The sequence below is a fragment of the Enhydra lutris genome, unplaced genomic scaffold, assembly GCF_002288905.1.
Source record: "Enhydra lutris kenyoni isolate GAN:26980312 unplaced genomic scaffold, ASM228890v2 scaffoldscaffold75, whole genome shotgun sequence".
In the NCBI taxonomy this organism is placed as follows: Eukaryota; Metazoa; Chordata; class Mammalia; order Carnivora; family Mustelidae; genus Enhydra; species Enhydra lutris.
In genome coordinates, this window is record NW_019154159.1 from 5,810,590 (window position 1) to 5,868,027 (window position 57,438).

Genomic DNA, 57,438 nt, shown 5'->3' on the forward strand with positions numbered 1-57,438 from the left:
ATGCTGGATGCTCACTCTGCTCTCCGTCCCCATGGGCCCAAGGTCGCCAACGTGTCAGCCTCCTGTACCCCAGGAGACTTGGAGTGTCATTTCAAAGTCTCCTGGGTGGAAAGTGTTCCTGTGGTCCCCGCGGGTTGGCCGCCACCAACAGCCACACTCCCTGGCACAGCCTCAAACTTGAGCTAGCTCCTTCTGTGTGACAGATGCGAAAATGGGGCTCCAAGCACTTACTAGGGAACAGCTGGGATCCGCCAACCCCGTGGGCCAGGGGCGGACGGTGTGGGATGGGGGGTGCCCCGGGACTGGCGTCCACCCCACGGCGGTGGTCCGGTGCCGGGCGCCTGAGAGGAGGGGCACCGGCTCTATCTGGCTTCGCGGGGCGCGGAGCCACAGGGGGAAAGGGAAGTTCGGGGAGGTCGCCTGCCTGGTCCGCGAACCCCCCGGGCGCAGGGTCCCCGGCCCGCGGCCCAGCCTGGGAGGAAGCCGAGGCTTGGATTGGGCGGGGATTCCAGGGGGCCCTGGGGAGGGAGGCCTGAGCGCCCCCGAGCTGAGCCGGGAGGTGGGAGCCCCACAGCGTCGGGGGTGCAGCCTAGGGTGGTGGTGGGGGGGAGACCCAGGGGCTGGCCCGGGGCGTGGCGGGACGAGAAGGCGCACCTCCCTCCACTGCCCGGCCCCGCGCGGCGGGGGCGGGAGTCCCTCAGCGCGGCGGGAGCTCGGGCGCCGTCGGGAGCTCTGGGCGCCCCTCCCGCGCGGCTCGGGGTCCGGGCGGGGCGGGCAGGGGCGGCGCCAGGCGGCGGTGACGCGCGGGGGACGTGCGGCGCGAGCGGCCGGAGCTCCGAGTCCCCCCGCGCGGCGGCCGGCAGCCAGGCGGACAGAGGCGCGCGGCGGCCGAGCGGCGGCAGGTAGGCGCGGCGCGGATGCTCGGCGGGGCGGGGCGGGGCGGGCCCGGGACCCTCCGCGGAGCCCGCGCTCCCGCCCGCAGCCCCTTCCCCCTCCCGGCTTCGGCGCCCCCCTACCCCGCGGCGGCCCTACTCCCCCCCCCCAGGGTTCCGGGGAGCCAGCCGCGTCCCCGCCGCGCCCTCGGCCCCGGGCCACGTACGCCCCTGCGCGCCCCTGCGCCCGCCGGCCCTCGGGCTGGGCCCCGGCCGGGAGGCGGATGCGCGGGGCCGCCCAGCGCGTCGCGGAGAGAAGAGCGCGGTCTCCGGGGCGGGCGGTGTTTGGTGGGGCTGCCGCCGGCCCGGGCCCTCCCGAGGGCGCGGGGTGCACGTGCACTCCCGGCGTGGCGCTCCTGGCGCCTTGGCCTGCGGGCCTCGGTCTCCCTCACCTCCTCCCGCTTCTCGTCGCGCCCAAGCCCTGGCCGTCCCACAGCCGCCCTGGGGCGATGGCTCCCAGCGCAGGCCTGGGGCAGAGAGGGAGGGGGCTCCCTCTGAATCAGGCTGGACGCCCTGGTTCGAGTCAACCCCTCCTCTCCTGCCAGGCCCCTAGCCTGTGGGAAACCTGGCGGAGCCTCAGTTTACTTGTCTGAAAAGTGGGTGCACAACACACCTTCCGGGATGCTGGCCAAGGCCAGTGGCCGGCGGGCTGTGAGTGGAAGGTTAGCTGTCAGGTCATGGCCACTGGGAGTGCCTGGCATCCAGGTGAGGGACAAAGAGGTAGCCCAGAGGCCAGAGTGCTTTTCTGTCCCAGAGGCACTGAGCTGCACGTCCAGAAGTGCACTCTGGGTGTGAGGGACAGAGAGAGACGAGTGTGCCATCGAGGCTGGACCTGGCCTCTGTGGGTGGGCAGTGGGACTGAGGAGTTGCTCTCAAGCCGGGAGGCTTAGGGCACAGGTGGTAGTGCTGCGGCAGGCGCAGAGGCTTCCTGCCCTGGGGCCTGTGGTGTGGGCTGGGCCTGGGATGGGCAGTGGGAGGCCTGGTCCCAGAGCAGGCTTTGTAATGACTTGGTGTGACCTTGGGCAGGGCATGATACCCAGGAGACAACCTGGCTCAGGCGGACTCCAGCCAGGACCTCAGTGTGGAGCGCGGCAGCAGAAGGGGCTGGTGCTCTCCAGGAGAGTGGCTGGGGAGTGTGTGTCAAGGGGGGCTGTGCTGTCCCCGGGGCCGGGCCCTACTTGCTCCAGGGTGGGTCCCCGTGGTGGCCCGGCCAGCGTGAAGGAGAAGGGCCAGTGCCACTCCAAGGTTGCGAGTCCAGTAGGGTGACGACTGCCGCACAGAGCGACCAGTCCATCCGAGGCACCCTGGATCAGGCCTCAGGCGGTCCGCGAGCGAAGAGGCCTGGGGCTCCTCACAGGGCCTCCGGGCAAGTACAGACCTTGGGGCTTCAGGCGCCATCCGTGAAATGGGCGGGGCGGGGCAGCCGTCCTGCAGACCGGCCGGCTAGGTCCGAGCTGCCTCCACACGGCCGGGCCCCTGCGGAGGGAAAATGAGGTCGGTCCGGACCTGGGCGGGGCCGCAGGATCTCTTTGGGCCGGCAGCGCTCGGCAGCGCCTGGGGCGGTTCCGGGGCTCCCTGACCCCAGCGGCCCGCGCAGCGCCCTGTACGGTGACAGACGGGGAGAGCGCCTACTCCAGGCAATACGGTGGCGGCTCCTCCCTTGGCGCGGTCACGTCCCCCACGTCCCTCGGCCCGGCGAGCGGGCCGGTGGGCGGAGCTTGCTCCCTTCCCACACCCCTCCCTGTCCACCGCCCCAGCCCCACCAGGCCCAACGGGCTGGGGGTGGGAAGGGCCCTTCGGGTGGGGCTAGCTGAAGCACGGACCCCGCCCTGGCCCTGGCCCCCTGGCTTTAGCGTGGGGGGCGGCTACAGCCAGTCCAGCAGTGGGACAAGGTGGCCATGTGATGGGCAAGCCAGGTAGTGCCAGGCTGGGCAGGGTCCAGGGCTGGAGGGGGCTGCTTTGGGCCCGCTCCAGCCTCTACTGCTCCCTGGCCCCTTTGAGCCTTCTAGAGGAGGGTGCCCTGATGGGTGAGCCCACAGCTGTCCACAGGGCCACCCACGGGGCCCATGGCCCCCTCCTTGTCACAGGTGGCACAGGGTTGGAGAGGGCTTGGCCTTAGTGCAGTGTCCAATCTGACGCATGAAGCCAGCATTTTTGCCCCATTGGCCTCTTGTGAGCCCACCCGAGATCTGAGGGCACCAGGCATGCCCTGGGGGCTTCGTGGTCAGTGGAAGAGGGATGGAGGGCCCAGGCTGGGCGTAACAGGCCTGGATCATGCCTGGGCAGTGCCCAAGGCCCACCTCCCTCCAGCCCCAGCTGTGCAGTCAATGGATGGGGGGAGCAGCATCTGGGGTCCTGCGCAGGCCCTGGGAAGGGGACAAGCATGCTGACCAGTGGTGCTTTCTGAGCCCTGGGCGGGCAAAGGCATCTGGATATGCTGTTAACCTGTTTGCACAACAGAGGCAGTGGGGAAAGGAAGCAAGGGGGCCTGGGAGGCCCTCCCACCCCTGGAGGCGTGGCACTCCTATGTCCATCAACCAGCCCCTTATGCTCCAGAGACCCTCGGGGCTCAAATGGAGCCAAGCACTAGCCACAATGGGGCCGATCTCCCAGGCCTCCCTGTACAGAGGGAGTCCAGGAAGGAATGCAATTGCCCCTTCGTGCCCCGCCCGCCTGGAGCTGGTCTCCAAGGACTGCAAGTCTGCTTAGATAACTGACCAGTCTCCTCAGAAGGTGAACCTACAGGGCGCCTGGGATAGGCCACAGGCTCTAGAGTCAGAGGCCACCTCACTGAACCCAGGGAACATGGCGTGCCCCTGCACCTGACAAACCCAAGGTGGGTGCAAGGACGTCAGGCACGGGGGTCTACTGGGGGCATGCCAGGGTGCACTGGGGACGGCAGTGGGTCTACAGCCTGGGGTGAAGCTGGCAGGAGGCCAGGTTGGCTCAGGGGCTGGGGCCTGGAGTCCTGACCCCAGCTGGGACTCAGCCAGCCAGTGGACTGCTAAAGGGGAAGCTGGCAGGCGCCCTTGATTTGAGAGGGCACAAGGGCCCCGGCCCCGTTGACTGTGGTCTGCTGCGTGTGGGCATTCCAAGGGATCCCCATGCTCAGCTCCTCCTTGGACCCTCCTCCCCTGCTCAGCTTACAGCTGCCTGGGGTGGTGGTGGGACCTTTTCGGGAAGTGGTCAGGGGGCAGCTCCCAGAGCCTCACCTGACCCGGAAGCGGGTACACGCGCCCCACCAGGGAGATCAGCTTTCTGAGGCCTAGAGGGCGGGTTATTTCTGGGCTGGGGACGTGGTTTGCATGCTTCCCTGGGAGGGTAAATGTCATCACAAGGCCAGCTGGCTGGTGTGTACCCACAGTTGTGCCGGTGCCACCTCCTCCCAGCTCCCAGAGGGGACCACTCCTCCCATCTTGGGTTGTCCTGGGAATGTTGCCAGTCTGGGTCTCTGCCGGGCTTCCTCCCCCCAGGCAAGCTGGGCTGAGAAGGCCATTTCCTCTTCAAAATCCCAGCGCCTTCTCTACTCCCCCCCCCCCCTGCCCCCCCCCTACAGTCCCTCTAAACCTCGAGGTCCCAAGCATTCCCTTTCCTTGCTGAGAAGCCTCACTTGGAGGACTAACCTGTGTGGGGAACGGGGAGGGCAATGTTTTAGCCTGGCTGGTACCCCAGGCTGGGGGGTTAGCTGGGAGGAAAGGGAAGAGCCTCTGGGGCCGCTAGGACTGGCTGGGAGGGACGACCATGCTCCCCACGTGGGTCTCCTGTGGCCCACATAGGTCCTGAGCCGTGCCGTAGCACCTGCCCCTTGCCCTCCTGGGTCCTAGCTCAGAGGATGCCCTGGGTCCAATGGGTGTTCAGCATCCGTCTCCTGAAGACCAGGGAGCCTTGGGGGTGGCCGGGGGTCCAGCCTGGCGGGCAGATGAGCAGAGAACGGGGCAGCAAAGGCTGGGGGTCGTGTTGTGCTGGTGAGTGCCGGGTGTGGCTGGTGCAGCCACGGGGCTCTCAGAGGGGCCCAGCTTCGCCTGAGACCCAGGGGCATGGTTAAGAGCTGGGGCTGACTTTCTGCTTCAGACACTCTCTCCTCTTTGGCCTCTGCATGCCCATTTAGTTTATTTTTAAAAATCAATGAACGTCTGTAAACCCACAACGCGAGAAAAGCCAGGGTTGTGGGGACACCTAGCCCTTCAGGGCCCCCACAGCCACCAGCCCCGTCCTCTGCCCTGGGTCTGGGGTTTGTGCTTTCTGCCCTAAACAGTGTCACCGCACCCTGACGCGGTCCTGAGACGGGTTTGGGGGTTTTATTAAGTTTCCCTGCTGCCTGTACTTTGGGGACCTTTTAAGCTTGACGCTAACAAAGGGAAGGGATACCGCAGCTTGGTGTCCCCACCGGAGTGTTCTGGCTGCAGGGCAGCGTTTGCCCATGTCCCGTCCCGGCGTTGGGCACATGGCTGCAGTTGGGCAGGGATCTGGAGGACAGAACCCAGGGGTGAGCCCAGACTGCCCAGGCAGAGTCCAGTCCCAGGTATGCCTAGGATGCGGAAATGGGACACCTGGGGGCCAGGTCACAGGGCTGTGGGCACATCTGCAGGAGGACTGGGGGTTCCTCAGCCTGGGTGCCCCCCCACCCACCCAGGGGCTGGGGAGCCCTTGGCCTCAGGAACACCCTGCACCTTGCTCTCTGGTCCACGAGCCTTCTGAGCACTCAGTGCGGGGGGCGGTGCCAAAGGGTACGGGGTCTGAGAGCCCAGGGAGAGAAGAGGTTGTTCTCTTGGGTTTCCCAGGAGTGCTGCCCATAGCCCTGAAGCCTGGCCCAGCCTAGGGTGGGGGCCGGGGCCGTGTTCCGCTCCAGTGGGCCGTGTCAGCCTTGCCATCAACCAGGCGGCCAGCCGGCTCCTGGAGGTCCGTCATCTAACAGTCGTGCTCGTCAGCAACTGCTTGGAATCACCCAGAAGGTCTTCGGCAAACACCCCTAACACATGACACACCCCTGAATCAGAGTCCAGACCTCCCCCGGCCCAGGCTCCTGTGGCCATGATGCTGGGGGCAGGGGCAGGGTGGAGGCTGGGAGGGGGGTTACTTTCCACATCACTTCTCCCCGTCCACAAACCCTGCACTCACTCCAAAGTCCTGCCCCACGTTCTGTCTCCGGCTTGCATACAGAAAATGGGACACCAGGGGGCTTTGCAAGGTCAAGGATATTGCTGGAAGGGGACAGGGGGTGGAGCCAGGCGGCTGACACTGGGGCTATTCCATCTCCTGGTTGGGACGTTCCTGGACATCACTGGAGGCGGAGTGTTCCCAGCACAGCACTGGCAAGTGCTCCCCATCAGGGCCTCCTTCCCCCAGAGCTGGTCCTCCTTCCCCCAGAGCTGGTCTCTGCACACCGCTGGTGGGGGCCGCGGGGCTGCAGCAGGCCGCGGAGTGGGCTGGACCCCAGAGGCCCAGGCCCCGGGGGCTGCCCTCCCTTCCCCGCACCTGCACCGGGGAGGCACTCTTCTGGGAACAGCCTCTGTCAGGTGAGGTGGGGGACCAGCCATCAGCCTCGTCTCTGGGATTAGGGGATTTCTGGCGCTAAGATCAGATGGAGCTGAGGGACGGAGAGGGGAGGCTAGGGTCTCCAGCTGGACGTCTGGTCCCAACATTCTAAGTTATTGTGCCTCAGTGGGGCTAAGTTGTGGCTTGGAGAGGGAAGCGGGCCCAGGGCTGCTGTGGGGTTTCGGGCCGACACTGGGTACAGGCAGCCCTCTCCCCGCTTTAGCAGTCTGGGGGCTGGAATGGTTTGCTCCAGTGGGCTGCATGGAAGCCTACCCCTTAGTTCAGCCCTGCCGCCCACCCTGGGATCTCCCCTTCCTTGATCCGTGGAGTATGGACAAGTGGGTGGGAGGAGTCGGCACCAGCTCAGCAAGGGGCCCTCCTTTGCTGGTCAGAGGGCACGGGGTGGGGGGGATCCTCTGTGTAAGGACCGTCTGCTCCCTGACAGTCTGCAGACCCCTGCTGGCCGCCCCCGACTCCGGCCCACACATCAAGCCCGTGAGTCTTCGCCCCTTTCTCAGGCTCTCACCTGGGGAGGGGAGGTGTGACAGAGGACAGAATCGGAGTCCTGCTCCCCTGGGGGTGGGAGAGCACGGCTGACCACAGCTAGCTTAGGTCTCAAGGGACACCACCCCAGGTGGGGCCCCAGGCCCCCTTCTCACAGGACCCGCCCCCAGGCGGCGGAAAGTGCAGCCTGTTCCCCCACACGGCTGGTCTCATGTCCCTGCTGGGGTCTGTTCTCCTCAGGAGGTAACCTGAGACTGTGCCCAAAAAAGCCACTGCCCTTTAGAGCCAGCTGGGTGGGAGCAGGCCAGGCCTGGGTGGGGGAGGGAGGAAGGGCTGCCGGCCGCCCAGACAGGCCAGACGCAGGTGAGGGCCAGAGGTGGGGCTGTGAAGCGGCTCGGGCCTCCGGACCCTGCTGTGGCTGAGGCTGGACAACTGAGTCTGCTTCACTTCCTTCCTCAGGGACGCACAACCTGCCCTCCTGGCCATGGGTGGCGCCGTGGTTGACGAGGGCCCCACGGGCATCAAGGCCCCGGACGGAGGCTGGGGCTGGGCCGTTCTTTTCGGCTGCTTCGTCATCACGGGCTTCTCCTACGCCTTCCCCAAGGCGGTCAGTGTCTTCTTCAAGGAGCTCATGCGTGAGTTTGGGATTGGCTACAGTGACACGGCCTGGATCTCCTCCATCCTGCTGGCCATGTTGTACGGGACAGGTAAGGGGCCGTGATGCCCAGTGGTCGCCTCTGGGGTTCACCAAGGCCGCTCTGGTTAAGAACCTCACACACCAGCAGGAAGGGTGGGGGACTGGCAGGGGTACCTGGTGTCTGCGGCCCAGGTTCCGGGGCGACTGCAAGGGAACCCCGGAGAGGCTTCTGCTCAAAAGCCGTGGCTCCCCACACGGCCACACTGGGCACACGTCAAGTCTGTCCAGGACATTTTGCTGTGAACTGTGCTTTGCTCAGGAAGCCGTATCCCAGGCACCTGGTATGTCTGCCAAGCCGGGGCGGGGGGTGTTAGGGGAGGGAGGGGCCGTTCCCAGCGGCGGCACCAGGCCAGGTCTCTCGGTGAGCGTGGAGAGACTGGGCCCAGCCCCGTGTCCCCACCCCCCCACAGGCCCGCTGTGCAGCGTGTGCGTGAACCGCTTTGGCTGCCGGCCCGTCATGCTCACGGGGGGTCTCCTGGCGTCCCTGGGCATGGTGGCCGGGTCCTTCTGCAGAAGCGTCATCCAGCTCTACCTCACCACTGGGGTGATCACTGGTGAGTGGGGCCCGTCCGGGAGCGGGGCAGGCTGTGGCCTGCTGGGCCCTCTGAGGTGGGGGGCAACAGCTCGGGCAGTGGGGGTGCTGGGGCGGCGTGCCCAGAGCAGGGCCTCTCAGGAGCGGGCAGCTGTGGACGACCCCCCAGGCCTGGCGCCGGTCTGTCCCCCGTTCCCCAGCGGTCTCTGCTGGCATGTCAGTGGGCGCCCGCAGATGCCCACCCAGAGCCGCAAGGACGAGGGCGCAGGTGGGCTGGTGTGACGCCTCTGCCGCCTGCCCCTCCCGCAGGCCTGGGTTTGGCGCTCAACTTCCAGCCGTCGCTCATCATGCTCAACCGCTACTTCAACAAGCGGCGCCCCATGGCCAATGGGCTGGCGGCCGCAGGCAGCCCCGTGTTCCTGTGCGCCCTGTCCCCGCTGGGCCAGCTGCTGCAGGACCGCTACGGCTGGCGGGGCGGCTTCCTCATCCTGGGCGGCCTCCTCCTCAACTGCTGCGTGTGCGCGGCGCTCATGAGGCCCCTGCGGGCGCCCGGGCCGGCTCCGGGCCCCGCACCCCAGCGGCCGCCCCACCGGCTGCTGGACCTGAGTGTCTTCCGGGACCGCGGCTTCGTCATCTACGCCGTGGCCGCCTCCATCATGGTGCTGGGGCTCTTCGTGCCCCCCGTGTTTGTGGTGAGCTACGCCAAGGACCTGGGTGTGCCCGACGGCCAGGCCGCCTTCCTGCTCACCGTGCTGGGCTTCGTCGACATCTTCGCCCGGCCCACTGCCGGCTTCATCACAGGCCTGGAGAAGGTGCGGCCCTACTCCGTCTACCTCTTCAGCTTCTCCATGTTCTTCAACGGCTTCACGGACCTCACGGGGTCCACAGCCGGCGACTATGGAGGCCTGGTGGTCTTCTGCATCTTCTTCGGCATCTCCTACGGCATGGTGGGAGCCCTGCAGTTCGAGGTGCTCATGGCCATCGTGGGCACCCACAAGTTCTCCAGTGCCATCGGCCTCGTGCTGCTACTGGAGGCCATTGCCGTGCTCATCGGGCCCCCGTCGGGAGGTAGGTGCTGGGACGCACGCATGAGCGAGCCTGCTGGGGGGGGGGGGCGCCATGGGAGGGCTCTTAGCTGCAGGGACCCCAGCAGGTGACAGCAGGTGTCAGGAGCAAACACTGGCCATGCCCACTTCCCGGGCCAAAGGCTGGCATGTAGGGGAATCCCGAGGGCGGTGCCCCTGCACCTGGGCCAGCCCAGAGCCGAGGCGGGGATCAGCTTTGGTCACGCTGGATTTTTGCTCTTCTTTGTGAAGGCTGAGAAAATCCTGGGGCGTGGGCTAGGCGGGCAGCCTGGCCTGGGTCTCTCCAGCTCACTCTGTAGGCCGCCACCCACGGGACCCTGCGAGCGCCAGGGCTGTGCCTCATTGTCCTGGGGCCCTTCTGGGGCCCTAGGTGGTTCCTATGAGGGCCACGGGTGACAAGGCCTCCAGCGAGAGACAGTGAGGTCAAGTCACTCACCCGGAGACTCGGCCTCTTACACCCGCTCGGATCCAAAGCCTCCCTCAAGCCCCCTGGTCTGGGCTACCTTGGGGGGCGGGGAGGCTGGGACAGGGTGCCCCGGGGCTGTCCCCAACAGCACAGTGGTGCACAGGTAGCCAATGACTGTCGGGGTGACCTTCAGCCCGGGCTGACGCTGTCACCCCTTTGCAGGCAAGCTCCTGGATGCGACGCACGTCTACCAGCACGTGTTTGTCCTGGCGGGGGCCGAGGTGCTGGCCTCCTCCCTCGTGCTGGTGCTGGGCAACTTCTTCTGCATTAGGAAGAGGCCCGAGGCGGCCGTGGAGGAGGAGCGCCGCAGGCCCCCCGCGGACGTGAGCGCGGACTCCCGGGAGGCGGAGCACTTCCTGAAAGCAGAGCCCGAGAAAAACGGGGAGGTCGTTCACACGCCAGAAACGAGCGTCTGAGCCCGGGAGGCCAGCGGGCTGACAGAGCCGGACAGAGACGTCAACGCCCACGTTTATTTCAGTCAGGACTAGCCTGGCTGCCCGCGTGTCTCCGGGGAGGTGGTGGGCGGGGAACCGCGTCATTCCACACTGTGGTGAAGCTGAACCGCGAGGTCACGAGCCGTCTGCCCTGGGGACCCAAGCCTGCTGACCCCGGAGCTGCCCGGTGCCCACCACTGAGCTCAGGGACCTAGAAACCCACGCTTCAGAGACAACATGGCAGGCATCCGAGGGCGGGGCTGGGGAGAGCCCGCAGAGTGGCACCGATCGGGAGGGGGCTTCCCCACGCTCGTGGCTGCGGCCTAGCCTGCCCCTCGCGGGGTGCCTGGGGGACAACACTCCCTTCCCGCACCCCTGAAGGTCTGAAATAAACGTGCGTGTGGGAGGAGCCACTTTGGAAGGAACCTCTTCAAGGAGTGGGACGTTCTACGTGGGGTAGGGGTCTGACCGTTCACTCCAAACTCATTTTCTCAACCCTCTGGTGGTTTTTAGAGTGGCTCTGGCCCCGGCCAGGCGGGTCACGTTTCTAAGCGCTGCTGGTTCTGAACCCTGCCCTGCTGGAGCCCAGACAGCTCAGAGCGTCCACGCAGGGCCCCGGTGGCTGGCAGGGAGGGGGCCGTGCTGCAGGCGTGCGGCCGTGCCCGGCAGCCCGTACAAGGCATGTGCACTTAAGCTGAGACATACGTGTGGTTCTTGTTCACTGTGCGTGTGTTTAAAGAGAATGATCTTCCTGCCTTCCGTTTATTCACCCCTCGGCTGGCGGGTCGTGGCCCTACAGCGCCCAGCGCAGGCGTCTGCTCCCGTCCTCCTTGTCCAGCCCTGCTCGGCCTCGCCCCGGGTACCTCACACCCACCTGCCCTCGTGGCCAGTGGTGGCCTGTGTGGCTGGGAGCCCAGTCAGAGGCCGCTGGGGCCGCCTCAGTAGGTGGTGCGTCGCGGGCGCTGGGGACGGCAGCGGGCACCCTGGCGGGCCGCGTGCAGCCGGAGAGATGCCACGTCCCTGCTCCTCTGCAATGGAAAGCAAGCGAAAGCTCACACCTTGTCCCACCCGGAGAGGTCACCCCCGAGGGGCCTGCTGCTCCCCCTCCTGCACCTGCCCATCAAGCTGTGCGGAGGACCAGGCTCCTGCCGGCGGCGCTGGCCCGCAGCCCCGGGGCCCTGGGCACGCCCCCCTCCCCACCAAGCCCTGCCTGGTCTGCCTGGACCCTGTGCTGGGGCCTGGGCTGTGGGGGTGCCAGCAGTTGCGGGGGTCGAGGCAGAGCCGCGCAGGGGCCCTTCGCTGCCATCTGAGCTCCACTTGGCCGCTGCTGGTGACACGGAGCTGCTCCACGCTTCCTGGACCTCATGCTGCCGTGTCCCTGACCTTCACCCTCCTCGCTTCCCTGGTCCCGGCCAGAAGCGACAGAAGCGTGTGTCCTCGCCTGTCTCTGTGCCTGTGTGCAAAGGCCTGGCCCAGTCTGGGGACACTTAATATCAAGCAGTCCTGAGATGGTCAGCAGGTCAGCGTTGCTCCCACTGAGGCAGGACGCACAGCGGGCTGGGGGCTGGGGTCCATGTAAGCCGGTGTGTGCCCCAGGGTGCGAGTTCTGCCATCCTCCCTTGGCCTCAGGAACACGGGCCCGTCTGTCCCTCAGTTGGCACTTCGGTGGACATGCTAGGTGGACCCAAGGGCCTGCCCGCCACAGTATCAACAACGCCTCTGCCCCAGACTGGAGGCTGGGGTTCGAGGCCCACGGGTAAGCAGGTGGTCTTGTCTGCCTAGGTTTTGGTTCCAGAGGTTTCCAGCTGGGCCTACTTAGGAGAAAGGAAGCTTGCTGTCCTCAGAAAGCTGTGGCTATTGAAAGCTGAGGCCTCCTCCCTCACAGGAGTCTAGACCAGTCAGTGATCAGGGGGCCACGGATGGGGCCTCCCCTCACCCTCCGGCATCGCACAGGAGGCTCATGGCCAGCACCCTTAAAGCCCGTCCTCCCGCGGACCGATGCGGATGCCTGTGCTGCGCCCCGCTCCGCGGGTCCGCCCGCCTTGGGCCCTCCTCGTAGGACATGCACACATCACCACAAGCCACCCTGGGCTGCTGGCCGTAGCCTGGTCAGACCTGGGGGCACCTGCCACACACACATACACTTGGAAGGACCTGTGCAAAGACCCTGGCACACGCACGTGGGCTCCAAACCGGGGGGTGCCTGGGGGATCTGCCAGTGATATTTTGGGAGGCAGCTGCCCAGGACCTGCAGGGGCCCACGAGTGGGGGTCGTGAAGGGCTGTGCAGCCCTTGCCAGTATCCAAACCATGGCCTTGAGGACACAGAGCCCAGTGGACACTCCCCTAGGACCTCAAACACAGCTGTGTGGGCACAGCAGCACGGAGAGCGCTGCTTCCATAGGCTCCGCCAGACACAGGTGGGAGCAGGACAAAAAAAGGGGGTGTAGGAGTTTCCAGAAGGGCTTCCCAACAGCCCTCTGGGCGGGGGCGGGGGTGGAGGCGGAGCTGGAGGCGGCACAGACTGCTGAGCGCGGAGCCCGCCATCCAGCCCCGGGTTGGGCCCTGAGTCAGGAAGATGGGGGGCAAGCCAGGATGCATCTCCCAGCACGAGGGACCAAGGAGCAGGACAGGCAGGCCCTGGGCAGAAGTCGGTGCAGCGGTCCCCATCCTGCCTGCAACCCCTCCCGGCAGAACAGGGGACGGCAGCTTGGGGCTCGTGCCTCTGGCCCTTTGGCTGGGCGCAAGGGTTGGCAGCTGGCACGAGCAGCAAGGAGTCTGGGTGTTGCCTTCTCAACGCTGGGAGCCAACTGAGAAGGGCTGAGGGCCAAGGAAGAGCCCAGCCCGATTCCAGAACCTCAGAGCCCACTGGGCTCAGTCAGTGGCAGGAAGGGGAGGGCCTGAGCAAGGGGCAGGAACTCAGGGCCCACACCCTCCAGGACACCCCCAGGCCCCAGGGGCCGAGCGGCAGGGAGCTCAGAGCACACGGGCCGGCCCCGCTCTGTCGTGCAGCTGGGGCTCCTCGGGGCTCCAACAGCTCAAGCAGGAGAGGGAAGCCAGCCCTCGTAGAAGGGACAGACCCACCCAGAAGCCACGGAGCTGGGGGTGGGGGCGAGGATGGGTGGGCAACACCAGAGAGCCCCAGGCACAGGGCACGAGTGCCGGCCTCCTCGGGGATCGGGGCCGACAGGCCGGAGCCCCTTGGTCAGGCAGAGGCCCTGCTCACTTCCCAGAAGGCTCGAGGCAGGCGGGGGACTTCCTTCCGGGCTGCACCGAGGCCCAAGGAGCTCAGGCGCCTGCTCCATGGGTTAAGCCAGGGGAGAAGGGACTGGCGCTTGGGGACGGCCTGCACGGGTGTCCGCTCTGGGAGCTCGGGCAGGGGCAGCCCATCCCTGTGGCCGGCAGCCGACCAGCCGGTCCGGACAGCACTGCCGGGCCACAGGAGGACAGACAGGAACGCCCCTTCGCAGAGGAGTCTTCACCGGGTTCACCTACATACACCGACCTCCCCGGGACATGAAATAAAGAGCAGCGCAGGGCGGGGGGAAAGGTAAAAGTCATCACGGGTTTATTTACACGGTGGTTAAGCACATAAATGCAGCGATCACAGAAACGAGCCAGGTCAGGGACCGGCCACCAGTACACAGGTTGACACACACGTTGCAACTACGTTTCCCGCAGCGGGAGGGCAGCAAGTGTGCACGGACGGACGGACGGACGGACGGCTGGCCGGCCGCACCGCTGAGGGCCCAGGCTCTGCACCCACCTCTCAAACCCAATCCAGCCATTTCAGGTTGAAGCCCTGACAGGGAGCGAGGGCAGGCCGCCCCCGGCGGTCTCCGGCACTCCAGCGGCAGCGGCGGCTGCTAACAACTCACCCACAGGGGCAGGGCCGCCTCCCACCTCCCGAGGGTACTGGGTCACGACAGCCCCCCACCTCGCCCGGACCCGGCCCGGCTCGCGCCGCACCCCCAGAAACACAGCCCCACTTGGCCAAGTCCCCGCTCGGTACTCACAAAGCAGCCAAGAGCCATGCTCTGTGCCACCCGCGCACACCCAACAGGCTGTCCCGCAGACCCACGCTCCCGTGCTCGGGGCCCGAGGGGGCCGAAAGCGGGAAAACACGGGCATGGACGCTCCGGCCCCTCACTTGCTGTGCGCGCCCTGGTCTCCAGAGCACCCTGCGGTGGGGTGGCAGGAGGAGGGGTGGGCGTACCCACAAACACCGATGATCGCACCTGGTTTCCCACAACGGGGGCTCCCGGCTGCGGGCTGCCACCACCGCCTGGGCCGCTGCCTGCCATGGAACGAGGGAGTGACCAGGAAAACCACCAGGAGCCCAGCAGCCCCAGTGTCCTTCTTGCAGGACGCAGCCCCGCCCTGCTGCTTGAACGCTGCGGGGTCCGCTCCGGCCCAACAAAGGTCGTGGAAGGAAGCGTGCAACACCGCACCCTCCTGGGTGACTAGGTTGAGTCGCCAGCTTCTTGGCACTTCCGGGTGGATCCCCTCGGGCCGAGGCTGCCGTGGTCACACCTGGCCCAGCGCAGACGGCCGCACCCTTGGCTCTGAGCACACAGACGTTAATGCACATCGAGGGCCAATCTACACCGATCACGTTTACAGTCAGTTTAGAGAACGTCCCAAATTCAAAGACACTGAGGCGCTGCCACCACCAAAATAACCACACGTGACCCGGAGGAGGGGCCGATGTCTCTCGGTTTGAAATCGTCTCCCGAGGGACCAGCAACGCCCATGCGAAAAGCCTTGGCCTCCGAGGTCTTCCGTGCTCGGCTTCGTTCCGTGCGTCCGGGGCACCTAGAGGACCGCATCGCGCAGGCGTTCCGGCGAAGGTGGGGAAGGGACGGGGACAGCCAAAACCAGCGTAATGAGGCCACAGGACACACGGCACACGACACACACAGATGCACACATGGCACTTACACACACGTCTACACGGACAGCACTTCTGGTGAGACAACCCCTCTCCGCAGCGGGCCACGCGGCGAAGGGACCACAAAGCAGAGGATGGGCGCCCGCGCGCGCTCTGCTCCCTGACTCGCTCGGCCTGCACAGAGACTCCACTCCAGCCTTCGTTCCAGGGCTCGTTCAAGTCAACACCGGTTTTAGGACCACAAAAACAGACGAGAAAGAAACAATAAAAAGACGGATTTCTTTACACAGATTTAAGCCAGTAATTTTTAGCAAAATTATACAAAACTGTCTTAACCAAGTAGAAGGTCGGTGGCTACAGTGGGCTCGTCAGGGAGCAGGGCGCACCGCCACTGGAGGGGAACCGGAAGGCTCTGGAGCGGGAGTTTGGTTCTCTCTGCAAGTGTCTCTCACACTCTGCTTTTCTTCCCAGCCCGCGACAACCGAGCCCACGTGGGGGGCCCTCGGTGCAGCCCCTGCGACGGCAGCGCTTTGCAGTCTGTCCGGTTTAGTTTGTGTTTTGTGTCCCCCACGGGCGTCGCTGGGTGGGCGGCCTGGAGAGCTCCCGGTGTTAACGTTTCGGTTCTAGACCGGGGGGCGCGTCACTAGTAAAGCCATTGTAACAGAGTAGATCAGCCATGCATTGTCTGCCCTTCACAGCAAAAAGGAGAGTTCTCATCGGTGCACCACAGACTGAAGACCACTGGAAGCCACCCGACCGGGAATCTGTCGGAGCCAAAGCACAGGAGAAGGTCAGCATGAGGCCAGGGGCACGGGGCCGGTCGGTCAGGCTCGGGCACGAAACACCAGTGACGGCAAGGGGACACAGACGCTGCCCAGCCCTCTGCTGGACGCCCACACCCCGCCACTCTGGATGGCCCCTCTGCGGCCAGGACACGTGCTCAGCAGAACGAGTGACAGGAAGATGGAAGGAGGAAGAGGCATGCAAGCCAGGAGGCCGGGTGGCCACGGAGCTAGAAGCCCAAGACCGATCGCACCAGACAGTCCCAGCGGAAAGAAGTACTCGCTCCCAGCACTCCTTCCTGGAGAGTAACGGGTGTTCTGTAAAGCGAGGACCAGGCGCTGTGTGGGCCCTGGGGGTCCCCGTGGGGGGAGGCATGAAAAGCGGCCCCTATCGAGGTGCCCGAGAACGCAGCCGCGCCGGAGCTGTGGCCGTCTCCTGGCGGCAGCAAGCCCCGGCCGGAGGGAGCCTGGCTCGGACGCCCAGCCATGCGCCAACGGCAGGGGAGCAGGCGGCTGTGGCTGACGGGTTAATACAGACGGCAGCACGGAAGGGACGCTGAGCAGAGACCGAGCTCGAAAAGAAAAACAAACGAGGACAGAAATAAATGCGAAGGAAGAGAGTGACAAAGCCAGGGCGGCAGAGACCACCAGGAGACTCCCGCAGCGAGCGCGCAAGAGCCCCCACCCAGCACGGCCGCTCAGCAGAGCACGACACGACACACGCCCCGCACCACGGACTCCGGGCCAGGTGGCTCGAGTGTCCTGGGACCCCTGGAGCCAAGCCCAAGTGCAGAGCCCTGGGCTCCTGCTCCCGCCACAGGCCCCGGACTCTCGAGACTGCTGCAGGGCCAACGGCCAGCCAAGGGTGGGCAGGGTCCTGGGGCCGCCCCCGTTCGGAGACGCTCTGGTCTGCTGGCCCCCCGACTGGGTGGCCGAGCGCGGCTGCTCTGGGCTCCACATGAGGAAAAGCACTGGGCAGAGGGACCGCACTCGCCCTGCGGCACACCTGGCATGCAAGCCCAGTCCCACCTGCGCACCCCCGTGGTGGACGCTGGGGTGGTCAGCGCCCGCCCCGCCCGGCGCCGGCTGTCTGACAAGACCCAACGCGAGCACACTCACCCGGTGCTGCCTTCCAACGGGGAGACGTGCAGCTACTTGCCGTGGTGTTCGAAAGGAATGCTATTCTGAGGTGGGGGGAAAAGAGAGCTGTTGGTAAGGGCTCTGCTGCCAACGGACACGGAGGCCTTCCTCACCTCGCTTCCGCCAGGTCCACCACTGGCTGTGCCGCCTCACGGGGACCCCAGGGACCTGGCGAGTGGTCCCCAAAGGAAAGCAGCCGCTACTGCTCCTCTAGGCCGATGGGCTGATGAGGCCGACTTGGGGCCAGGCAGACCCCTCCTCACTCCTCAGGCAGTGTGCGAACCGACATCCAGACGGCGGCCTCTACACAGGCCCCTCCCGAGGCTCTGCCTGCTGCTCAGCACGGTCTGCGCTGGGGCCGGGGGAGGACCGGCCGCGAGAAGACCGAGGGGCTGCAGGCCTTGTTTCGGGAGCATGAATGCAGACCAACCGACCGAAAGGACCGACTGGCTCAGAGACTGGGTCCCCTTTTACCAAGAGCACTGGAGCCAGGAGGCCTTTTCTTCTCGAAGAAAAGATGCTGACCAGATGCTCTTTGGGCTCCGTGCTGCTCTGGCTGAGAAGCCAGACTCACACTTGGGGTCGGCAGCGTGGGGACTGGTCTAGCGTAAACCGCCCTGAGAAGGAAGTCAGGGCAAGGGGCAGCCACCCTCCGGCACAGTCTGAGTGCACCATGGCTGAGGGGTCAGAACAAAGAACACCGGCGTCCACGGCTCGCCCCGATGCCTGGCGGGAGGGTCAGCGGGGTCCTGCCATAGGCCGGCCGTGGCTCGAGCACCTTCTTGCTGAAGGCTGAACTACTCCCTTGGTCTTGAACATCTACACAGGACACAACATCTCCTCCTCAAAGTGCACAAAGAACCCAGAGCAACGGCAGCCACGGGGGAAGCTGGTGGAATGTGGCCTCAGCCCCAGCGCGGCAGGACCACCCACACCAAACAGAAGCATCACCGGCTCTGCCTTCACCGCGCGTTCTGCGGGAGAAGTGCCACCGCAACCTACAGACTCGAAGACGCTGGAGCAGCCCCGCTCACTTTGGAACTTCCAACGTCCCGGGGCAGGCGGGGTGCGGGTCAGCCCCTTGCTGCGAGGCTCGGACAGAGCCTCCTGCTGCCCTGTAGAGTGTCCTGAGAAAGCGTGCTGGTGGGTGACCAGGAAAGCCAAAGAAGGAGCCATCCCTGGGACGGGAGTGCATCCGGGACACCCCCCGGGCTGTGTCCTCAACGTGAAGATCCTTAAAAACCACCGAGGGTGACCAGAGCTTCCTTCAGAGGGAAAACGCCCCCAAATCACATCTCTGCAAGCCCTTCCCTCCCGGCCAGCCCCGTGTGCTTGTCCACACGGAAAGCCAAATCAGGAGCAAAGATGCTGGACCCCTGGGTGCAAGCCCGCCTCAGCTAAGGAAGACCGCACAGGAAGGCTCTGGGGCGAGCAGGCTGAGGCTGGCCACGCCGTGGAGGAGAAGCTGAGCTCAGACCCAGCGTTTTCCTCAGTGGTCCCCAACCATCCAGGTACTTTCTTTTCTCTCAAGGAGAATTAGGTTTGCCCCTTCCCTTCATCTCTGCTGGAGGCCCCACACCTGGATCCCGAGTCCAGACAAACCCTGACTGTCCCTGACTGGGGTGTTCGGGGCCCCAGAGCAGGCCGCATGCCTGGGCTCTGGGCCACGTGTGGGCAGACACTGCCCAGCACACGTTCCCGGCTGCTGATTCATGGATTCCAGGGCCCATGGGAGAAGCCATAGCCCTTTCTGTGTCCTGCAGGGAGGGAGGGCTAAGGCCTGGGAGCCATAACGGGCCCAAACTCTTGACCCTGGCCAGACTCCTTAAGCCTCACAATTCAAACTCCCTGCACCCTTAGTCTCTTCGGCAGAAAATTACCAAACAAACCCACCCCACTTCTGACCGAACCACTGACACACGAGAAGTGTGCAGAGTGAGACTGTGTGTTCTCCTGATGAAGCAAAGAGGCCAGGAGCAGCCTCTGCCCGGCTCCCGCCGCCTGTCTGCCGGAGACCAAGCCGACACCGAAGGACCACGGTTCTGGGCGGTTCTCACAGACCCTGTGCCCTCCTGACCGGCGTGCTCTAGCCGCCCACCCACCCGGCGCCAAGCACTTGCCGACGGCAGAGCCCAGTGCTAACTCGCCGCGAGAGCCGCCACGGTGATCCAGAGGGGTGCTGCCCGAGTGCAGAGTCCAGGACGCGGGCTTCCAAGGCCTTCCCGAAACCAGTGCTTGTCCGCCCAGCAGACACTACGGGGCACGGGCAGCCCGGAAGAGCCCGCCACAGCAGCAGAAATGCCCTGTGACCCACCAGGGCCCTGAAGGCTACACGAAGAATAAAGTCCGTGTGTGTGGGAAGAGCTCATCTGCGGAGTGCACGTGCGCGAACAGAGAAGAACCACGGCACCGAAGCCAGAGAGGGAAGAGGATCGAGTGGAGGGGACCCGCGTGGCCCCGCCATTTCCCTGAGGACACCTGCCCTGTCAGAAGGAAGGCAAGTAGGCAGGGACTTCAGGAGACGGGAACCCTCACCCGCGGCACATCGCCTGGCGCCAGGCTCCGACGGGCTGGCCCACGCAAACTCACAGGGGCCGCCAGCCACCCCCCACAGGCTGCGTGTGCCCGTGACGGACGCGGTAGGAGCAGCCAGGGCACTGCCAGTCTGCACGGGAAGACGGCCCGGCCTCCAGGGCTGGCTCGGGGAGGGGGCCGGGGCCGCAAGGACGGCAGCAGAAGAGAAAAAGCCCCATCGCCTGCTGCGGTGCGGCTGGGGAGCCAAGCCCTTCGCCCACCCAGCCCACCTCAGGCTCCCAACCAAGGGGCTGCCCGGCCGCAAGGGGTAGAGTGTCCCTCTCCAGGTAAAACTCAGAAATGGGGGAGAAAGGAAAGGAGGGAGGAAGGAAGCCCTTCAGTACCCGCTCCCCAGTCTGCTTGGTGGCCTCAGAGCAGCCCAGACAGAGAGGCCTGTGGCCCGCGGCGCCTGACCTTGGTGAGCCGGGAGTGGTACCCGTGCGGAGCGCGTACCTGAGAGGTGGACATGCGGGAGGTGTCTTGCCGGCCCGTGAGATCAGAGGACGAGATGTTGACAGGGGCGCCGCGGTGCAGCCGCATACTCACTTTCCGCTCTCTTTCCACACCAGACACGGGCCGAGGAGAGGTGTTAGCTGGAGGGGGAGACAGGAGGGGCGGTGAGGGCTCGGGGCAGACCCCTGACCCAGCACGAGGGGGCCTCTCCTCAGCGGTCTCGGCATCCAGCACCCCAGGGGGGTGGGCGCTGCCACACACCACCAGATTCCAGGGGCGGCAACAGGCAGCTGACCCCTAGCCGGCCTGCACTGCGAGTTCGAGGTCAGCAGCGGTGGGCAGGGCCCGCGGAGCACTGCCGGATGCCAGCGTGCTGGCCCTGGGGGACTCTCCCAGGAGCAAGGCACAGGAGTCCAGCAGGAGGGCAGCCTGAGGCCCCCATGCTTCCAGGGTCGATCACGGAGGCGATGGAGGGGCGGGTATTGAGAGGCTCGTAGGGAGCAATCCGTGTCATGAAAAAGGGAAACGATGGAGAAAAAGAAAGAGACGTCCCCTGGCCGGCCAAGCCTCAGAAACCAGAGTCTACCAGGACCAGAGGCACTCAGCCCCGCCCGCAACGCATGCCCGCCGTGCGCCCACCTGGGGCCCTGTGGCTCCAACAGCCAGAGCGGCCGACACACAACCAGAACCCTCTGGGGCCTGCTGGGGAGACATGGAGCTAGCCCACTCACCAGTGTGTGAGGTAGGGGTGAGGGGGGTGGGCGGAGCCACTTCCTGGGTGCCGCGCAGGCGGCCAGAGGCCGTGGAGGGGAGGCCACGGGCGGCTGGGTTTCGGGAGTGCCTCAGCCGCTCCTCTCGGTCCCGGCGCTCCCGCTCAGCATCGTCGGCGGCCCGGCCGGCTCCCTGCAAAGGAAACAGCATAAGACCCAGCTGAACGGGGTTTGGTGCAAGACAACCCCAAGGGCCCTGGCTGTCCCCTGCTGTCAGAGAAGCCATCCAAGGTGATGTAGCTGGTTGGCACGAGGCCTCCCTCCCTCGAGGACAGAAGCCTGCCCTGGACCCTGGGAGTGTGCGGACGAGGCCTTCCCAGCATTTCTGAACCCCAAACACGGACGGCAACTTGGTGGCCTCTTCCCCCTGGGTATCCACACAGGGACGGGAAATTGTATGAGGACGGGTCAGCGGTGGGCCTGAGGTGCTGGCATCTAGGGGATCCGAGAGGCACGCGGAAGCGGTGGCATCTGGTTGGCAGGGGCCCAGCCAGAGCCTGGGCGGATGTGGGGCCAGGGCCCACGTGACAAGAGTGCAGGCAACCATGGCTAGTTCTACTTTGAGCAAACGATGACCCAGGAGTGGGGGCGCGACTCCGGGGCCGCTGCAAGGAACAGCGCTGGGACGCATCTGTCTGCAAACCACGGCCCACGAGCTGAATCCAGCCGGCGGTTTCTGCCAAAGAACCTTTACTGTCGCAGCCGCACCCACCGGTGCCCGCTCCACCCGCGGCGGCTTCCCAGCCGCAGTGCAGCGCCGAGCACTTGTCCCACCACATGCACACCATGAAGCCCAGGAGATTCATTCTCCGGCCCTGCCCGGGGAAGGGTGGCCAGCCCCACTGGGAGGGCGATGATACCAGAAGGTCACCCTGACACTGGGTGACCGGTGATCGCACAGCCCGAGCCACCCGCTGTGGGGCACCTGGCTCTCCCCTGCAGGGCACAGACCCTGCACAGACACCCTGGCACCTGCAAAGCCACAGGACAAGCCTTTCTGTCTTACGCCCTCTGAAGAGGAGGTTCCACTCCTCCATCAGATCTTGTCACTCTGGAAAGGTCCCAATTTCTGTTTTAAGCTAACTAAACAGGAAAAATTTGTATTGGAAAACGAAGTAGAAGTTCCAAAAAGACCCTGAAACTTCCTGGCAACAGTGTCTGAAAACTAATTAATGAGACTCATACAAGAGACTCGGATGGGCCGACAGATTAAAAGAAGGAAAACATCAGGTGTGTCTGGGTGGCTCAGTGGGTTAAGTCACTGCCTCCGGCTCAGGTCATGGTCCCGGAGTCCCAGGATCGAGTCCTGCATCGGGCTCCCTGCTCGGTGGGAGCCTGCTTCTCTCTCTGCTTCTGCCTGCCGCTCTGCCTGCTTGTGGCTCTCTCAATCTCTCTCTCTGACAAATAAATAAAAAAAATCTTAAAAAAAAAAAAAAAAAAGGAAAACATCAAAGCTCGAGGCCTGCACGTATGCCAACAGCTGCACCCATTTAACAAGCCGGCAGCAAAGCCCACCCTGCTCGCTTGCCTGCACGGCTGGGTCAGAGGGACGAGGGGCAAGAGGTCACCCCACCTGGCCGGAGACCATGGCCTCGGCCATACCCTCCTGCACGACACGCACTCTGGAGCCACGCTGACAGCTGTCATACATGTACCTTCCAATCACAGATTTATCAGTCGAGAGTGAGCCGCAGTTCCACGCAGACCTGCACTTGGGAGACCCACTCTGCTGGCGCCTGGGGCCCAGTGCCCATGTGGCTGCCTCTGCTCTCCCTTCATGGGGGCTCTTGCTTCTCAGGGCGTCCCACCCTGGGGGGGCCCCACCCGGGCCCCTCGGTCCCCCAGTGTGGTGGACGTGCCTCCTAAAGCCTGCCCCGCGTCCGGCGGAGCCTCTGGCTCACTTCTGTGCTGGGGGTGAGCGAGCTGGCGCACTTACGAACTTGAGCATGTTCCAGTCGAACACGTAGTCGTAGGAGAAGCCCTGGCGGTGGAAGAGGTTCCTGAAGAGCTGCCGCAGGTAGGAGTAGTCGGGCTTGTCGTCAAAACGCAAGGAGCGGCAGAAGTTCAGGTACGTGGCGAACTCAGCTGTGAGACAAGAGACGTGGTGCTAACCAGCACTCCCTGACTGGGTGTCCGGCGACATGACGGCCACCATCCACTGTTGCACGCTTAGGATGCTGAGACATGGCGTCTCAAACACTGGTCACACAGGACACGGACGTTTGAGAAAAGCACCACAGAGCACAGCTAGTGCCACCCGCGGCCTTTCTCCACACGAACGAGGAAACTCCCTGGGTCATGGCCCCAGAAGGTAAAGGAGCAGCAAGGACAGAAGGCTGCCACCAGCTCAAGGACACTCTTCACTGTCTGGGACCCAGCCTCCCCGCACCACCCCCACTGCCACCCCAAGACCGCGGCCACCCGGCGCCTGCCCTCGGGGACACGCACAGGGGTAGCTTTTACACAGCACTTCGATGGGAGTGGACATCTTCTTCTCGCTGATCCGCTCATACTTCTGCCTCTTGGTGGCGGCCTTCAGCCCCTGCCAGGGCAGAGAGCCCAGATTGAAGTACATGAGCACATAGCCCAGTGACTCCAGGTCATCTCTCCGGGATTGTTCTGGGAAAGATGGAAACGGGTCAAGGACAGCATGTACGCGCCTGCAGCCACAAAGCTAAGACCCCAGGCACATTCTGACTGTAGAAGCGAACTTGTCAAACCACAGAAAAATAGTCTTGGATTCTGTTTTACCGTCAGTTGCCCCTGATGTGCCCCCAGGAAACTGTGACAGCCCTGGATGAGTTACACCAATGTTACAAGGAGTGTCAGGATGTCCGACCACTCATTTACCCGCCGCCACCAAACCTCCCAACGGGTTTTCCAGAGTCGGGAGAGCTAGACTTTGCTACAAAGGTTTGACAACAGCCTCCATGCCAAACGTGCTGACCACTTCCCCAGGGTCCCCCAAGAGGCTGGCCTTTCTCTTAAGAGATGGCCATGCCCAAGGCAGCCTAGTGACCAGGGGCACGGGAGACCCCAGCACCCACAGGCTCACCGATTCCAAGGTGCGTGTTGATAGAGGCGTACCGCGCCGTCCCAGTGAGGTTCTTGTTCTCACGGTACGGGATGTGCTGGTGGGTCCGTGCGTCCCGGTACTTCTTGGCCAGCCCGAAGTCAATGATGTACACCAGGTTGCCCTTCTTCCCCAGCCCCATGAGAAAGTTATCTGGCTTCACGTCCCGGTGGATGAAATTCTTTGAGTGAATGTATTCAATGCGACTGATCTGCAGGCAGGGAAGTAGTGACCAGAGGTTGAATTCCAGCAGCAGCCTCGGGAAAGGTCCCTGCTTGGCAGAGGGACGGCTGTGCCCTCAGCTGCACATCCTGTGGCCCTTGGTCAGAGCAGAACAACTCCACAACCAGGGAAGGCTGCTCAACAGACCATCTTCCACACCCCTGCATGGCCGGGGCAGGTCCCCTCGTTGGCCCCCTGGGTGGGGGTCGAACGACAGCAGCCTGACAGGACCACCCCTCCCTGACGAGGGTCTGTACCAGCGGTCCCTCCTACAGGGACCCGTGGGGAGCCACCCGCAAGTCTCCAAACCCAGCCCCCAGTCACAATCCTGCGGCAAAGGTGACTGCACCCCCACCCTCTCTCTGGGCACTAAGAGGCACAGGAGGAGAATGGCACCCGAGCGTGCCATCAGACTGTTGACTCACGCCAAGCCATGTCCTGAAGGCCCAGGCTCCCTGTCACCTCAGAGACACGATTCTTACCATCTGGTCAGCAAGCAGCAGGACAGTTTTGAGGCTGAATTTCCTTGAGCAGAAGTTGAACAGATCCTCCAGGCTTGGCCCCAACAGCTCCATCACCATGACGTTGTAGTCCCCCTCCGCCCCGCACCACCGGATGGTGGGGATACCAACTGCAAGACAAACCCGACGCGCCTGTGCTCGCACGCAGGGGCACAAGGGACACGAGAGCCAGGAGGGCAGTGGCTGGAAGCAGCACTGGGAGAGAATGGGAGAGCGTCCCAGGCGGGAGGTGAACAGATGCCAAGAAAGCTTCCTACAGGCAAGGAGCGAGCTACACGTCCCAAACCAGGAACCCGCCTGGCTCGCTGTCGGTAACCGAAGTCCACTCTGCTCAGGTGTCCTTGGTTTTCCTGTCACACCCTCTCTCCACCCTGGTCGTCATGTCTCCCAGGCTCCTCGGGGCCGAGCCAACTCTCACATCCCTGGTTTTGGGGGACCCGGCAATTCTTGGCGGGGGCGGGGTTCTGGGGCCATCCCTCCGTCGGGATCGTGTGAGGACGGGTGACGGGTTTGGGAAGACCGCAGAGCTGAAGGGCCTTCTCATTGCCTCACATCAGGGGTCTCTGTTTTCAGTGGGACTTGTCACTAAGGACGGGGCCTTGACCCCAGGCTGGGGTGTGTTCATTCTCCCCAGTGTGTGTACTGTTCTCTCTGGAAGGACGTCACTCCGTGGAGCCCACACTCTGGAGATGGGGGGGGGGGGGGGGGTCATGTTCTACTTCCCGAGGGCAGAGCACCTGCACACAGTACTCAGGTTTGTCTCTTCCCTCCATATATTCACTTACTGATTTTTTAAAGATTTTACCTGTCAGAGAGAGAGACCACAAGCAGGGGAGCAGCAGGCAGACGGAGTGGGAGCAGGAAGCTCTCCAATGAGCAGAGAGCCTGATGCAGGGCACAATCCCAGGACCCTGGGATCATGACCCAAGCAGAAGGCAGACGCCTCACCAACTGAGTCACCCAGACACCTGAATTTTATTGTTTTTTTATTAAATCTTTTTTTAAAAATATGTATGCTGTATAGTACTCCCTTTGGAGAAAAGGTCACAATTCATCTGTTCTTTCATCTGGACTATCTGGGTTTGCTTCTACTACAAACGGTGCTCCTAAGTATACCCTTATTTATGTTCATGGGTGGACATTCTTACACACGAAATTCTTGTTCACATCCAGCCTCCCCGGGCACAAGCCTACAAACACAGAGCATAAGCTGTGTGACTATGAGGTAATGTCACCTTGTTTCCCAGACGGGCCGCCCACCCCACACGCCCAGCAGCAGCGAGTGGGTGCGAGACCACCTGATTGCCTGTCATCAGCCGAGGGCTGTGAGCTAGCGGCTCACTAACTCTCAGCTGGGATCTTTCATCCGTAAATTTACTGGCCACACGCTGTTCCTCTCTGAAATGTCTACCCTTGTCTTTTGCCAATTTTCTTATCAGGGAGACTTTTGTCTATTTATAGCCATTCTTTAAAAATTCTGGGTACTAAACCATTGTTGATTTCATGTGAGGCAATTTTTTTTTTCTTCTGGAGCCTTTTGATGACAAATTTTAACAAAGACAAACATCATTCTTTTCCATTATGAGGAATGTTTTTGGTATAAGAAACCCTGAGTCAGAAACAGACACTATTATTATCTTCAAAGAGTTTAAAAGCTACTCTGTATCAAACAAGATGGACTGACAGGAGCCCAATTCCCACTCACATCGGCAAAGACCAGCAGGCTGGAAACACAGAACATGTGGAAAAATGGTTTCTAAGACATTAAACGGGAGGCAGCGAAAACACTCAGAGCTGAAGGACAGGACAGAAGCCACGTGGGCCTAAGACTGCCCCTTCCTCCCTCGACTATCAGCAGAAACACAAACACTGAACCGAGTAAAGTAACTTGACTTCACCCCGTAACTAAGCAGAGAAAGAACCTGAGCAACAGAGCAGAACACCAAGCACGTAGGCAAGTAAAACTCATAAGGTCCGGCATCTAGAGACTTGCAGGGATGCGGAGCAGAGAACATCTCTACTGAGGAATCATCGATCACCTGAAATGGGTTCAGATGCGAGAATGGGCACAGGAGGACAGTAAGAGTTACTACAGGGGCAAGTGGGTGGCTCAGTCAGTTCAGTGTCTGACTCTTGATTTCAGCTCAGGTCATGATCTCAGGGTCGTGGGATCGAGCCCCGAGTCTGGCCTGTGTCTGGCTCTGCACTCGGTGGGGAGCCTGCTTGAGATTCTCTCTTTCTCCCTCGGTTCCTCTCCACTCCGTGTGCCCTCTCTCTCTAAAAATAAATGGACAGGGGCACCTGGGTAGCTGAGTTAGTTAAGCATCCGCCTTAGACTCAGGTCATGATCTCAGGGTCCTGGAAGTGTGGGCCCACACAAAGGGACGGAAAGCACTGGAAGTAACAACTAAGTTCACTCGTAAGAGCTTTTAACATTACTTCAATCCCTTTAAAAGCTGTGACTGTTTAAACAAAAATAACAATGCGCAAACGTCCGTGCTGCAAGACTGCATCACAGGGTTCCGCAGCGGGAAAGCCACGTGTGCCGTCACAGGCCCGTCTGCTCCACACCAAGCGCGGAACGCGGCAAGGACACAGCACGATTTGTTCAAGACGACGTGATAAACCCTAACTCAGGCACTGAGGTAACAAAGAGGTGCTGGTGAGCCAGCAGAGGAGCAAATCATAAGAAAAATCATTAAGAAATGTAAATAAAGGGGCACCTGCGTGGCTCAACTGGTGACTCCCTTTGGCTCAGGTCATGACCCCAGGGTCATGGGATCGAGCCCCAAGTCAGGCTCCCTGCTTTGCAGGGAGTCTGCTTCTCCCTCTGTCTCTGCCTGCTGCTCCCCCTGCTTGTGCTCACCTTCTCTCTCTGACAAATAAATAAAGTCTTAAAAAAAAAACTATAGATAAAATGATCAAAAAGAAGGCAAGGGAGGAGGGGAGACAAAACCAGCAGCAAGATGGTCAACCAAACCCTGGCGGGTCAGGAACCACATCAGGCGTCCATCCTCTCAACACACCACACGAGGTGCGTTTTCTCAGATGAGAGAGAAACGTGCGCCTTTTCCACACAGGCAGGTTGTCAGAAGGCCAGCGAGGGACACCAACTTTAGACGGAAGGGGACAAGAAAGCCAGGTCCGCACGGGACGCGTAGGCTGCGGAGAGTGTTTCCAGGGACGTGCGTGTTACAAGGATAAAGCACCAGCGTGTCCGGGAACGCAGCTCCACGTGGCCCCCGGTGCAGCCTCAGGACACACGCCGTGGAACTGCGAGCGGACGGACACGCGCACAGGCCGACAGCGCCCTCAGCAGCCCCCGGGCAGCGGCGCCGAGGGCTGTCAGCGGACAGAGCCCACAGTGGACGGAGACGGGCCTGTGCCCTCAGACGACGGTGGAATTCGATCGGAAGTGACAGGGAGCTCCCTGGGAAGCCCCCAAATACAGAGAAGCTGCATAACCCACTTCAAAATAACCCACGGACCAGGGAGCCATCGGGAGGGGAACAGAAAGCTTTCTCAACTAAATGAAAATGAAAACACAACACATCAGGGTTTATGAGACGTGCTCCAGGAGCACCTGGGGGAAACTTATAGCAACAAAACGCCTGTGTTAGAGAAGACAGATCGATGATCTCAGAAAATAGGAAATTAAACCCGAACAGATGAAATACAAACGATCACAGCAGTAATCAATGAACCAAGACACAAAGAGAGAAAAATTACAGAAACCAAAGCATGTTCTTTGAGAAGATTTCTGGTAACCCTCTCACCAGGCCGGCGGGAGAAAGAGAGAAGGCGCAGGGAGAGATCAGCCACCAGCAGGTTCCAAAGCCGCTGAGAGGCTAGCGGAGCAGCACTGCAAACACGTTCCACAGTCAGGTCCATCGCTCAGGCGACAGGGATGAGCTGCTGGAAAGACACCAACCGTCAAAGCCGCTAACTGCCGGCAAGGGTGTAAGGGACAGCCACCTGGAAAGCAGCTGACTGCGTTTCAAAAAGGAAAAGTATTCACCTACTTCTGATTCTGCCATTCCAGTCCTAGACACTCAGCCACGACAAAAGTAAGTGTCCACGCAAATACCCACACAAACGTTTAGAGCATCTTTGTTTGAACGCCCACGACTCGGGGAGGGACGGAGAACCTGCTGGATGCACCCAGGGGCCACTGCACGGTACTGTGAGGATGACTCTCTCAGGGGCCAGGCCGGCTTCCTCAGGCTGGCCGGAGGTGAGGGCAGAAGGGTGCTGCGGCCGCTGCGGTCACAGCCATCGCTCCAGACACACCTGTTGCTTCTCACTGTCCCAAAGAACTGTGCCCTGGGGCCCACATTCTCAGGCTTCCAACTGCCCTGGTCACGCACAGATGGCAGATCTTGTGCATTCTAACTCTGCTCTTGATATAAGCATTCTTCTGCTTTATGTTCCCGTGTACTTCTGCATGATGCCCTCTTTGTGCACTGGGCTCTCGGGGCAAGGAGACATTCTGGGGAGGGAGCAGGCAGCAGCCGCAGGGCTGTGTAGCAGAAGACACTCTGCCATCTCCCCAGCGTGCAGAACTATTTGGAGTGCACAGAGCACCCCACTTTTACCGGGGCAGCCCAGGACTTGACCTCTCCCTCCTATAAGACTCAGAGTTCGTCTGAACAGGAAAGCTGGCATACAGGTGTCAGGAGAAGGTGCTGAGCGGAAGCCACAGCTGGGGGAGGCTGGTCTAGACCAGTGATGAAGGACTCCTATTCTGGACCTCCAATCTCAGGACATGGGCTTCCTTCACCTACCAGATCCCTCACTCGCTCAGTGGCACCTGAGTGGTGTGCCACCTTAGTGGCACCTCTGGCACCCGCACCACAGCACCTACCAGTGCCACAGGGTTCCTGCGTGTCTCTGAAAATAGTCAAGCTGGTCATGACAAGTTGTAAGAGCCTGAGCTCCCCTGGGTACCATATGAACCAAAGACCCTAACCCTTAACCTTGAACCATGCTGGGTTTTCTTGCCTTGGCTTGCAGAGACCATGGTGTCTGGGGCCAGCACCCTGCCCTGCCACAGCAGTGGTTAGTGCCATGGTGGTGAGTGCAATGGAAGGCACTGGACCAGCCATGCCTCATCCTGGTTTCGAGCTGCCCCCTTGGATCACTGTGTCTGCTGGGCCCACAGCACTCATAAGCCGCTGGCTGGGTGATCGACAGGCAGCCTAGCTTGTATAAACACGAGCTCAACTTTCTCCATGTTCCTCTGGGGTTTTATCATTTACCAACTTGTTTTCCTACTGAGAGAAAAACAGCCAGAGGCTGACAGAAGGCTTTGTACCAGGCAGATCAGAAACCCAGCCCTGAGGGACCCCTTCTTGAAGTTTGTGCATGCCCGGGGCGGGGAGGGACAATCTTAAGCCATCCTTTCTTGGTGCCCCCTTCACCTAGTTCCTATTTTGGGCCAGATCTGTCCTGAAAACTTGCCTCCTACCTTATTCCTTCCTCTATACTCCCAATCCCCCGAAAAAGCTCAAACACCCTTACATTTAATTTCTGGGGGGGGGTGTCTCCACAATTCTTAAATGGTTTGTGTAAAATTCCGAAGAAGCCGGCAATAGTCCGTGCCTTGTTCCGAACGCCCCAAGTCAAGGCTGTTCTTTGACACGATTCAGGCCAAACACACTGCTGTATTTAGAGGGACCAAACCTGCCTCGCTCGTCTCTAATCCTGGGAAGATGTGCTAGGCTGGGGGGCGGGGGGGGCTGCTGGGAGACCAAGAGGGGAAGATGACTGAGCCTCCAAGCCACTCAGGAGCATCTGTGAAGATACAAGACACACAAGTCAAGGGGCCACAAGACTTCAGTTCCATGTTTAATGCAGGAAACCAAAGCTCTGTATGGAATCTTGAATTTCTGGGGAAGGAGGGAGAGGAGGGAAGCATGTGCCTACCTGCCCTCTCCCAAGCTCCAGGAGGCTGAGCCCCCAGGTTCAGTGACCCTGTCCCTGGACAATACGGATGTGATAGCTGGATCTGCTAACACTGTGTAACACACGCACCGACCCTTTCCACCCCCCTCAGAAAACATAGTGAAGAAAAAAACGCCCTTAATTTTTAATACCCCTTGTCTTGTGTGCTAGCCAAGGCACCCCATGCCACACTACCAAGGGATGGTGATGATGAGACCAAGAGGATGTGGCTCCAACAGAAGCCTAGATGCCGCGCAGCTGGGACAGAACGGCCCTGCAGGCACGTGCAGCGCTCGACGGCATCCTGCAGGCCAAGCACTCGTCTGCTCCATGAAACACAACTCCACTCTCAGGCGGTGCGCCAGAAAAGATGTCTGGATGCCATCGAGGCACCGTCCCCAAGAGCAAGATGCCAGAGCAGGAGAGAAGTACTGCTTATGGAGATGTGAGCTTACTTGACGCAGCCGCGTTGGCGTAGGGGCGCCCCGGGAGCACGCGGGGTCGAGGAGAGCCGTGTGCTACGTGGAGACCAGACGCACGGATTCCGGGGTGGCGTACGTCAGCCAGATGTGCATCAAGGACTCACGACGTCTGCTGACACTGATGGGGTGTTCTGATGGTGGCACCTACTTTTTCTAGTGGTCGACACCAGCACGCCTTACCACCCCAGCATCAGGGAGCAGGCAAAATGCGGTCAAAGCAGAGAGCCCTGCGGTGAGAGTTCTCTGGCCAGAAGACGCTAAGCTCTCTGTGTAGCCTGCTTTGTCCCGAGCGGACTGTCCGGAGAATCGAGGGGTGAGACCCAGGAAGCAATCGGCTAAGCTACCCACAGGCTTGTTCCCGCTGTCTGTCCAGACGGCTCCTCTGGGGACGGCAAGAGCAGGAATCGGAGTGCACGCCACTGCGGGGCCCATGCAGGAGGAAGCAAGGCCCATGAGGCGAGACAGCGGCGACCAGCACGCTGCCCCCACCCGTGTGCCATGCGGATGAGGAACTGGGTCACCTGGCGCCACTATGTGTCGCTCTCAACGCCTGAGGGAGTCCAGCGACACCAAAACCTACACTTGGGAGTGAAAAACTAGTGAAAGACTAGGCAAAAGTGCTTTTCATTTTTACTTACGAGAAGTTTCAATATTCAACATTCAGGCAAATACAGATTTTCAGTTTTTGGCAACTCAAACCTGAACCAACTGTAAACCGCCAAACCTTCTGACAAAGCCACTGGATTTTTAAAAACAAATCTCTTATGGGTGACAGAGAAACGACGACTTAGAACAAACTAGGCAGGGATGTCGGGGGTAAACTCTGGACCGTGGCTTCTCTCCCAGAGCGCACTGGGACTGACATGAGGGCGTTCTGGGGGTCCCTACCGCCACTCAGGCAGGTGGGAGCAACAGGCATTCCATTTAGTACGGACCCCCACAGATTACACACGTTCTTGGCTACCGTGAACCATTTCTTAAAAAAAGATAGCGACTGTCCAAAATACAGCATGGGAACTGAGCAGGACATAGGACGAGAGACGTGAACGTGGGGACGCCGCCAGTTTCCACTGCACGGGCAGGTGCCGGCCCACCCTCACTGCCAGCCCGGACTCCTCACACGCGGCCCACGCGGCCCACTCACCCCTCGCACACGCCACACCTGTCCTGAGCCTTGACCAGAAGCTCATGTTCTTTACTGAGGGGTCACCAAAAAAGGGCTGGTCCAAAGCCACCGTGGGGACATGAGGATGGGAAAGAGCAGTTAATGTCTGGCAGTCCACCGCATTTTGAGAAGAACCTGATGTCTACCCAAGTCACTCCCCAGCACAGCTAAACAAGACCCATCCCTGCTACTTCGCGTGTTCCATCCTGCCGGCACCCTTGCGGCAGGTGGAAGCATCTGGGGTGTGCTCCTGACCGCTGGGGAGGGCAGTGGCACGCCTCCCCAGGAGCAGAGCTGCTGTGCAACAGTGACCTGGGTGCCATGATGCTCAGGTTCAAATCTCCGTCGTCTGGGAAGTTCTGCATCCGTGTGTGCGTGTTTCCTCATTCCGGACACGAGGCTGGCTGACACCACTGCAGAGGACCGTACCGGCCGCAGACATGCCAGGGTCTGTAGGCGAGGCGGACTCCTCCCGCAGGTGGCCGGCCCGCCTGAGCGCGGCTCTCTCAGGCCAGGCTCAGCAACACCACCATCGTCCAGAAGACTCTGCACGGCAAGCTAGAGAGTGCACGGCAGCCTCTCAGCTTCCAGCTTCCTCCTAGGGTACCACGTGCAAGGAAGCCCAGAACGCAGCCTTAAAAGCATTGAAGAGCCACAATCAGAGGCCCTGGCCGTCCCTTTACCACGACCAAGTGGTCTGTGTGTACCGGCACGAGATGTGATGCAGAGGGGGGCAGACAGCACGTGGACCGCTGCGCCGTCCGCAGTCCCAGCTTCACGGTGGTCAGGAGCTCACACAACACTACAGAATCATGGACGCTGCGCTTATGGACATCATCTGTTTCAAAAACTGAGATCTTTACCTTTTTTTTTTTTTTTTTTAAAGCACCTTGATAATATCCATCAAGTGCATGTCTGAAACAGAAGTAGAACTCAACCTGCATGTGAGGGATGTCCGGGTGGGAGAAGAGCCTAGGTTTCTAGGATCCTAGAGGAGAGGCACAATCTTAGAGCAAGGATTCAAAGTGAGACGCGACGCCGTCACCTGCACCCTCCGCCCGGCGGCACACAGCTGTGGTCCGGGGACGGCAAAGACCCGCCCCGAAGGGAGTAAGTTCTTCTCTGCTCAGTGTCAGCCACTTCTCCAATTCCTGTTTGGGGCATCAGGAACAGTTTTCTTCCCTTCCGCCCTCTGGCCCTCTGGCTTACAGATTTTCAACCGAAATGCGGCCCGTTAACACTCAGCAGGCTTTCAAGCTGGAAGCCTTCCTCAACCCCCGGCCATCAGGCCCTGTCCAACCATGAAGGCTACACCTGGAGTCACCACCTGACAAGCTGTGTAGACTGTTCCTGATGCCTGAGAAGCCCTCTGCTGAGTGTCACCAGAGGGCAGACACACTGGCTGGGCCCTCTGTGGACCACTCCCTAGGGCCCACAGGTGCTCTCACCCCCAGGTGCCAGTCCAGAGCCCAAAGCCACCCCCGGTCCCAAGACAGCTGGGACAGGATGCCCCAGATGCCCTCTGTGACGGGTCCTGCAGGACTGTCCGTGTTGCTCTGATATGCACCTGTTGCTAAAGGACATTTGTCGCTGCGTGAAGCAAGTAATGTTGGTTGCTAGAAGCAGCACAGACTGAACCGTTTTTGTGGAGGAAAGATGCCAGAGCGGAATCACCAATGCTTCCTTCTCACCTGATAAAAGCGAATTCAGACTCTGAAGACAAATTTTCATTTGGCAAAGCGCCGAGAGCACCCCAAACTATGAAAGCACCACAGAGGCTTCTGCCACGAAGGGTCTCCGAACAGGAGGTGGCGCAGCCGTTCTTCGGGCACGAAGCCTTGATCCCAAGGGCGGCTCCTTGGGGTGAAGCACGGACATGTCCTTCCTAGTGCTGTAGTGTCTTTGGGACTGTGAGACCCCCAGCAAAATCCCCACTTGCTCCCTTAGCCAGACTACTTGGAAGTCCAGGGAACTCTAAAAGTTAGACTCTGAGTCAGGATGAGTGCTCTCAAACATCAGACGCCCTTAGGTCTGAGGTTTTACAGAACGCTGTGAGCAAAGCATGTGACGGACGGGGCACACCCAACAGTCGGGGCGTGCCTAAAAAGTCAAAATTCACATGAACCCTGAGTTCAAAGACACTACTAGCTAACGTGGGGCTAGGGAAAAGCAGAAATCATGTTTTCTGTTGAACGAGGCCCTCGGGAGGCCTCCTGATCTGAAGGAAGCCGCGTGACTGAGTCAAGTGTAGGGACATTTTTCTCCCTTTCCCAACTAAACCAGAGGCTGCGACTCATGACGTTATTCTCCCTCATCAAATACACCCCGGGCTTTCTTTCGAACAGGTAAAGGGCATACCTCCTCCCTGCATCATTTTGTAGATTTTGCTCTCAATGTGGAGCTGAGGGTGTTTGGTTTTGACGCATTCAAGCTTGATGGCAACTTCTTCTCCGGCAGCAATGTCCGTACCTTGGCAAAGAAAGAAAAGCGCAAACGTTAATAACCTGGCGTTGACCACCTAATGCAACGCACAACACACTACACACTACACACCCTCCACTGCGCTTTGCACTGTGCAACGCTGTCGGTAGTTGACGAACCCCATGGAGAATCACTATTACTCTCACTCTTTAAGCTGGAAGCCTTCGATATGTATAGAAAAGTCTTACTTCGTATTCCCTCACCCACTTCCATAGGTCCCCACTCTGATCACGTCAATAGGGGACTCAAGACAGGGCAGTGTCCTCCTCTCTGCAAGCTTTCCCATCTTTGTTGCCCTGAACCTTCCAGTCCACCTACTGGTCAGCCCCCGTGTTCACCCACCCAGGGCCAAGCAGTGGGGGAGTTCCAGGGTGACTGTATGTTCCCCGTTTCTCCATGCTGCCTGGACAGGCCTGTGTGGGTGGGTTTGGGCCTTTCTATGAAACACCCACCTGACTTCAGTCCACCCGCCCCGGGTGTTGAGCCACACGCATCCTGGAACAGTCAGGGCGCTTCTCAAGCAGAACGGGTTCCCATAAGGAGACTCCTGCAAACCTCTCCCTTCCCGAAGAACAGGACGTGGCTGTGCGTTTATTACTGACACTGGACCAGAAGGATAGATCCTTTCTCAGAGCCCAAATGAGACCCGTCAACACACGCCTATTATCTATGTTTTGTTAGTTTTATACTAAAACTGGCAAAATATCTGCTAATCCCTCCCAATAACCAGCCCACGGGTTTGCAGGCAAAGTCAGAGTTATTACCTAAAAATGTTCCATCTCTGTTTTACTCCAATAAAGGAACTGCTGATGTGACAACACCCCGCCCCAGACTTCACACACAAATGCTCCTGAGCACTCCTGTGCCCCGAAGCTGTGCCTGTGAACCCTCCTCAAGCTTCAGCTAGAGAGAACGGGAAAGAGTCCTGCGCGGCACCCACCCAGCTTCCCCTACGTTCCTTCCACGGACAGGCGTCCCCCTTAGCTGCAGCCACCTGTGATCTGTTAGCAGATGCTCGTGCTCTGGCCCCACGGTGCGATCGGCAGCGGCCTCGCCAGCTCGCAGGCCCGCACCCCTCCCCTCCCTCCTCTCGTCAGGTCGGCGCGTCACCATCTCACGGCGTCACCACAGAGGGGAGTAAAGCGCAGTAAGGTTACTCTGAGAGACCCAGTCACAGACCTTCCAGTACAGTGCGCGCTGCAACTGCTGTTTTATCATTAGCCGCTGCTGGGAACCTCTCACTGCATGTCATTTATGAACATCACCATGGGTCAGTACGTCTGGGAACACAGGTGGATGCGTAGTGTTCGGTCCCGTCTGCGGTTTCAGGCATCCCCTGGGGTCCCTGGGGGTCATGGAATGTGTCCCCCGTGGATAAGGGGGCCTGATGTATAAACCACTTTCATCCTTCCCAGCAGTACGTTTATCTGTACTGGTTCCAGCAGCTCTACAGACCCAGGACACTTGCTACTCAATGAGATCCTAGTGTTGGACAAAGCCACCTCAGCTGCCTGGTTTCTCTCTCCACAGGTTTGAGGGGAGAAGTGCAGCCTGTTTCATGAGACGCGCACAGAGAAGTGGGCTCACAGATGCACGGCACTCTGAGATTCCCAGGCAAAGGACGAGTACGCTTGGCAAGCACTAAAGCCACGGTCAGCCTGCGGGAGTGCTGCTGTTCCTGTGGCCACTCAACACCCAAGAGCCCCCGAAGTCTCCTCCGGACCGCTGAGACGGCCGCGAGAAGCGCAGGGCTTCTGCTGGGCCTGACTCCAGAACCGTGCGGAGGACCGTCATCTGGTCGCGGCAAGTGACCACCCTAGACCTAAGAACTTCATTTACCGTTCCACACAGACTCTTGTGGGCACTCAGAGAGACGACAGGGAAGACATTTTGTTCTTCCCACCCGCACTTGCGATGATCTATCCAATTACAAGAGAAATGACTTCATCGTCAACGTGCTGTGCAAATGCGAAATGCACTGGGAGTTCCTGTGAGGACCTGGACTCCGAGCTGAACCCGCCAGCCCAGGAGACACAGAGAAACGGATGACTCAGCTTTCTGGTTACATCAGCAACTCTGTTCCCCAAAGCACAAGCAGCGGGGCCTTCAGCGAGAGCCATCTTGCTCCGCCAACTACGTCAGCACTGTCACCCTTGCCACGAAGCAGGTCTTCAATGACAGAACAGCCTGGACCCACACAAACTACCTACCAGACCAGTACCTTCAGAAAGGCAGAGAACATTCTAGCCTCACTCCATTGTGCCTGACAACGCAAACATCTTGCCATCAATCCAGCAATACCGACCCGATGGTCTTGGAGACAAATGACCATGGGCAACTGTGGAGAACAATCTGAATTCCACTCTCCTATCACGGTGTCAGGCTCCCTGCAGGACTGCAACTGCGATACAGCCGGCTTCCCCCAGGATCACAGCAGCAACAGGGCCGGCCTCCCCCAGATCACACCAGTAACAGAGCTAGTCTCCCCCAGGATCACACCTGAAAACAGGGCCAGCCCCCCGCCGCAGGAGCGTAACTGTGAGAGTTGCCAGGTCACATGATCCAAAGAGAGCCGGCTTGGGCTCTGCAGATAGATGTGAGCACAGCAGACACTCCGGGCTGCTTCTTTGGAAGATGTCTGCCCAGTGGGTAGATGTACCAAGCAGCCCAGCTTTAACTCCTGGGCACTCCTTGAGAAGCAAACATCACAGGCAACACCGAGGCCCACCCGTCCATATGGCCCTGCAGCCCTGCCCTACTTCCTGGGGCTGGCCTCACACCTCATACTTCACTACGAGTGCTGCTCCAAGTCCGGTGCTCGAACCACCACCAGCCCACGGCGGGGACCGATACCAGGCAGTGAGAGAGCAGCAAGGAGCTCTGACTGCTGTGACATTTTAATCTTATTCTACAAAAATAATGGTCTGGGAAGAACTGGAAATTACAAAACCTGGTTCTTCAGCATAACTGACTAACAAGCGCTTCTAGACAGGGAACAAGAATCTGAAAGACCCCACTGAGCACTCGGTTTCGGTTTCGGAGTCAGAAGTCAATCCACAGGGTCTGTTTACACTAAGCACTTTTATCTCCCGAACGACCTCAACCCCGGGCTAGCTAAGTAAGGAACCCCACCCAGTCGGGTACAGTTCCTCTCTCCGGGCAACGGTACTAGTCTCTACGTAGACACAGCTTAGTGGTCGTCCTAAGAAAAGTGAAATTACGTCTCTCAAGTTGAGCAAAGTCAGATGGTGAACTACGTGAGCCTAACCCCAGGCCTGACTCTGCCCTGGAACAGCAGCTGTCCTTCCACCCAACACCCACCGAGGACTGTCTTATCAAAGCAAGAGGGAGCGGCCTCTGGGTCGCCAGGCAAAGGTCACTCTCACAGGGCAACGCTGACAAGGCAACTGACGCAGGCTCACAGCCGCTCCTGAGAGCCTCTCCCAGCTCAAGCCACCCCCTAGGAAAGCTTCTCCAGTTCAGGCCACTGGTCTTCTCTCCCCGCGGCCAGGCAGCCGCCACTCCGGAACCCCTACTGTGTGCCGGACATCCTTGTGCGTTGCTCCTGAGGGAAAGGAAAGTCCGTGAGAGGAAAAACATGAAAACCGAGTACGAAGAGGTTACTAAGCTTAAGCTCTCTAAAGGTGTTTATGTGCGTTATGACGTCAGACCGCACAGTCCACCCAGGTAACACGTGGGCAGAGGCGGCCACCCCGATAAATGGAGTGACAGGGTCTGGTAGGGCACAGGCAGGAAGAAAACCTCCATTCCGCCAATCATGAATGACAGAGGCAGGGGATGGGAGGGCCCCGAGGACCCTTCTGCCAGCCTCTAGCAGACCGACGTGGACAGGACAGACGGAACCGCGGGCTCGCAGACACTGGCGCTCCGGCTGAACAGAACAGAGGCTGTGCCACCTGCAGCACGGCCGCTGCACACACTCCCTTCTTCCCTCCGCTCTACCGCTCACAGAGAACGCGCGGTCCACGTGGAGAACACGGCCCTCCCCGTTTTCCACGTTAGGAGGTGTACAAGAGGTACACTGACCCCAAGTGAAAGGGCTCCTGGTGTCCAGCGCCTCACAAAACGTCGCCTCTGGCAGCGAGGGACCGAAGCGCGTGCGAGCTAAAGCTGAGGGAGGCGCAGGGCTGGGAAAGCTTTGCCTTACACCCACCGCCACACCGAGTCCAGGCAACGTCCTGCCTCAGTGTGTGCTGTACAGGACACACGAGCTCCGAAGCCTTCCCAGCCCGTCCTTCCCGAGAGCCTCGGGATCTGGTAGGCTTGGAGGTGGACGGAGGATCAGGACCAAGTTCTGGGGTCCACAGTGGCCCAAGTCCGGTACATAAACTTTCTGAAGCCCGGGCACTGGAGGAATAGTCCCAACGTACTGCCCCTTTAAAAGGGCAACTGCGGGAAGGGCTGACTGGCAGGGCACGGGGCTGCCTGACCGTCTCAGCGCAGCAGGCCCCGGGCAGGCAGGCCAGCACTGGCCCCTCGGTCCACACGGCCCTCAGCAAGTTGAAAGACGGGCCTCCTCGCAGTTTCCAGCCCGTGAACGCACGGGAAGTTCCAGGCGGAAATCCAAGACCCCACACGCCAGGACCACAACGTGGTGAACCGTCCAGAGGAGTCGAGCGCGCTCTGATCCGTCGTGCAGCGACAGCGGAAGTGACTTAAGTTGTAATCGCACCAGGATATGGGACACACAACGATTTCCAAGACAGGACCCAATTCCTTAACTTACGCCTTTACCTACACAGGAAAAACTGGTGTGGATGACTCCCTCCCTCCAGTGGTCTCCGGAGCAGCCAACTCTGACCCTTAACCACAGCAGCTGGTGAGCTTTCCAGCGCAGCCCATTCACGAAACAAGGTCGCCCCTCCTCCCTGGGGCAGCGTTTACCCTGAACCCCCCACTGTGTGGGCCAAGAGCCGCCGCCAGGAAACATCAGTTGTGTCTTAGGTGCGCCTGGAAAGATGGGCCGTGGGGCTGCTGGGAGCGAGGGCATGAGAGGCACAGCCCATCGGTCCTGGGGACAGAGGACAGGTCAGCCTGATCTGCGGACCGAGAGCTACGAGGTGCGGCCGGAGGTCGCAGCGGCGAACACGCAGACGGCTCCCGCAGCAGCGTCAGAAAGCACAGAGCGGGCGAGCACCCGGGCACAGAAAGTCTGAAACAGCCCCTTCCTGATTCCCGTGCAAGGGCGGCTAGTGGGCGGATTTCCAGTGCGGCTCCTGCACCCTGGGTTAAAACTCCAGCCAAAGGGCACCCAGGGGGGCTCAGGTCATGATCCCAGGTCCTGGGATGGGGCCCCGCATCCCGAGCCCTGCTCGGAGGGAGGCCTGCTTCTCCCTCTCCCACTCCCCCTGCTTGTGTTCCCTCTCGCTGTGTCTCTGTCAAATACATCTAAAAAAACAAAAAACTTCAGCCAAAATTTACTGTTCTATAAATAACGCAAACCGTTTACATTCCGCCGGCGGCTCTCCCTGAGCCAGTGCCGCGAGGACGCAGCCCGGACGACCGGAGAGAAAGGGATCTGCAGCGAGCTGGGGTCAGCAGCACGGGTCAGCGGGACGGCGGGCGGAGGGCAGCGCGACCCCGCCGGCTCGCTGCGTGGGGAAGAAGGCGCCGAAAGCCGGGACGGACTCCACAGACGCGCGCGCCTCTGACACGGCACCCAGCACGCCCGGGGCAGGAGGGCAGGCTGGGGCGGGGCCCCCGCCAGGTACGCGGCCCCGCAGAAGGCAGCACAGCAGGTCGACCCCCACCGTGCGCCCGGCCGCCGGGCAGGCCCTCACCCCCGACCTCGGACGCGCGCCGACCCGCAGCGACGCGGAGCTTCCTGCCCCGGGCTCTTCCGACCCACCAGAGCGTCCTGGCGTTCGAGGACAGCCTCGCCAGCACAGCGCTTTGCTACTCCACCCGCCTCCAATTTCACCAGCAGGGCAACGCCGACTTCGGCCGGACTCCCTCAAATCCCACCCGGCTCCTGCCCCGTGCGCAACATGCACTCCGGGACGGCCCGACCCGCCGGGGGACCCGCCCCGCCCCGGCGACCCCGCGCTCGGTCCTGCGGTCCAGCGGCCCGGGGCCCAGACCCGGGGGAGCTGGGGAGCTGGGGCGCCGCGGGCCGCGGAAGCCTCGAGCCGGCGCCCTGGACTGTCCCCGTGCCCACCCCCACGTGCACAGGACGCAGGGGGCCGCACACCCGCCCGGTGGCCTTTGTCTGCCTGCGGGGACACCCAGGCGCGGACACCGGGCGGGCGGGCCCCGGCGGGCAGCCGGGGGCGCGGGCCGAGGCTCAGGGCCACTCCCCGGCGGCCCCGGGCGCGCGTCTGGGCAGGTGCCCCCGGGGGCACGGGCCGGGCCCCACCGAAGGGCCGAAGAGTTCGGCCTCCCCACACCCGCCTGGGGGGCTGCGGGGGCCCGGATCGGGCGGGGCGAAGGGGGGGCGGGCCCGGTCCCAGCCGCAGGCCGGGGAGGGGGTCCCCGGGGCGGCGGCTGGACGACGGCCGAGGGGGTCTGTCCCTGGGTCCCCGGGTTCTCGGAGCGGGGTCCCTGACCCGGGGCCCTGGGGGCGGGGGCTGGGCAGACTCCCGCCCGGGGGGCGGCCCCGGCCCGGGGGGAGGGGCGCCTCACCGAGATAGATGTCTCCGAAGGAGCCGCTGCCGATCTTCCGGCCCAGCCGGTACCTGTTCCCGACTCTGAGCTCCATGGCGGCGGCGGCGGCGGGTCCGGCTCGCTCTTGCCCTCCCGGCCGCTTCCTGGGTCTGAGCTCGGGGAGGCGGCGCCGCTGCTGCCGCTACGGCGGGTCGGGCTACCGGCTCCGCCCCCCTCACGGCCCCGCTTTCACCATCGCTTTCCGGCCGCCCCGCTGCTCCCAGAGCCTCAATACCGGGCGGATGGGACAGTCCGAGCGCCGCCGCCCCTGCTCCGGCCCCCGCCGACCCCGCTCGCCCTCTCCCCGCCGCGGATGGACTCGGATCTTCCGGGCCTAAATCCCCCTTCAGCGGCCTGAAGGAGCCGCCGCCATCGCGCTGTGACGTCACTTCCCCTAGCAACCCGGCGGGGCGGGGCCACGCTGCCCGAGGGGCGGGGCCATGGCTTCGGGCGGCAGGGAGGGGTCTGGGCGGGGCGGGGAGGGGCCAGTGCGCACCCGTCTCCTCTGGACCCCGGGACTCCCAGGCCATCCCCCTTTCTCTCTTTGCCTCGCCGCTGCACCCCGGCCCGAGAGACCCCCCGCCCTGCCCGCTCCCACATGCAGGCTCCACGTGCTGGCGCGGGGGCTTCGTTTGTCCTGGCAGGTGTCCGGGAAGCCGGCGGCTCCCCGCGACTGACTCGGGACGGGCCCCCAGGCAGTGATTTTTGCAAGAGGGAAAGAGGGAGCCGAGCTTGTCTGTCCGTCTAGGTCCTGGCACCCGCAGGACACAAGCTGGGACACAGGGACACAGGTGTGCGGGGCCTCTTGGGCTGCCCGTGGTCTACCGAGCAGCTCCCCTCCAGTCCTGTGTCACCTTCCCTGCTGCGCAGCCGGCTGCTGTCCTCCCACGTCTGACATCTGTCTGGTCGTCTGGTCCCCCGCGCTCAAACCTGGAGCCTGCTGTCGGCCCGAAAGGAGAAGGTGAAGCTACCAGGGCCCCAGTCCCATCTTCCTGGAAACCGAATCAACCTTTTCATCTCGTTTGTATTGGGCCTGAGTGTTCTTCCTTGGGAAAGGAAACAAGAGTGCTAAAGTTGAGAATGACCACCAGCTTCAAAGACCCAGAGTCCTGATTCTGACCACTGGGAAGGAAGTCCTCCAGAGATGCGTCCAAAGCAAGGACTGACCATCATGGCATTGCTTCTCAAGGCCCGTGCCCACCCCATGTGGAAAGGGAGAACCGTCAAGCATCATGTTTTGTTTTTAATATTTAAAAAAAATTTTTTTAAAGATTTTATTTATTTATTTGAGAGAGAGAGAGAGACCATGGGAGGAGAGAGGTCAGCGGGAGAAGCAGACTCCCTGCCGAGCAGGGAGCCCGATACGAGACTCGATCTCAGGACTCCAGGATCATGACCTGAGCCAAAGGCAATCGCTTAACCAAATGAGCCACCCAGGCGCCCCAAGCATCATGTTAAGACACACTCTGAACATCTAGTGGATGCCCACCGCTCTGTGCACAGGGTCCCGGCAGGTGTGGGCGAGACAGCAGCACACGCTGACCTTCCTTGGGGTGGCCAGGAAGAGAGCAGGGGAGTCAGTGCCCTCCCCCCTGCACAAAGCAGGCGGGTTCTCCCCTGGCAGGTCTCCCCTCTCCAGCAGTCATTCTCAGGAGTGCAGCCCCTGCCCCAAAAGGGTTGGGGAGGCTGGTATCAAGTCCTGAGCGGTGTGTAGCAATGCTTAGAGACAGGAGAGGCTGGGGATGCCCCATGGTCATGTGTCAGCCTGGTTTCTCTGTCTCACAGGGTGGGGGGGGGGGATTTTGTCAAACCAGTAAAAATAGGGTGTTGGCAGAATTCCCAGATGAAAAGGGGCCTGTTCCCCCTCCCAGAAAGCCATGAGTACAAACTGGGAACAGAAAGGGGCCTGGAAGTACAGTCCACTAGCCACTCCCTTAGCTGCCCTGGGCTGATCACTGGCCAGCAGTCCACCCTGGGGACTAAGTGTCCTCTCTCAAAAAGAAGCTGCAACTCTTTGGGCCTCCCCCAGGCCCCAGGGTCCTGCCCATGTCACACATTTATGCTTGGACTTGGTCAGGATAATCAGCCGACAGCAGGACCAAAGTCCTTGTTTGTGTTTTACTCCTCCTAATGGGGGAGTACCCGGAAGGAAGAGACTGCACAGGACCCAGGACCGGAGGCACCTTCCTCAAGGAGCCATTCACCAGGGCCTGTGCCAGGCACAGAGGCCTGTTACCCCCGCACCATGCTGCAGGCGGCCTGCCCCAGAGGCTACAGCTGTCCCCTGCACATTCCTTAGTTTCCCGTTTGTGAAGCACCTTGGGGTGTGTGTGGGGGGGGGCTTGCCAAGGCCGCGCTATGACAGATGCTCCCCCACTTGCAGCCTCCAGAGGCCTGGATGCCTCGGAGTGGGGCCGACCTGGCTGATGAACTCTCCAGAGTCCTCTCTGTCCTCACGTGCTCTGCCATTCACTTGTCGTACGGGGCCGAAGTCCATGCCCCAGACCCTTGGAGCGTCGCCGATGAGAGCACCAGGAATAATAGAGCGAGAAGGCTGGCACAGGTGCGCCTGTGGTCTTGTTGGGAACAGCTTGACCCGTGTCCCAGCTCACACTGACCTCAGGCAACACCTGCAACTGCCACTGGCCCGTAGTGGGCCCTCAGCAAACCCGGCTTTGTGAATGACTCACACTCCCGAGCCAGGCCTTTGCCGCTGGGGCGGCCTCCCCCGGCCTCGCCCTGGGTGGGTTTCCCTGCCCCCTTCACGGCTCACTGGCCCCTTCTGGCAAGGGCGCCTGCCCGTGCCGTCTGCTCCCTCGGAAACGCCAGCCCCGGTCTCCCCGGGTGTGTTCCGGACTGGGCTGGGGGCTCCTCCGCCCCTCCCGGGGTCTCTCCCGCCAGACCCTGCCCCGCAGGCCCGCCCCCGCTGCGCCCCACCCCCAGACACGCTCCGCCCCTTGCCGTCCCCCGCGCCGCGCTTCGCGGGCGGCGGGGCCGCGCGTGTCCGCAGACCTTTCCCGCTCCCCCCGGCCCTGCGGTTTCAGTGGACTCTGCCGGACCCACTGTCCCCTCCGCTTCCACCCAAACTGCCTCTGGCCTCCTGGGCAGCCCGGAGGCCTCGGAGGACAGCGGGTCTCGCCGCTCCACCGTCCTCCCGCGGAAGCAGAGCGCGAGCAGGCGAACCCGGAGCGCGTGCGCCGCGCCGTGGGGGGCCGCCCTCGCCCGCCGTCGCGCGTGTGTCTGCGCGTGGCCGGATACGCGTGGCGGGACTCGCTGTTCAACTCGCGCATTCGCGGGGCGCAGTTCAGGGCGTTCGTGAGTTCACGGAGCGCGCGACCGTCCCCGCCGTCCGCTTTACGATTCCATCACCCCGAAAAGAAGCGTGTGCCCACCCCCGGGCCCCGCACCGCTGGAACCACCCGGGCTCCGCGCTCTCGCTCGCCGGTGTGGCGGGGGTTTCTCGACCCTGCGAGTGCACAGTCCCCCTCCCACAGCCGGCCTCGGGCCTGGGCTCCTGTCAGACTCTCCAGTCTCGGGAAGGAGGAGGGCGGTGTGCGCACGTGTCCTTGGAAAGGTACCTGGCCCGGGACTGGGGTCCCTGCCGTGCGGGGTGGGCTCAGAGCCCCTCCCCTCTGGCGGGTGTGCGCTGGGTTCCGGTAGTTTTAGCTCCTCTGACCTGAAAGAAGGTGACGCACTGGTCCTGATTCGCCAGTTCTTTCTCTGCCGCAGGTCGCAGGTCACAGGGCAGGCCCAAGGATCTTAACCCTGGAGCTGATGAACGGGGACTGAATCATCTGCACAAATCATGAGGACCTGCGGCTCCCCTTGGCCAGAGCTTGGTGCAGCTCTCGGTCACTGACAAGAGGCTCACACCTGGAGAGGTCACCCCAGCGGCCACCTCTTCGTCTGGGTCCCATGGGAGCACAGAGGTGAGCAGGCTTCTCGCTTCTGCTCCGGCGTGACAAACCACAGCAACGCGAGGGCGCTATCCCCTCAGCACCATCTTTGCCAGATGCAGAAACTGAGGCGGAGAAACTGAGGCCCAGAGACTGTCCGGTTAAAATTTCTAGGTTTTCTGGGCGGCTGCAATTTAAAATATCCTGTATGATTTTTTTTTTTTTTTTAAGATTTTATCCATTCATTTGACAGAGAGAGACAGAGAGCACCAGTGGGCAGAGGGAGCATCGGTCAGAGGGAGAAGCTGACTTCCTGCTGAGCAAGGAGCCCTGCATGTCCCCAGAGGAAGAGCTGTGGAAGAGGCAGGAGGAGCACCACCCCCTGGCAGGGTAGGGAAGGGTAGGGGAAGGGCAGGGTAGGGGAAGGGTGGTGTGGGACACCCTGAAGCCAGTAAGCCAGAAGGGCCCAGAGAGGCAAGAATGATACACAAAGATGGTACAGAAGCCGATCTCAGGACAGGGAGGCAAAGGGATAAGGGGCCCTCTGCCAGCCCCTCCTGTATCTGCACATGTGCGTGTGTGCACGCCGGCATTCACAGGTGTGTGTGTGCAGAGAACACTGTGTGTGTGTGCATATGTGTGCACCACCAGAGAAGCAGGCACCACACATAGACGTGGGCATGCATGTGTGCACCTGTGAGCTCATGCTGTGCACATGTGTGCACACACGTGCCCATATACCCATGCATGTGGGCACACGTGCTTGCATGCATGCTGGTGTGTAGTGGGAATGACCATCGCTCTGGAACTGGGGAAAGGAAGTGCTAAGTAAAGGCTCTGTGTGGAAAGGACCACTGGGGTGGGGGGGCGGGTTCTAAAAAAACTGGAAGTTGGGGGCAGGGACTGAGGGGAGTAGACTTTCCAGAGGTCTCATTATAGGCAGGGAGGAGGGGAGAAAAGGGGAATAAATGTCTTCTAGAGATTTCATCTTGTTGGCCACAGCTACACGGCCACAGGCACTGTTCGGAAGCGCAAGTCCCATGCAGGAACTGCCCTGCTTAAAACCAGCGCACTCCTGGTGGGAGTGCCAAGCGAGCAGCCGTTTTGGAAAACTGGAAAATGGCTTGGCGTTCCCTCAAAAAGGTGAAGGTCGGAGCACCTGGGTGGCTCAGTGGGTTAAGCCTCTGCCTTCAGCTCGGGTCATGATCTCAGGGTCCTGGGATCGAGCCCCGCATTGGGCTCCCTGCTCAGCGGGGAACCTGTGCCCCCCCCGCCCCGCCTGCCTCTCTGCCTACTTGTGATTTCTGTCTGTCAAATAAATAAATAAAATCTTAAAAAAAAGAAAAAGAAAAGGTGAAGGTAAAGTTTCCGGGTTACCCAGCAATTCCCTGGAGAACTGAAAACATCTGTCCACGCAGCAACATGCCTGCAAGTGTTCATAGCAATGTTCTATTAGGTATAATTACAGTATTCTAGCCCAAAGTAGAAATAGCCCGAATGTCCATACCAGATGAAAGGATAAACAAAACATGGTCTGTCCATACAATGGAACGTTTACTGCTCAGCCATCAAAAGGAATGGAGCACGGATGCCACAGGGCGGATGAGCCTTGAGAACAGTGTACCAGGTGGAAGAAGCCAGACTCAGAGGGCCATGTCCTGTGGGGTTCTGTGGATGTGAAATGTCCAGAACAGGGACAGAAAGTGGATTGGGGGCTAGGGAGGGAGCTGGGAATGGGCCTGGGGGCAAACTGCTGACAGGCGAGGGGTCTACTCCTCCTTTGGGGTGACAAAAACATCTCAGAACTAGGTAGAGGTTATGATTATGCGACATCAAGAATGTGTAAAAAGCCACTTAACTGTATACTTTAAAATGGCAAGGATGGTGAATTGTATGTTAAGTGAATTTTACCTTAAAATAACACAAATTAGCCCTGGGGACTGAACTCAGATTCCTTGCTGGGGATTAAATGGTCCTCACCGTGTCCCTTCTCATGCCCCCACAGGAATGACTTGCAGTTCCCTGAAAGCATCAGTGTCTCCTGCCCCAGGGCCTTGACACACGCTATCCTTTCCACCTGTAATGTTTTTGTCTCTGACCTTTGCTCAACTAAGTTCCCTGTTTCCCCTCTCCCCAGTGAATGACACTAATCTAGTGCCCATGGGACACACAAGTGGCAGAGGACCAAACAGGGTCAGAGGAGCCACCACCCTAAGGGCAGTGGCTAGGAGGCTGAGCTTGGCGCTTGCCCAAGCTTCAGTTCCTGCTCTGCCACCAGCTGTGCAATCTTGGGCAGGCCACTCCACCTCCCTGTGCCTCTCCTTTCTCAGCTTTGAAATGGAGATAATCCCAGTGCCAAGTCCAGAGGTAGTAGAGAGGTCTAACAGGGTTCAGAAGAGGGCCCAGAGCTAAGCAGTGGCCGTGTGAATATTAGCTGCTCACATAACTGCTGTTTATTTGGGAAGTTAATCATCAGGCAGGTGGCAGGTGGTGTGCGCCTACAGAGCTGTGGATGGGACCTGGGCCTGACAGTTGTCTCCTGCTCAGATCACCACAGCGAGTCGGGACCCACGCCCACCCCTCGCCTTTGGACCTGTACCCACCTGTGCACTGAGGATGCTGGGCCCAGCACTAATGATGAGCCTCATTTAACTAACAAAATTCGTCAGCTGCCTCCGTGAGGGCATGAGGAGGGACAAGCCAACTGTTGTAAGGTGAACAGTAGTTACCAACTGGACAAGGAGCACCAGGCAAGCACAGGCTGTGGTTTATAGCTTCCAGCAGCTTCTACCACCTCCCCTAGAGACCTGAAGGAGTGACCTCTGCCCAGAGGAGGGGAGCCAGCAGGAAGGGTCGGTGGTGGGGCCTGACGGGTCTCCCGAAGGTGAGAGGCTGCTTGTGTGTACATGTCCCATGCAGCTGGTGTCCAGCCGCTGGCCGAGGAGAACTCCGGGAAATGCTGGGCTCACCTGGGCCCCGGCTGGCCAGAAGCACCAGGAGGAGCCCGGAGGAGCAGTCAGGTCCCAGGCACTCGACGCCAGCCTTGCCACTGGCAAGCAGAGACGTGCAGCCTGAACCCACAGCAGCAGGGAAAAGGAAGTCAGTTCATGACCCCATGCAGCTTCCAGGGATCTGGGACAGAGGCCAGGCTTGGGCTGGGAACTCCAGCCCCGGTAGGCATCTGCTTTGAAAGCAGCCACCAACCGCTCATAGCTGTTTAAACTAATTAAAACGAGGGGTGCCTGGCTGGCTCAGTTGGTTAAGCAACTGCCTTTGCCTTGGGTCGTGGTCCTGGGGTCCCGTGGGATCAAGTCCTGCATCAGGCTCCCTGCTCCTTGGGGAGCCTGCTTCTCCCTCTCCCTGTGGCTGCTGCTCCCCTTGCTTGTGCTTTCTCTCTCTGTCTCTCTCCATCAAATAAATAAATAATCTTAAAAAAATTTTTTTTAGAACATGATTTTTATTTTGTAATATTGATCTTTATTGCATATATCCATATTTTATTTGCAGTCTTTATCTCTAACTTACCTTGATCTCTCTATTTTAATATGTTTGCTAATTAAAACAGAACAAAAGTACGAATCCCATTCCTCAGCCTCACTAGCCACGTTCCAAGTGCTCAGTGATGCCTGGATTGGATAGCACAGAACAGGGCATTTCTATCATTCTGGAAAGCTCTCTTGGGCAGGCCTACAGGACACCAGGGGGCCCAACCGGGCTGGAGGTGTGGGGGGCACTGGGCAATGTCTTGTCACAGTTTGTGGCTTCCTGGCCCCTCGTGGGTGGAGGTCAGGGGTGCTGCTGGGCACCCCACAGTGCGCGGGCGGCCTTCCACAGAGAACGGTCCAGTGCCAAGCGTCAGTGGGGTGTGAAGCAGATGCCCTGCCCTTGACTGAGCCAGCACCTGACTAGCTTCCTCGACCGCTCTATGGAGGCCTCAGTGAGCCTGGCTCCTAAGCAGGCCTTCACCTAGATGGGGAGGGTGTGAGCCCAGAGGATCCTGGGAAGGGCTCTGCTGTGCCAGTCCATGAGTGGCGTGTCGCCTGTCACTCTGCAGGCCAGGGGCCAGACTTCCAGAACGAAGCTGGTTCAGGTCTAACATCTGGAGTCCTGAGCTTTAGAGCTGCAGGGGTGAGGGACACCTACTTCACAGAACCAGACACTTGGCCCTCCCCCACACACCCCGCTGGGAACCTTGAGGCAACTGGCCATGGGAGCTGGGCACGGTGTGGGCCTCGGGTCTCTGGTGAAGTGGAGGAGCACCCTCACGGCCACGCCCAGCCTCCAGGAGGGCAGAGGCCCTGCTCCCACTGCACACAGTAGGGCCTCAGCATTTACAGAGTGAACGACAGAGAGGCCAGCAGGGACTCGAGGTAGCCCGCTGGCTCCTCACCTCTACTCTGGCAGAGAGGGACTGGCGGGACCCAACCCTGACCTCTGACCCCAAGCTCCCACCCCTTTTACCGGTCCCTGTTTACTTCCCCCTGTCAGGGAGGTGGTTTCCAGCTCGAGCTGCTGGTCAGGGGGGCCCGGAAACAGGAGGTGTTCTTGGAACTTGCCCTGCTGTGACCTGCTGCTCATGGACTCGGGAGGCCCCAAAGTGGCCCCACACCTTGCTCCTGGCTGGGAAGCAGCCCCCACAGCTCTCCTGGAGTCCACGGGCAGAGCCCCTTGGCCTTCTAACCCTGTTCCGTGGGCTGCTGGCGACCCTGCCAAGCCCCTCCTGCAGCCTTTCCTGGCCACATCACCTCTCCCCTCTGTCCCCCAAGCCCTGCCATCCTCTCTCCATCATCATCTCGTGCCAGGCAGGGTGGGGACTGTCCTCTGGTTGGGGTCTAGACCTGCTCCTGCCCTCCTATCCACACCACTCCCCAGAGAGCCCTGTCTTGGGGCCTGAAGACGGCAGGGCTGTCGATGCCGTTCCAGGTGCCAGGGACGGTGGCCTGCAGGGGGGAGGTGAGGCCCGTGCCACTGAAATATCTGTGGTCCTGGCCTGAAAGAAGCCAAGGTGACCCTCGAGTGTCCCTGCCTGATGAACCAGGCTGTTAGCCTGCCAGGGCAAGGCTGGGGGGGGGGCGGTCACGATTGTCCTTGGCCTCAGGATGGTGTCCTCTCTCTCATGGCCCATGGCGTACCCTGCAGGGAGGCTGGCAGAGAGAGTTCAGCTCTGGTGCCTGGCATTCCTGCTCACACCCCCCAATCACCCACGCATCTCTGCATCTCCAACTGTGCTGCGTGACTGGGCAGTGAGTCACTGGGCTGGGCCTCTCTGGGCTCCAATGCCTGCTGGGGTGTCCCACCTGCCCCAGGGGAGCAGTGCCTCTGCAGGTGCCCCTCCCCCCATGAGCTGGTAGCCACAAGAACTTTCCCAGGACCCCTTCCCCTGAAGCTCCCCAGGTCTGCCCACCGGGCAGGCGTGGGGCTCCTGCCACACTCCCAGAAGTCCTGCAGGGGTGGGAGCTGGACCTCTGGAGAAAGAGGGACCCTCCCCCCAGCAGTCTCCTCCAGCCAGGATACCCCAGAAGCTCAGCTGGCAGAAGGTGGCTGGGTTGGCTGACCCAGGCCAGCAGGAAACATGCCTCCTCGGGAGGCCTCTGGGAGGGGTCCTGGGTGCTAAGGCAGGAGTGGAGGGTACTGGGGTCAGGTTAAGGCCAGACTTGGAGCACTCTGAAACAGGGCTGACAAGACCTGCGTGGAAGTACAGGACGTGTGTCTAAGGGGCAGCCGTGCGGGCTCTGGCACCGTGCGGAATGCTTGCGCACTGGGAAAGGGCAGCTGTCATATCATGATCGTCGTGGCCAAAAGGAACAGCAGTGACTTCAAGAAAGGGGCGAGCTGGTAAAGGCAGCTGGCTCCAGACCAGCTCTGCTGCAGCTAGGAATGGATTCCAGAAACACACCTAAATTCAGAGCACCTCCCCTCTCCCCACCCAGCAAGAATAAAAGGAGAAAAGTACAAGCAGCGATCAGTGGAGGACGGAGTGGGAACACAACCTAAAGCCGCCTCATGGGTGGGAACAATCACGTGAAATCACCCTGGCAAGAAAGAAGGGAAAAAGCAGAACAACACAAACAAAATACACAAGAGTGGAAATAACAACAGACCCAACGTAGACCTAAAAAGTAAGAGGAACACCTACAAACTAATAAAACAGAGCACCTAGATGTAGTAGACAAATTCCTAAAAATATAAAATGACCAAAAGAAGGGCAAAAGAACAGGAATAGACCAAAACGTGGTTGTGGGAGCCCTTCCCTCCCCAGCTGGGCTGCAGACTGTTCTGTGAGTAGGTTCCACCCTGAGCCCAGGGACCAGTAACTACTGTCTTGGACAGAATGATCTGAAAAGTGGAAAAGAGGCAAGGAGGATTGTGGCTCCTAACCAGACAAGGATAAACAAAAAGAAAACGCAGGAGGTCTGTTTCACTCAGGAACTTTGGTTCAAAAAATATGAAATAAAATACTAGGTTACTGACAATTACAAGTGAGAAATTGACCTCATGATCTGGGTGTCTCTAGTCTCATGTAAAACAGTTTCAGTCCATTCATCCCATTAATAGACCAAAGAAGAAAGATCCTATGATTAGTAGGTACAGAAAAGCCTTTGACACTTGTATTGAATACAGTATTTTCTCACTGATTAAAAAGCTCTTAGTACAAAAGAAATAGAACATTTCCTTCGCAGGGGGGAGGTTAGACGCCTAAGCCTACAGCACCATGTATACAGTGGAGAAACTGGTGGCCAAGATTGCGACCAGGACAAGCTGCCTCATGACGCTGAAGTTCCCATGGTCCCAGATACTACGTGACCCAGCAGTCCTGCTCTGAGGTTGACTAAATGTTAGTGTCCCCGCCCCTTTCCTATGCTGATAGCGTGAGGAGATGGGGCTTTTGGGAGCTGACGAGGTCATGAGGGCAGTGCCCGTGATGGGATTTGTGCCCTCTTAAGAAGGTGCCTGGCAGCTTCCTCGCCCTCCCTGCTGTCCACCACACCACCGGAAGACCCAGCAAGAAGACAGCAGTCTGTGAGTCAGGCAGCAGGCTCTCATCAGACATGGGCCCTGCCAGCCCCTCAACCTGGGACTTCCAGATTCCACAACCACGAGAAAGAAATATTTGTTGAACTAAGATGTGCTTCTAGGTATTTACCCAAAGGAGTTAAAAATTTATGTCCACAGGAAAACCTTCATGTGAATGTTTCTAGCAGGTTTGTTCATAGTTGCCCCAAATTAAAAGAAACCAAAATGTTCTTCAGAAGAGGAATGGGACAAGAAGCTGGAACATTCGAGCGGTGGAATGTTGTTCAGCAATAAGAAGGAATGAGTTGTCAAGACACACGAAGTCATAGGTAGATTGTAAATTCCTATTGCTGGATGAAAGCAGCTGGTTTACAGTGGCTACGGGCTCTTTATTTGACATTCTAGAAAAACCAAACTATGGAGACAGTAAAAATCAGTGGTGGCCAGGGTGGGAGGGAGGACGGATGACACATGGGGTTTTTAGGGCAATGAGACTATTCTGTGTGATACTGGAACACCGGACACGTGAAACCACACATTTGTTAAAGCCCATAGACTGTCCAGCAGAAGGAACAGGCTTTACCGTATGCACACTTTCGAGAATCATACAGGAGTGAAGGACGTCAGGGTGGCTTGAGAGAGGAATCTGGCTGCATCACAAGTGGTGAAGCCACCAGATGCAGGGGCTGGGGACACGGTGCTGAGCCAGGCCACTTGGAAGGGCAGAAGGAACGTCACGGGACACGCACTGCCATTGGTCAAGTAGTTCCCAAGGGGTACCTGTCAGCAATTCTGAAAGCACAGCCCCTGCGCTGGGACTGAGTGATTGTGTCGGAGGGCGGTGGGTGCTGGGGTCAGGTTTTGCACTGTTGGAGTGGGAGCTGACAGAGAAGCAAGGGGCAAGGTAGGTCGATCCACGTGGTGTGGGACTCATGCTAAATATAGGTACTTATGGGGAAACGTGGAACTACTTGTAGATGTGTGTGTATATGTGGGTTAGCACACACACACACGTACCTCCTTGCTCTGTCAGTGGAGAAGCAATGACACCAAGAAGAATGCCCAGCACTCAGATCTTGGTTTCTCATACCTTTCTCCGAGACAAGGAACCAGGGCCAGTTGGGGAAATGGCTGATATGAGGACTGGGATGTTGCATGTGCAAGACGATACTGGGGCATCCTCTAGTACTAGTGTTATGGACTGAATTGTGTCCCCTTCCCCGCAAATGTCATAGGTGAAACCCTAACCCTCAATGCAACGGTATTTGGTGACGGGGCCTTTTGGGAGGTAATTGAGGTTAAATGAAGTCGTAAGGGTGCACCCTGATTCAAGGGGACTGGTGTCCTTGTAAGAAGAGGAAGACACAGCATGGGTGAGTGCACAGAGAAAGGCCACGTGAGACGTGGGGGAGAAGGTGGCATCTGCCAGCCACGGAGAGGCCTCAGGAGAAACCAGCCCTGTCGGCATCTGGATCTTGGACTCTGAGGGATCGAGGGCTGTTGTTTAAGCCCCCGGTTGGCGGTGCCCTGCTGGGTAGCGCTGGAAACAAAACCTCCCCCACAAAAGGGGCTACATCAGAGGCACGCAAGCTGAAGGTGGCTCCTGTGGCTAAAGCTGGACTGATTTGGGCAACAAGACCAGGAGCATTGCCGGACTGGAGAGACGCCTGCGAGTCCACACCGCCACGGAAATGCTCGCGCAGCACGAGCGCCGGCAGGACACTTGTGCACACGAATCGGAGTGCCTGCCCTGTGCCACGGTGCTCCTCCGCACCGAGCGCGCGAAAACGAGGACAAATGCACCTCAGCCAGGCGGTCACGGCCACATCCGTGGGTCCCACGGAGAGCCCCGACCCCCGCCACACAGAGGAGAGGGCCGCTTTGCCTCTGTGGTCTCCTCCCCAAACCCACAAGGCCATCAGCCGGGCAGTCTGCGACCTGTCTCTGCCCAGCACTTCCCAGAACTGCCGGGTCTCCGGAAACCAGGTCAGTCAGAGGCAAGTCCCAGCCAGGACGCACCTGGGGGACGCGCGCCTGAATGGGATGCGGGATCCTGGAGCGGTGAGGGACACTCCACGACAGCTGGTACAGACTAGGGACGTCGGATAGCGGCGGCGTTTGGTTGATGATGACGACGGTGATGGCGACGGTGACGATGCGGCAGCTTCCGCACTGGCTGCTGAAGGGTGAGGCTGTGGGCGGACGAGAGCCCCGGGACTCGCGACCGGAAACCTAAATCTCCGCTAAAACGAAAAGCGGACGTCAAAAGCGAAAGACGTTTGCCGCTGCCGGCCGCCGCCCGCCGCGCTACGATCTTCCCGGCCCGTCCAGCTTCGCTCACGACTTTAACGAGCTTAAATCTGTAGTACTTGCTGGTGGCCTCCGGCGGGGGGACGCGGTCTCCACCCGGGCGGCCGCGCCGCTCTGAGGGGCCGGAACTGACCGGCGCTTCCACAGGGGAGCTCTGTGGGAAAGGCACCGGCTCTCCCCCAGACCCCGTCCGCGACCCCGTCCGCGACCCCGCAGCCCCCGTGCTCCGTCCGGGACGCGCCCCCACCGCCCGACTCCGGGGCCTCAGCAGCCGGGCGCTTCGTGACTGGCGGGTCAGGGCCCCCGACCCACAGCTGACCTTACCGCCCCGGGCAGGGGAACGCCGGGACTGACCACCGGCGGCGACCCCGCTCCAGTCCCGGACTCGTGTTCCCCAGCCTCCCTCCCGAGACACGGGGCCGTCTCCGACCTGCGCGTGCCGGTGCGGGACACCCGCTGGAAGTCGCCCTCCTGGGACAGAAAACACGCGAGCCGACCCAACAGGCCCCAAAGAGACCCACGCACCCGCCGCTGCCGGCTCTGCCTTAAATAGGCATCCATGAGTTCTGATTGGTTAGTAGGAGTCATGTGCCCACCGGTGGCCCAATCGGAGAGGCCGAGGCTTGTGTTGTGATTGGCCAGGTCGGGTCAGGCGGTCGCAGCCTCGGCGGCCGAGAGCGCAGAGGTTAGGTGGGCGCGCTCGGTCCCGCGCGCTCTGCGCTGGGCTCCTGGAGGACCCTCACGGCCGGCAGAGTGTCCTCCAGCGTGAGCAACCTCGGAGAGCCCAAAGTCGTGCCGTCTTCCCCTCAGGCTTTTGTTTAACGAGACATTTCATGCAGCGAGCACCGCCCAGATTGTGCCTCAGCGCTCAGGGCCCTCACCCCCCCCCCACCGTCGCGCTCCGGAATGCAGGTGCCGCAGGTGCCAACCATCTGACGGGGGGGGTGCGGACTGAGCTACGGCGGAAACCCCTAAAGTCACAAAACGCGGACCCCCGGGAGCACTCGGGGTCCTCGGCCACCGTCGCCACCCGCGGTACACCTCGGACACACTCGGTCACCCTCGGCAACCCTCAGGCACCCTCGGCCACCCTCAGACACCCTCAGATGCTCAGACACCCTCATACCTCCTCAGCAACCCTCAGACACCCTCAGCCACCCTCGGCCACCCTCAGACACCCTCAGATCCTCAGTCACCCTCATACATCCTCAGTCATCCTCAGACACCCTCATCCATCCTCGGCCACCCTCAGACACCCTTGGCCACCCTCAGATTCTCAGTTTACATCATACATCCTCAGTCACCCTCAGACACCCTCATACATCCTCGGCAACCCTCAGACACCCTCAGACACCCTCAGACACCCTCAGATCCTCAGTCACCCTCATACATCCTCGGCAACCTTCAGACAGCCTCAGTCACCATCACGTGGGCCCTCAGTCACCTTCGGTCACCTTAGACATTGTCTGTCACCATCTGCTCTGGCCCTTGGCCACCATCGCCCACCCTCAGACATCTTTGGTCACCCTTAGACACCCTCTGTCACCATCCACGTTGGCCCTCAGTCACCCTCGGTCACCCTCGGCCATCCTTGGCCACCACCTGCACAGGACCAAAGGGCTGGCATTTCATGACTTTAGTTCTCACATGTCTTCCGAAGTACAGACAGAGCCCACAGACACTTTCATGCTTAAACAAAAAATGCATCTCTGCTTGCAGTTGCCCCCGAGCCCCTGGTCCCGCTGGCCCCGCGAGGCCATGTCAGTGGTCTTACTTTCCTATGTCTTGAGACATTTTGCTACTTCATCATCCTAGGAATCATTCCATCATGACCCATCAAGCCCTCCCAGCTATGCCCACAATGGCTAAGATAGTAAAAAAGCAAAGAATGAGGGCATCACGGGGAAGGGTGACAGTACCGGGAAGGGTGATAGTGACACCGACGTGCGGGGCTGATCGTGCAGGTGGCGCCTGCTCACGGGCCCTGCGCGCCGCTGTGCGCCCTCCTCACCTTGCGCAGCTGAGGGCTTGGATCTTCCATGTGCCGTCCATGAGCGCGAACAGGAGAAACCTGAAGGAGGACAAATCGGAAGACAAAAGGGACAGAGCACTCACAGCCCCGTTGATGGCACCAGCCAGTCAGTCCTTCAGCAGGTGGACGTGACCAGAGTCCTGTGGCCCGCACCCGGACCATCTCGTATGCCTGCAAGGACTTGGGACAGGATTCCTTCATCTTTTATGATGTCTGTGCCTCAAAGTGTACTTGGTACAAATACAAAGAGGTTTCTCTGTTTAAATTCTTATTAAAGCTTCTAATAAACACTTTTATTACCCTTTTATTTTTACTTTTATAAATTATTTGTAATCTGAATTGAAGTATAATAAGTAAGAGGCCTTTCCGTTTCCTGCTGCGCAGGGGGGAGGTCTGCCCTGGGGACCCATCCTGCACGGAGCTGGGAAATACCTGACCGTCCAGGCCTCTTCCCTTTGAGCTCACAGTGGGGGTGACAGTGGGGAGGTGCTGGCCTGGAACAGCTGAAGGGGTGAGGTGCTGGGGGAGAGTCCCATAGGACCAGGGGGCACCATGGGACGGAGCAGCCTTGTGTAGCGGCCTTGTGTAGGAGCACACTGTATGTTGGGGGACAGGTTGTATGCGTGTATGTTGGTGAGGTAGGCTGTAGGGGACAGGCTGTGTATGTGGGTTGGGGGGCAGTCTGGGTGTGTGTATGTCAGGAGGGCAGGCTGTGGGGGTTAGGCTGTGGGCAAACTGTGTGTGTGTGCGTGTGCATGTTGTGTGTGTGTCTTGGGGGACAGGCTGTGTGTTTGCGTGTCAGGGGACAGGCTGTGTGTGTGTGTGTGTGTGTGTGTGTGTGT

The 57,438-nt window shown here is 60.5% G+C and overlaps 2 protein-coding genes and 1 long non-coding RNA gene across 5 annotated transcripts; 1 reads left to right on the forward strand and 2 right to left on the reverse strand.

Moving 5' to 3' along the window:
• Window positions 1–859: 859 nt before the first annotated feature.
• On the forward strand, window positions 860–10,176 carry LOC111160245 (solute carrier family 16 member 3). The gene is made up of 5 exons (XM_022523165.1): window positions 860–902; window positions 7,431–7,678; window positions 8,079–8,222; window positions 8,510–9,268; window positions 9,914–10,176. The coding sequence occupies exons 2-5, from the start codon at window positions 7,456–7,458 to the stop codon at window positions 10,165–10,167; spliced, it is 1,380 nt and encodes a 459-aa protein (XP_022378873.1). The 5' UTR covers window positions 860–902; window positions 7,431–7,455; the 3' UTR covers window positions 10,168–10,176.
• Window positions 10,177–11,108: 932 nt separating this feature from the next.
• LOC111160246 (casein kinase 1 delta) lies at window positions 11,109–41,723 on the reverse strand. Of its 3 annotated transcripts, XM_022523168.1 has the most exons (10): window positions 41,324–41,723; window positions 34,559–34,669; window positions 24,572–24,720; window positions 23,850–24,078; window positions 23,243–23,413; window positions 22,731–22,879; window positions 20,756–20,927; window positions 20,025–20,164; window positions 16,977–17,041; window positions 13,730–15,839 (listed from the first exon to the last, which is right to left on the reverse strand). In XM_022523168.1, exons 1-9 carry the CDS (start codon window positions 41,397–41,399, stop codon window positions 17,009–17,011), a joined length of 1,230 nt encoding a protein of 409 aa, XP_022378876.1. In that variant the 5' UTR covers window positions 41,400–41,723; the 3' UTR covers window positions 13,730–15,839; window positions 16,977–17,008. The 3 variants fall into 3 exon arrangements, with proteins under 3 accessions (XP_022378874.1, XP_022378876.1, XP_022378875.1); XM_022523166.1 differs by lacking the exons at window positions 13,730–15,839; window positions 16,977–17,041 and adding an exon at window positions 11,109–11,213; XM_022523167.1 differs by lacking the exon at window positions 16,977–17,041.
• Window positions 41,724–52,622: 10,899 nt separating this feature from the next.
• LOC111160369 lies at window positions 52,623–55,038 on the reverse strand. The gene is made up of 2 exons (XR_002641471.1): window positions 54,995–55,038; window positions 52,623–54,497 (listed from the first exon to the last, which is right to left on the reverse strand). It is a non-coding gene; the product is annotated as an uncharacterized LOC111160369 (long non-coding RNA).
• Window positions 55,039–57,438: the final 2,400 nt, after the last annotated feature.

What these genes read in the sequence shown, in the direction of transcription:
- LOC111160245 (XM_022523165.1), top strand. Translation starts at nt 7,456, where the DNA reads ATGGGTGGCGCCGTGGTTGACGAGGGCCCCACGGGCATCAAGGCCCCG. An exon ending in GGCCATGTTGTACGGGACAG is followed by an intron (nt 7,679 to 8,078) that starts GTAAGGGGCCGT and finishes ACCCCCCCACAG; the next exon opens with GCCCGCTGTGCAGCGTGTGC. An exon ending in CATCGGGCCCCCGTCGGGAG is followed by an intron (nt 9,269 to 9,913) that starts GTAGGTGCTGGG and finishes ACCCCTTTGCAG; the next exon opens with GCAAGCTCCTGGATGCGACG.
- LOC111160246 (XM_022523166.1), bottom strand. Translation starts at nt 41,399, where the DNA reads ATGGAGCTCAGAGTCGGGAACAGGTACCGGCTGGGCCGGAAGATCGGC. An exon ending in CACCCCTACCTCACACACTG is followed by an intron (nt 20,165 to 20,755) that starts GTGAGTGGGCTA and finishes CTCCCCCTCCAG; the next exon opens with CTAACACCTCTCCTCGGCCC. An exon ending in CCCGCATGTCCACCTCTCAG is followed by an intron (nt 11,214 to 20,024) that starts GTACGCGCTCCG and finishes TTTCCATTGCAG; the next exon opens with AGGAGCAGGGACGTGGCATC.